This window comes from Podarcis pityusensis, assembly GCF_964106645.2.
Source record: "Podarcis pityusensis genome assembly, chromosome: 6".
NCBI classification, from domain to species: domain Eukaryota; kingdom Metazoa; phylum Chordata; class Lepidosauria; order Squamata; family Lacertidae; genus Podarcis; species Podarcis pityusensis.
The window spans coordinates 97,642,062-97,710,223 of record NC_138030.1 but is presented as its reverse complement, the minus strand read 5'-3'; the positions used below and the strand labels follow the sequence as shown (position 1 = coordinate 97,710,223).

The following is a 68,162-nucleotide window of genomic DNA, read 5'->3' as shown; positions in this document are numbered from 1 at the left end:
ATTACTTTGGTGTGAAAACTTAACATTTCTAAGAGAGCAAAGAAGTTTTGTCTCCTATCAAGCATAATTTTTTTGCCCAGATGTGGGAGGAAAATACCAAAAGTATCCACTTCCTTTTGAAAAGAGATGTCTTTCTACTGAGTTTGTTTACCTGTGAGTAAATAAAATAGCAAGAAGTGTGCATGCATGCCATGAGACCAGTGTGATGTAGCCGCAAGCCCTTTCTTCTGAGTTGTGGTCTCCCCGGTCAGAGCTTAGACACAGCAGCACAAAACCTACAGGAACTGCAAAGGCCTTCTGCTCTGTTGAGTTCCCGGCCAATCTGAACCATCCAAGGCACACCTGATTTACTCTAGAGACCCTGATGGAAGAAGCTCAGCATCTGAGGTCTGCCCCCACAGGAGTCCCATTAGTGCTTAGCAGCATCCCTCAAGGATTAGAATCCCCCCCCCCAATCCTGTACACAGGACCCCCCCCCCCCTTTTGCACTCATCTCATATTAAGGGAAACATAATCACCTAGAGTGGGAAAGTTAGATCCCATGGTATGCACTTTTAGATTCCTATGTAAACCCCTCCTCAAGGCGTCCAAACTAAGGGATATGAATATATTTGGGTTCAAATTCTGTGGGGAGGACAGGGAAGATCATACATGTCAGAGAACAGCCTGTGGCGTTATCGCCATGTTCCTTATTTCTCCTGCCACCCAATGTTCTATTTTAGATAATGTTTTTTCAAAAAGAAAGAAAGAAACATAACCACAATTGGAGGCAAAGTCACATTCCAATGTTATTTCTTGATTTAAATTCTCTTTCAAAAATGTATATAATGCCCATTGGGATCTGATAGTTTATCCATGGTTTTCACAGGAATTTTATGTCTAACCTTACGTGATAGGCTTGGGGACAGCTAGGGCCTGCTAGGCTCGTCTGTTCAAAAAAGAATTTATAAAAAATATTCCTATTTTCTTAGCTGTGTTTCTTGTATAATTTCATTATTAGGTATGTTGCTCCAAGTATCCAAGTGGAAGAATTCAGTATAAATCTTGAACAACATTACCAGTTCCTGAATGGGTGAGCTGAAGGGTTTTAATCACTTCTTAATTGCTTTTTTCCTTAAAAAAGATTGCAAAGATTATGTTTTTTTTAAAAAGCCCAATAATGTTCCTGCAGAACAATTCACATTGGGGCTGCTCTGCAATCCACCATCCAAGAATTCGGATGGACCATGAACTAGATGAGGTTATTTTTAGGATTACTGTTAAGAACAGGTGGATATATGAGCAGCTCTGGAGGGTGGAAGTGTGTGTTTGTGTGTGTGTGTGTGTGTGTGTGAGAGAGAGAGAGAGAGAGAGAGAGAGAGAGAGAGAGAAGGTCCCACTTTTGTAGTAACCGTTCCTTCAACTTCCAATGCACTGAAGTAACAGCAGCAGGGGGAGCTCCAATATCCTTCAAAGTGACTGGCTGAATGAAATGGAAATAAAGCTGGAGTGGAATGTGCCTGTTTTGGCAAGAGACAGCCCCCTCCCCAATTCACGATCCTCAGGGAGAAGAGAGAGCAGCTCTCTGCACAGGACTTCACCTCTCTTGAGACCTAGAAACCCTCTGAAAAATTACTTGGAGGGCGCGGAAAACTTTTCCAGGCACATCTAGCAACCAGAGGAAACTCGGAAGTTTTCCTGAGACTAGTTCTCTGATGGGTCTGCTGGACTTTTACTTCAGAAGCAAAGACCAGAACATTTGTAACGTTTCCACACGAGTTGGCCGTTTGTGCGAAACTGCCACCCTTTGTTCATTCATTAATAGCAGAGAATCCGAGTGACTTTGCTGCCGGTTCTCTGCATTGCAGAGTTTAATGTGTTGTCTTCTTTACACATGGCATAGTGTATTTAAAATACAGAAATTCAGTTGTATGCCAGCATAGCCAATGTGGACGGGCAAAGGGCTTTTGAGGCTGGGGGACGGGACACCATGTCTTTTAACTGGCAGCTTTCTCCCTGTAGCTGCCACCCTTGGTTCTCATACCTGTTGAGCATGGCAGCCACATTACTAATAAATAGTCTCTCAGTTATTTCCCAATTGATCAGTTCCTTTTCCTTGCTGGGCAGCTTCAGTAGTTTATTTCCTTGTTATTATTTGTCCTTTATATTTATTAATTAAAAATAACGTCACATTTTCTTTCCATTTTTTTCCAAAACAAGGCCCATAGTGGTGACATAAAATGTATTAAACAGCCATAAAATTTGTAATAATTTGTGCAATTTGTAATCACCTTGCTGGGACGTGGGTGGCGCTGTGGGTTAAACCACAGAGCCTAGGGCTTGCCGATCAGAAGGTCGGCGGTTCGAATCCTTGCCACAGGGTGAGCTCCCGTTGCTCGGTCCCTGCTCCTGCCAACCTAGCAGTTTGAAAGCACGTCAAAGTGCAAGTAGATAAATAGGTACCACTCCGACGGGAAGGTAAAAGGCGTTTCCGTGCGCTGCTCTGGTTCGTCAGAAGCGGCTTAGTCATGCTGGCCACATGATCCGGAAGCTGTATTCCGGCTTCCGCGGCCAATAAAGCCAGATGAGTGCCGCAACCCCAGAGTCAGCCACGACTGGACCTAATGGTCAGGGGTCCCTTTACCTTTAATCACCTTGCTTAAAAAAAAAATAGTGGTAGTATGAGGGATGAAGACAACAACTGTTTTGGGGGTGGTTTTTTTTGTAATATAGCTTTGTCAGAACTTTAGCAAGACAAAACTCCTTCAAGTAATTGTTGGTCTGGGGACAGACTTCCTCCAAAATTTCATTCCACATCAGCAAGGTAATTCCTCCCAACTAAGGCATGGGCAGGAATACTTGAAGATGCAGCAGCTGCAAAGTGCAGCACATAAACACAGGTTCTGGTCCACAAGCAGCTGTCCTTCTTGGCAGATGGCGAGGGGAGGCCCTCCCCAGGTGAGTGGCGCCCCCTGTGGGCAGAAGCAGGGTAACTTGGGAGCCTGGCTGCTGCCTGCCCATATTTTGTGCCTCTGTTCTCACTCCCTGGGCTGCGAGGGCAGCATGACAGGACCCCAAACAGGTTTTGCAAACAGATGTGGCTGAACATAAGGCAGGGACCCTGTGGCACCATCGGTCAGTGCGCCTTGTTGTGGACCAGAATGTTGGTTCGAGTCCAGTGAGGGATGGCTTTGGGCAGGATTCCTTCCCTGCAGCAGGGTGGTCCCTTCCAACTCTATGAAGGGAGAAATGGAACTGGACGGATTTGCCATCCCTCTCTCCAAGCAGGGCTATTTGGCCAAGGGGAACGCGCATGCTTCACTCGTGCTCTGGGGTCACAAGCAGCACCTGTACGCCCAGGAGGGGCCACAGCCTGTGGAAGAGCCCAGCGACCTCGGAAGCCTAGCCCAGAGCAGGGCTTTTTGTGTGGCTGCCCCTGTTCTGTGAAACAGCCATGCTGTCGAGATATGGCCATTCCGGAAACAGCTGAAGAAGCTTCCCCAGCTAGAGAAACGGGTCTTTAGTAGGATCCTATGCAATCATAGGACTTTTCTCATTCCAGCAATGAGAAATTATGTTCTCCCTGTGTGGCTTCTGAAAGTACGTGGACAAAAACAATAAAAAATAGGTGTCAGAAGGAAAACACGCCACCAAACCCAAACAGAGCGCTGCAGAAACGTTTAAAAAACGAAGGAAAAAGCAGTTTCAGAAAGAGTGGGAGATAAGATGGCCCTGTTCCAATTCTAACCAACTAAAGGAAAGTTTATATAAAAACAACCACTTGGTTAGTGACTCATGAGGAAAGAATTTATCCTTTTTCTTAAGGGAAACCCTTGGAAATAACATGACTAATAAGAGGATTGATCTTGTCTAACTGGCCACAAGTTAAATTTGACAGCAATTTCATCTTAAAATATATACATAATATGCCTGATAAAAGCTAGCTGTAGCCCAAAAGTTCAGGTCAATAAATAAGCCGGGAACTAACTGCTTGTTACATGCAAATATGTGTAACAGAGCCCCAGTGCCTTGGAAAAAAATAGCTTGGGGAAGGAGACATTAACTCTCTACCTGCTGTTTCTCTGCTCAAATCACACCCCAAGTCTCAACAGAGAAAAATGGGAAGGCAAAATGATATACATATGCTTCTATGATCTACCTTATGTTCTTTCAAACCTTTCCTTTTTAAAAAAATACACCCTTGCATTTAATATGTAGTTAAGCAGTTCATAGAATTACAGAATTCTAGAGTTGGAAGGGACCCCAAGGGTCATCTAGTCCAACCCCTGCAATGCAGGGATTATAGCAAAAGCATCCATGACGGAGGGCCATTTAACCTCTGCTTAGAAACCTCCAAGGAAGGAGAGTCCACAACCTCTCCAGGGAAACTCTTCCACTGCTGAACAGCCCTTACTGTCAGAAAGTTCTTCCTGATTTTAGTTGGAATCTCCTTTCTTGTAACTTGAAGCCACTGGTTCAAGTCCTACCCTATGGAGCCGAAAACAAGCCTTGCTCCATCTTCCAAAGTTCAAAATCTAAATACAATATTGCAATAAAGAATACATATAATATCACTGCAACACAAGGCTAAACAATTAACAGTTCATGTAACATACACCAACATTTAAATAAGCCCACAGCTTGTCATTTGTAGACATTGGGGTGCCAGCTACTATTTCGAATTAAGATGGCAAGCAAAAACGCCGCTTTGGGATGTGAACAGATTGTGCTTCACTCAGTGTTTTGCCCCTACACCAGAAAACATCAGAGGGACTTCTTGGTGCTTTAAAAAAAAATGCTTGTCACCCATCCCAAAGTGTTTCATGAAACATTTTTGCATTAGTTCAACCAAGTATTAGTTTTGCAATAGTTTGTTTGACTATCCGACATCTGTAAACTGCAGTGCAGAAAACATTCTCCAAACAGATCATCTTTTAACACATCAGCTTTTTTTAAAAAATTGAAATCATTACAGAGCATTTGCTCATATTTAGTCTGAGTGATATTAGAAATAAATACAATGTTTTGGGATTGGATATTATAATGGTCTAAAAGCAAGGATACTTCACAGAAAACTTTAACTACAATGCAATGAAACTTACTATGGTAGGGTTTTGTTTTTTTACTGTACATCAAAGCTAATATAAATGAAGAGTTATAAAAACCCAGCACTGAAGTTTTAAATAAGAATTGCCAACCTTGCAGGCACTAAGTTGAATTAGATCAGCCTGCTGGCTTTGAAGGTGCATTCAATTAGATGGTGGAGGGTGGGGCCAACATTTGCCTTGGCGTCTGCATCCGTTCTGTGTTCCAGCTGGACTGCAGAAGAAGGGTGTGGGCTGAAGAGGGGGAGAACTGAAACACACATTGGAAGCGGAGGGAACTCATGAGCAATCTCCAAAAGAGGACTCTTACAAGTGTGGAGCTTGATAAACGGGAAGCTGGTGAGTTCTAGGAGTCAGGCCGCAAACGCTTCCTCAGGTACCCCAACCGAAGAACTTCCGCTGGGCTTTTTTCAACCTAGTGCCTAAACACTGTCATGTGCATTTGATGTTTCGTCCACTTCCACTATATTTCCTCAAAATGTGGAGGACCCCAAGACACGGCAGAAGGAGATGGATGGGAGAGCTCTCTGGCAGAAGTTGGCTTCTCAATCAGCTCCTTTGGGAGCAGAATAGTGTGATATATGTATTTGTATCATCCCACTTTTTACAACACATTTGCTTGAGGGCAAACACAATAAATCAAAGACCCGCATTAAGTACACCCAAGGATGGCTCTCCAGGCAGCTCCTCCTCCATCCTCACCCCAGCTCTTTCAGCTGCTCTGCACAGTACTTGGTTTCCAGACCCCACAACATCCTGGGGGTTGGTGGGGTGAGGCAGAATGGATAGAGGGGGTGGGGGTGAGGACTCTTCCCTGCTGGCCAGGATGAATCCCTGACACCAGATCCTCTCATTCCCCCTCACCCTTCCATGAGATGAAGGTGTTTTCAAGGTGAGGCAATACTGGTCACTTCCATTCTTGGCAGAATTAGACTTTCAGTGGACATCAGGACAGCTGGCGTCCCCCATTCCTCCTAGGGCTTGTCTCTGTGGAAGTTTTGCAATCTGTTCAGGAAAGTACCATCACTGACAAGTGTGGACTACCAAGCACACAGCAAGCAACTGTCCCTCCCAAGAAGGTAGGCTGCATTTAATTACACTTACATTTGGCTGCAATATTTAATTTGCTTACTCTGCTATCCCTCATGAGCTCAGGTGGTTGAGCATTGCAACTTCTGCCTTATCAATGTTTATAAAGATGTTAGCAAAGCTCAGAGTTAACACTCAGTTGATAAGATGTGATTAAACCCCAATTTTCAGGGAAAGAATCAGCTCTCAGCACCATGGGAGTTAGCTGTTGCCCAATATCTTAAATTTCCTATCTAAGAAAATATTGGCAAGGAGGGTTAAGCCTCCTGCCTTGAATGATGGTGGGGGACTAAAGGGCCCCAATTATTAACCACTCAGTCACTTTTTTTGTAAAACAAAAGGAATGTGTTTTACTGCTGTTGAACAAGCTCCAGTATGATCAATTCCTGTTTTTTTAAAGTTATTGTAATGGTTCATTAGACAGCTGAAGACAATAACATGTAAAATAGACAGAATTTAGCAATCTAACTTCCTTTAACTGCACCCCCACATAATTAGGTGTGTAGAAATTCACTATCGTTGCTGTCATTGGTTATTTCACACTGAGAAGTATATCACATTGTAGCTGCCATGTATTTCTGCTGTTGTTACATGAAATTTGTCAAGCATGCCAAAATTGGTGTGGTGCGTTTCACAGCAGTATATATGTGAATGTGTGTATATTCAAAGCACCCCATTTTCCAGCTTAACCATAAAATAGCCGCAGGCCCCTGACTGGCACTTGGTATCCAATTATCACCATTCAATCCTCTTTTGCTACATTTTAATTTCAGCTCTCATGATTTCATGGGAAATTAATCTCTGTGTATGATGATTTTATTTCATCCTATTTGTTGTAAAGCAACAATTTCTAATTGCAATCCTCATTACTAGGGCTGCGCTTAATGAACCTCTTTGGTGCAACCAAGTTTTCCCCATTTGCACACTGACTTCTCTCTTTTTCTTTTCAGGCTGTTCCTAGGAATAGTGCCCTTGCCTCATAGTCCATGGCTGGTGTGGGAAGTGTCAGGCCTGGCGCCCAATCACAGCCCTCCAGGCTCCTATGGGACGAGTGCGGAGGTACACCTCCGTCTCAGCCAGCCTCTCTCCCTGGGCTGCACCCGTCTCACCTGCTCTACTGGTGCAAACACCCTTTCCCCACCTGGAACGTGCCCTTGAACGCGGACAAGGTCTCTCCCTTCCCCAGACGGAGCACAGAGAGGGGGGGGTGCAGAAACAAGCCTAGTACACAAAGGTAAAATTCACATTCGTGGCTCAGCCTGTTGTAGTCCCTGGCCATGCACAGCACTCAGAATTATGTCCACAAGGGAATGTGGCCTTCAATTGGGGAAAAAGGCTGCCCCCGCCGGGCTGTATGCCAGCATGAATGAGGGCATCTCTTGTTTGGCTTTGTTTTCTCTCAATGATATCACCGCATAGCCAAATCTGATTAGCTTTATGACAACACTACAGTACCTTAAGAAGCAGCACACCCATTTTAGAAAAGAAATGTGGCGGAAGGCTAAAGAAGCATCTGCCCAGGACTCTAAAGAGACTCTGCTATGGCACTGCCTGAGCAGCGGAGATGGAAAAGGCGACATAAGCCTAGGTTGAAGGTGCATTGGAGACGCCTGGACGATCTGCTGCACTACCAATACTTTCACCCTTTTTCAAATACATTTCCTAGGAGTCAGATATGTTCATGAAAAACATGTTCTTCCCGTCACATTTGGCCCAGTCCTAGCCGTTACGACTGAATAACATTTGTGCATAAAACCCCAAATCCTCATGATGCACGCATATTTTGAATGCACCCCTCTGTAAATGATCAGAGCACCTTATGGAGCTGAGATTATTGTGTGTTCCTGACTTGTGTAGACACCTTGCGTGAGGCAGCGAGTCATTCTGGTGGTCCAAGGAGGAAAAGAGCCTTCAGACAGTCCTACAATTAAAAAGAAGAATTAAAAAGAGGTTGATCACAGCAGTTTCTCCTGCACATCTGAAAAAGGGCTTATACTTCTGAGCTGCTTTTGACCCCTGCCACAGTAATCCAATTCATAATACTTTTTGCAGCAATGTCTGTCACACTGGAACTGACTGCTGTCCAAGAGCTCTTAAAGGAGAACGCAGGACGATAGATGGGGCCTGAAACTGGCTTGTGGGCAGGTCAACCAGGAGCAGCTCAATGTATTGTTACACGCTGCCCCAATGCCGAGATGAAGCAAGATTCCAGGGGCTTGTGCTCCTTTGGCGTGAGGCCCAGTGGAGATGGCAGTGCCTCTAAGAAATAGGATTTAGGCACACATATTTCCTCCTGGCTTTGATGGGGAGGCTGCCTCTTGCTGCTCATAGCTTCAGCAAGCTTGGGTCGAGAACAGAATCCAGCCATGCTTCCCGGTCTCTGGGTGCAGCCTCTCCCAGCCAGCCCTGCATGTAAAAGGGGCATCTTCCTCTGCCCCCCCCATCATGACACCCCTGTAACCCTGGCAACCTCCCCTTCCCAACTCTGCTAGGGTCTTTTGCTAACTCACACCTGGGGGAGAAACTCCGCCCCCTTCTTACCTTTGGTCAGGGCAACTCTGCCCTCACCTGTCTTGCTCTGTGATAGCACCTCTCTAAGCCAGGCTCCTGAGGAACTTCACATTTAGCAATTTCAGAAATTACAGGGAGAACCTGGAACCCAGGAATTTCAGGGGACCCTTGCCCCCTGCAAACCCATAACAACATTTTCCTGTCTGAAGCAGGGCAGCAAACTGTGCTCCCTTCCTCAAGCCAGGATGCACAGCACACAAGAGCGGCCAAATGTTACTGTGGCAGCTGAGGCAGAAAATCCCACAGGCACCTTTCCTCTCTGCCATTAAGAGCACAACAGCACCACCACAAGAAATTACAATTTTCTATCTTTCATGACACATAAAAGTAGCCGCCTGAGGCAGCTCCCTCCCTCTGGCTAAATGGCAGGACCAAGGCTGAAATCATTGCTGTAGCTCCACCTGCAGGAGCTTGAGGAGGAGGGAGGAAAATACTTTTGCTTCCACACTTTCTAAACCTCCCTTTTTGGTGCTTTGAGTTTCCGTCTCATTTGTTACACATGAAAATGTATTCCTGTGCACATTTACTCTGAAAAAGTCCTCCTGAATTCATGAGCTTACTCCAGGGAAGAGTGTACAGGGTTGCAGTCTACCATTTTCTGGTTAACTGTCGTTATTTTTATCCTTCTAGCATTCACATTCGTTTTTTTCAGTTAATCAACAATCTATTATTATGTAGATCAATTAAATGAAAAGCAAGGGTCAAATACGTCCATGGATCACATCATTTCAAGTCTCCTTCTCAAGCACGCAATAAATCCCAGTTTGAAATGTTTAATCAGTTCAAGGCCTGGTGCTCAGGGAGCCTCTTTCTTCAAATGTCCTTGCAAGGCCTTCATTTTCCTTTTATATCTCATTCACATTCTCAATTCCCCAGCACCACCACCTATATGACTTGCAGAGTCTCTTTTTCTTTTTCCAAATAACTACTTGCAAACTCAAATCCTTGGCATGGCTTTTGGAATCTTATTCTATCCTTGAAGCTCCGCTTCCTATGTCCTTACCGTTTTCACAGCTATTTCTATTAAACCAACAGTCTCAAACTGTGTTATTCAGAAACGCACAAAAATACATTGCGAAGTCCCATTATTCCATAGTACTACCATGTTTGATTCCCTGTCTCAGACACACGCACAGCGGTGTACATCCCAATAGTCAGTCCCCTTTGTGTGCCATGCCAAGCACTTTTGCCACGTATACACTAAGCACATGGACTGGATGTGGCTGTGAGACCCGTTGCTCTGATACTGAAGGAGCAGAACCAGATCTCCCTCCGAATTTCTCTGGCCGTGAGCTGTGAGCCCGTCTTGGTCCTGCGTTACTCTAGGATGCCCTGACCTTGTCGGAAGATGGGGGGGGGCAGCAGGGCTGGGAAGAGTCCTGCCACTTCACCTGGTCACCTTCTATGCTTCATCTGCTGGAGTTAGTGTGTTTCAGGAGGGCTGTCTAGAGTAATAAAGGTACCATTTTAAAAATAAAATGTTCTGGAAACAGAAGGAATGGCACTGGTGAGTGCCACTGCTTGTCATCTGTGATGCCACAAGCACTATCTAGAAAGAACTTGAGGCACTCCTAATGGACAAATATTGCAGGTGGACTGCTTGGGGTGTGCAGTTTGTATGCAACGTGTTACCTCAAGGAAAATTACCAGGATCCCACAGCATAACAATGTAACACTAGCTCACAGTAACAGCCCAATGCATTTTGCTTGAAGCAAGGAGTCCATATTGTTTTACCCATGGTGTTAAACATGCAATAATAATTTCAATAACTGACCATTTGCTGCCCTTCAATGAGGCGGGTCACCTTAGCCTGCTTAATGGACAGGCTCAGTTAACTGACTGCTCAGCTGTTGTGCAAAGCATCCAAATCCGGCACCAGACTTTTGCTATCTGAATACACTGTCCAAGACAGCTGAGTGGAGCCTAAGGCTCATGAACAACACAGACAACAAGCAAGGGCTCATGGAAAACAGATCATGGGACAGGTGTCTATTCCAGCAGTTCCCAAACTGAGAACCAAGGAAAAGGTTGACAAGACAAAGAAAATTCCTGCCTATTCTCTGCCAGTTCAGCCTAGTTTATTTTTTGCACAGAAAATGATTTCTTTAAAAAATGATACAGAGGAGGAGCCTTGGGGTGATGTTTTACACATGCATATTTGGATCTGGTCCCATTTTTCCCTTTACATATTCCTCTAGTTGTTTTCATTTGTTCCACATGTTCATATGTTTGTGAAATTAATTGTGTGCATTTGCAGCCCTGGAACAAATCTCTGCCTCAGCGCAGCACCAAAAGAACATTGTAGAAGTTATCAGATAGTTTGCAAATATGCTTCTCTTTTGACGTTAGAAAGAATAAGCACAGCTATTGTCACTGAGACTAATGCAATCTATAATAAACAGAGCAAGAGTGCTCACAGGAGAATTGTACAAAGCATGTAAGATGCTAAATCTTGTTCAGCTGAAAAAAACAGAAGCAAACAGAAGTGCAAGCAAGTACAGACAGCCCACATTCTTTGGCACTCTAGAAATAATTTCTAACACTGTAGCAGTAGAATACAGACATATATTATCCACTGCCTTGTGATTATCAATGACAGCCATTCTTAAGCCATTTATAGGACAATCTGGAAAGAGTATTGCTGAAGAAAACAAAATGTCTTAGGAAAACAGAGTCCACTTCCCGCTTTTGAGGCCCCCACAGAAGGCAGACCTCCCCCCATTCAACAATCCAAGATTGCTTCCTTGCTTGCTTCACACTTAGAGCAAGAAATAAAAATGATCCACATGAAAGCAAGTCTGAAAACTAAGCACACCTATGGAAGAGGAGGAATGTGCACAGTGGAAACTCCTTGGATTCTCAGAGATTTAGGCTGCAATTGTAATCACACTTATCTGGAAGTAAGCTCTGAATGTGAATTCAATAGAGCGTATGTCTGAACAGACATGGTTAGGCTTGCACTGCAAACTGCTGTGCAAATTGTATTTTTAAAGTATGGTTTTTGGAGGCAGGGCTTTTATTTAAAAGGAAAACCAAAGGTAATACAACTACCTACCTGTATGTAATAATAATTCATTCCACCCCCATGGTATCATTAGCAACAGCAATGAGGATGTAAATTGTTATGTACTGAAGTTCTCACCCTGGGCCAGCAGGGGGATACTGTAGATAGTTATGCAAATAAGGGATCGAAAGTGACGTTCAGTGATTGGATAGTTTTAGAAAATTGTTACATTTACATTGTACTGGAGCTCTATATAAGCAGACTGACTGAGCCCTTCAGTTCAGTTCTGTCCTGCCTGTGAATAAACAAGAGCTGTTTGAAGAATCGCTGTGTCGTCTGACATGTTCACCCACAACTTAACATAAATAACGAGGGTTTAAGCCTGCACCTCAACAACTTGGGATCAGTCCCCGGACCCTGCTGTGGGGCAAGCAGCTGGAAAAATCCTGGTGAGAATGATGCTTCTGCACTGGACTTCCCACCCCGAAACAGTACCTGCTGTAGGCCAGGGAGCAAGAACAGGAAAGCACCTCCTCCCTTTCCACAGGAACACACTGAGGCCCACCTCAAGCAGCTGTTTCTTCCCTTCCAAAAGGCCTGCCACCACATAAGCATATTCAAAATGTCCTTCAAGCAGCTGCCTGCTGCTTCACATGGCTGGCAGGCAGCAATGCAAATTCAAGAGCCCCTGAGCTTGCTTTTCAAGGGGATGCTTGATGTGGCCAGCAGGGAGCAAAACAAATACATCAACACACCAGTTGATTCCCTGCACTTCTTCTTCCCACTGCATTTCCCAAACACTCATCCATGGCCAGACCAGCTGCTTACTGCCTGCTCAACTAGGCCACCACAATAAGCCAAAGGTGCCTGGCCCCAGCACTTCTCCTCCCTCCTCTCTCACAATTTCAAAAAGCCCTTACATATGCAGCAAACCTTCTCTCCCAATTCCCCCTGCCCTGAGTTTCTTCAACCCTCATGCAATCAAAGCAGTAGGACTAGGTTTCTGTTTACCAAGAAAATGATTTTCACTGAGAACCATGTCAGCATTTCTGGCTTCTATTCTGCTGGGTTAATTTGGTTTCCATTCTTGGTCACTGCCCCTACCTGGTCCTCAAAAGGACATCCAGGTCCAGCAGCATTCCCAGGCTTCTCATCTGACCACAGAAGGCACCACAAGTCCTTTCCTTATATTATCATTGCACTTCTAGCACTTCCAAATCTTCCTACATTTGCAGAAGCAGCATTTGATCACAGGAAGCAGCATTCATCTGAGCTGCCTCCAAAAAAGCTCAGAGTCGGAATCTGGCAGCCATTCTCGATAGGAGAAGACTTGGAGATCTCTTTAAACCTCTTGCTGACTAGCTGGATGTGCACATGTCTGTGTACATTAAAATAAATAAATGCATTTACGACATCTGAGGTGGGTCAACCATGCTTGACATTGTTTCTCAGTGAAGGAATTTGCTTCTCTTGAAGACTTGCCAAAGGCTGCTCGTGGCCTTCCTGAAGTGCTGTGAAATTGGCTCCCCTGAGTGGACAACCTACTGTATGTCTGGACTGAACCATTTCAGACCACAGAGGGGGCTTTGCATAGCTTATCTGGTACTGAGAAGTGAACAAGTCCCTGTTGGGTCACTCCATCGTGGTTTTCATTGCTTGTTGTAGCATAAGAGCTACAGATGTTGAGAGTGAGCTAGAACTTTTGAAAATGGCACATATATATTACAATATACAGTGGTACCTTGGTTGTCGAACTTAATCCATTTCGGAAGTCATTTCAACTCCCGGAACCATTCAAAAACCAAGGCATGGCTTCCGATTGGCTGCAGGAGCTTCCTGTACTCAATCGGAAGCTGCGGAAGCCATGTCAGACGTTCGGCTTCCAAACAACGTTCGCAAACCAGAACACTCACTTCCAGGTTTGCAGTGTTCAGGAGCCGATTTGTTTGGGAGCCAAGCCATTCGAGAACCAAGGTACCACTGTATCAAACAAATTTAAGTTTGTAAATGTGCATCCACATAACAGGTTCTGCTTGTAGGAAGCTCCTGCAGCCAATCAGAAGCCGCGGAAGCCCCGTCGAACGTTCAGGTTCCAAAAGAACGTTCACAGACCAGAACAACCACTCCCAGGTTTGTGCCGTTCGGGAGCCAAAACATCCGCGTTCCAGGGCATTCGGGATCCAAGGTATGACTGTACATTCTTATGCCCAACTGGGAGCACTGAAAACATCCCTAAGATAGAAGTCACTTTCCCCACTGGATCTTCCCAAATACAAACCCAGCCTGCCAGATCACCTCTCTCCTCTCCCCTCCATCACTGATCTGCAGTGGCCCCTATCAACTAGATAAACCAGCAGAGGAATAGAACAGCCTGAGGACCAGGGCCCAGCTGGATTCTTCTCATTTGGGGGGCGTTTTTATCTGCTAAATCAAATTCCTCCAGTGCTTCCAGTAACACAGGTAAGCTTGATGGGTGGGAATAACCTATAGGCTGCTGCTTTGGGAAGAGAAGTAGAAAGAGATACGCGAGGCCCTCTGTTCACCCTCCCTTAGTAAGCAATGGCTGGAAGGGGGGGGCACACACAAAAGGGGGGTCCTTTGTTGCTCTCCTTGAGCAGGTGTGGGTGCGGTTACTCTTTAATCTTACCCCTGATAAGAATGACATTTCTATCACTAAATGTGCTTTAAAAGAGATCAAACTCAGTGGTTTTATGCATTTAAAATATTATTTTTAATAATTATTTAAAATGTCTATACCACTTTTCTATAAAAATGCAATAGAAAAAACTGAGAAGGCAAGTGTGCTGTATTTCTGCTGGAAATCGTTGTTATTATTATTATTATTATTATTATTATTATTAAAAAACCAATTGCATTATTTATTCTCTTGCTCTTGACTAAAGGGATGTGAGGATTATTTCATGCCATTTTACCTTCAGTTTGCAATACAGTCCCTGACATGAAGTGAGTCCCGACGAGGTCAGTGATGATTTCAGCCAGATAAGTGATTACAGTTTTTTTTGTGGGTGGTGTGCCCCTGGGCCCTGGGAGGGCCCCCTGGCATGGCTCTTCCCTTGCTGCTTCTGCTGTCAGAGACGGGGCTGCAAGGCAAGAGCAAAACCCTCTCTCAGGGTCTTCCTCTCCAATGTTACCAGCTCCTCTGATGCCCTGGCTGAAAATGGCCGGCCAGGGAAGGTGGCTGTCAGGGGCATTCAGGGAAGTGGCTTGGATAGTTGTCCAGGTCCCCAGACGCACGGCTCAAACTGCACTCTTGAGCACAGCCATATCTCCATCCCTTTCCCCTCCCACTGTTTCCAAACCAGCCTCAGAACAGACTGAGGAATGCAGAGTGTTCCTCCGCTCGGCTTCCATCCTGCTGGCTTGAGCCCAGGAGAGCCCAGAGGAGCCCAGTAGAAGGCGGTTCAACACAGGCACTTGAGGGTCTGAAAGAATGAATCTTTCTCTGGAATACAATTTTGAGAGTCATTATCATGAATACGTTTGCTGGCATAATTAAAATCCACTGTATTCTTATGTTCAATCTCCAGAAATAATTTGTCTTCCTCCTTTGCAGCAGCTCACAATATAATACAGGAAAAGCAGAATGAAAAACAGATGTTGCATAGCAAAATGGATGGGGCAGGGTCTGCAAGTGTTTTCCTTATTTATGCAATATTTCATAGCAAGCCACTAAAAATCTCTTAACACAAATCATGACTAAGGGCAAGGTTTAATTTTCAGAGTTTTATCAAGAGAATGCCTTGGAAAAATGCTTATTTTTTATTAACATCTATTGAATTTTCCTGAAATAGTTAAAACATCTCCCCCTCTGCCCAGTCAACTCCCTGAGTAGCCAATCCCTGAACCCCTGCAATCCCAAACAAGGAGACAATAGGAGACAAGTCAAAAGATAGAGAAGAAAATAAAAAAGGGGCGAGTGTAGGTGAATCACTTGCTCAGCCAGTCTGTAACAGAGTGCACCACAGACCGAGCCTTAATGTGTCATGAGACTGGCACCTTCAAGTTAAGAACAACCAAGTGCTTATTCCGTGTGGCTGCCCTTAGAAGCCAAAGTCAGTCTCCCAAGATTGCCCCAGCATCAGACAAAGGGCTGCAAAGTTTATGTCTCGCAACTACAGACCCAATTCTATTGAACAATTATTCTGCTGTAGCTCACCAGTTGCGAGACATAAAGCTGTGCAAAACTGGGAGCATAAAAGCTATGTGGCTGCATGCGCAACTCTATTTCCAAATCCCTGCTCTACTCCAGGAATTCCAATGAAATGACTAATTACCAGTTCCAGTACCTGGTTTCCCCTACCAGTGGGATCCCTGTGTGAATCAGGGTCAAAGCCCAGAAAGGATTCTGGATTCTTCCATACCCTCCTTGTAGCCATAAGAGCAGGGGAATTGGGCAAAGATTATGGAGATGCTTTGACTTAAAGCTGCACGTGTCTGAAAAGTGACCAGCTGCTGCCTCTTGAACCTCCTTTGTTCAGGGTGTTGTCTCTCTGTGTGTTTTCTGAATTTAGGAAATACAAACCTTAACAAATAAACAGGACAACAAAATATTCTGAAACGGTCATGCCTTAGTTATCATTATTGAGTCTCAAATGTTTTGTTTTACTTTATCTTACAGGTAAACACTACCATTATTAAAGCTTTTGCCAAATTAGAGAAGAGAAGAAGAGTTTGGATTTGATATCCTGCTTTATCACTGCCCTAAGGAGTCTCAAAGCGGCTGACATTCTCCTTTCCCTTCCTCCCCCACAACAAACACTCTGTGAGGTGAGTGGGGCTGAGAGACTTCAGAGAAGTGTGACTGGCCCAAGGTCACCCAGCAGCTGCAGGTGGAGGAGCGGAGACATGAACCCAGTTCCCCAGATTACGAGTCTACCGCTCTTAACCACTACACCACACTGGCTCTTAATGTAGATAGTCTGCAAAAATCAATAAATCAAACCAAACAGCCAAAAAATAATCTAGTTCGGCTTGCATCTTACTGCTTTGAGGTGACTACCTTGGTTCCTCATCATCCTGGGGAAAGTGACAAGAGGGGTGCTGCAGGGTTCTGTCCTGGGCCCTTTGCTCTTCAACGTCTTTTTAAATGACTTGGATGAAGGAACTGAGGGGAGGCTCATCAAATTTGCAGATGGAGGCTTTTAAGCAGAGTTTGGATGGCCATCGGTCATGGATACTTTAGCTGTGATTCCTGCATTACAGGGGTTGGACTAGATGACCCTTGGGGTCCCTACAGCTCAATGATTCTACACTGAGTTATGCATTCCATAGTTGTGGCATCCCATTTTTTGTACCACCTATCCTGTGACAATTCTGCAACATTCTTCCAGAACCCTTTGAATGTCCCACAAAAATGCACAAACATGAATCTGTTGCTATATAAACTCTCCAGCAGGTGGCTAATTTGAGTGCATTGTGAATATTTCATGCAACTAGAGGCAGCAGGAACGGTGTATTCCAGCCAGTTGGGTAGCTGCAGAAACGGCAGACCCACACTATTCCCTTAAAACATATTCAAGGTACATTTAAAGCACACTACAGTAAGCTGCCCCTTCATGGATCACTGCCTTGCCGTGGCGAAGGGGCTTGAATAACTCAGAGAAGCTATGAGCTATGCCATGCAGGGCCACCCAAGATGGACAGGTCATAGTGGAGAGTGGGTACCTATATAGGCAGTGGGTACCTATATAGAACCCACTCAGGAATTAATCCAGGAATGTGCTTTGACAGATGAGATGAGGGAGGAGGTTGTTGCTGGACCTCGGGTGGCAGAGATGGAGGGAGCTGTGGCCCAGCAGGAACATGAGTCGTTGGATTTGACGAATGAACCTGGAAAAAGTCAGATTTGGAGAGATGGAGTTCTGCTTGGTTTGGAGATGGGGGGCTGGATGGACCCCCCTATGCAGGGATGTTTGGACTTTTCAAGTCTGGCTTTAGGCCGGGGGGAGCTTGGAGTTGTGGGGGCCCCTAACTTTGGAGGGGCCTTGAAACATGCCTTTAAATACCACATGGATTTCAGTGTTGACTATGGAAAAGGGGCTGACTTGTCGAGAAGGGACAAAAATATTGTCAAGTTGTAGTCTCCCCAAGTGAAAGGAGCAGAAGACAAAGTAAAGTACAGGTATAAACATGAAGAAGACCTGCGGAAGGGACATGGAAAAGACTTAAGAGCCTCGGATATAAGGTCACCAGGTTGATGGACTAGATGGATGGGATAGAAAGGACTGACAAAACCCGAGACCAGGAAGAAGAGACGATGGATGAAGATTGGAAGAAAGTTTTAAAAATGTATTTAGAAAAGTATCGTAAAATTAATGAGTATTAGAAAAATGTTGGAATGAAATTATTTGGCTTTAGCAGAAATGTTAAAAAGAATTATGTAAGAATATGTTATGGTTAAAAGAATTCGGTATAAATAAGATTTAAGTTTTAAGTTTTAGGGTTTTTTATGGTAAGATAAGGTTAAAATAGATTAAGGTAATTTAATGACAGAATATTGTGAAAGATGGAAAGGATTTGCTGAGATAATTAACAACTAGAATACAAAAAAGGGAGGTGTGAGGAGGTCGATGAAATAAGTTAATGAAAGTTAAGGATTTGGGAATATTGGATTTGTTTTTAAATTTTTTGTTTATGTTTGCCTTTTGATTGTGATGCATTGTGTGTTTTGTTTTTTCTTTTTTCTTTTGGTTTTTATTTATTTGTATTGTTTAATTGTTACTTTTATCTACTTTTTTCTTTCTTTTTCTCTTTTTCTTGTTTTTTCCTTCTTTTTTCTTTGTAACTTTAAAATTCTCAATAAATATCATTAAAAAAAAAAAAAAAAAAAGGTCCGTATAGTTAAAGCCATGGTTTTCCCAGTAGTGATGTATGGAAGTGAAAGCTGGACAATAAGAAGGCTGATCGCCAAAGAATTGATGCTTTTGAATTATGGTGCTGGAGGAGACTCTTGAGAGTCCCATGGACTGCAAGAAGATCAAACGTATCCATTCTTCAGGAAATCAACCCTGAGTGCTCACTGGAAGGACAGATCGTGAAGCTGAGGCTCCAATACTTTGGCCACCTCATGAGAAGAGAAGACTCCCTGGAAAAGACCCTGATGTTGGGAAAGATGGAGGGCACAAGGAGAAGGAGACGACAGAGGACGAGATGGTTGGACAGTGTTCTCGAAGCCAGCAGCATGAGGTTGACCAAACTGCGGGAGGCAGTGGAAGACAGGAGTGCCTGGCATGCTCTGGTCCATGGGGTCACGAAGAGTCGGACACGACTAAACGACTAAACAACAACAACACAGTAAGCTGGCCACTTGCTAAAGCCAAAATGGCCTATAGTCAAAACACACTGAGTTCAATGGTGGGTAGGATTGCCAAAATCTTTTTTCTGGACATCCACCTGCTATCTGTCTATCTATCTATCTATCTATTTATCTATCTATCTAGCCAAGCGCATAAAGCTGAATGTGCACAAGTTAAATGTGCATCAGTTGCGGGCTTGCTGTATTTCTCCCAAAGTATCTTGGGAACTTTAGGCAGATCAGGGGTTGGTCTAAAAAGCTCAGCCGGTCCCTATTCTCAATGCTCTCCTCCTTGGTTTTGTTGTGTTGCAGTCTTCTCTGACTAGACGAAGAGTCCCAGTATTGTCATCACCTTTTGCAGGCTCTCGAGAGGGAACGAGAGCTGGTCGCCCAGCTGCAGACCTTGCAGGCTTCCGTATGCTTCTTCATTACTTGCTGCAACCTTCCAGTTTGCTCTAGAGCTGCCCAAAGTCCTTTCAGTGCTAAGAGAAGGAAGCATGGGCCTTTCCCTTAGAGATCCTGGTGGAATTCCTGTGTGCTTGTTAAGAGAAATATCAAAACTAAAAACAGATTGTGCAAATAAATGCAAATGTATGTTCAAACTATTTCAAATACTTAGGCTTTGGGGAAAACCAAATCCTGAAAGCAAAATCTTTTCTGATCGACTTCTTGAAGTTTACAAAGAATTTCTCTAACTTAGAAATATTCATTACTGCCTGGCAGGAAATACCATCTCCAAGAGGAACTAAATCTTGTCAAACCTTCATGGCAACAGCAGAACTCTTGGCACCGGTTCAGAATTCATGGAACTTCTACATGCCAGTTTGTAGCATACAGTGCATGCAAATATAATGCCCCGGGTATCTCTGGGCAGTAATAATAAGCATGGAACCAAATGGTAATTTACTTCTTGCATGAACTTATGGGAATTTATTTATGAACACTTATTGGTATAGATAATAATTTTTTTCAACAAAATCACATTACAGTATTTCAGACATTTCAGACATTGTTCCAAAAATAACCCATGTTCATGTGTCCATTTACACACTTTTATCACCTATCTTTGTATAACAGCCTTACAGAAAGAAGGAAGGAAGGAAGGAAGGAAGGAAGGCTGCCCTTGCTGAAGAGTGTTGGGAACTTTAGCTGGTTCAGAACATGGGAGCAGTTCCTACCAGGCACATTGTCACTGAGTGGAATGGACTATGCTGGTTTCTTCTCCTTTTTGTCCCCCCCCTGCCCCGTGCTCCTAAGGGCTGCATTTGACTTAAGCCCTTAAACCAGGAGCAGATAACCTGCGGCCTTCAAGTCCCCTTAGCTCCAGGCCGAGGGACAGAGGTGGTGGGAGCTGTCCTCTGGCAGCATCTGGGGGGCACCGCTCAGCCATCCCTGCCTGGCATGATCTGGACCCTGGGGAACGGCAGGGCACTCCTTGGCCAATGCAAAGCTGCACCTTCACTTAGACTGGGGGTGGGGGGAATTGGGGGCCTGGCAGGCAATGGGATGATTGACATGTGGCTTGCCCATGTCAGTTGCCCAGCCCTTCCCAAGGGTCCCACAGCAAGCTGGTTGTGGGACCCTTGGAAACCACAGCTCAAGGGACCTTGACAGCCCCTGCTGCTCAAACTGTCAAGCACAGGACTGGCAAAGCGGCTGTCTGCAGGGGGCGGCTGCGCATTTCAGTTCCCCATGGGGAACTTGGCTACACAGCTAAACTGGCAGGACTACGCTCAAGGCCGGCTGGTGATGGGCAGTGACTCCAGCCCTGCTTTCTGTAGGGCTCAGCTGCATGACCGAGTTCCCCGCAGGGAACGCAGCAGCCCAGCTGCTCCAGGTGTGGGGCAGGGGGGCATTCTTTGGGGGAAACAGCCTCACAATCCAAACTGGGACTTGTGCTGCGCCAGATTCAACCCACAGGCCAGAGGTCTCCTGCTCCCCAACTTGGGTCCTCACTTTGCTCTGCGCCTTGGGTGGGTGGCAGCCAGAGACAAGACTCTTTCTGTCGGTGGGGCTGCACCTTTGGAACAGCCTCTTCGGAGATCTTGGCTTAGCACCCATATAGCTGTAGCCTAGGTGCCACATGAAAACTATTTCATGCTCTTGGGTGTTTATTTCATTTTTGCTCACCTATATTTTCTGCTGCTGCTTTTGGTATTTGTAATTAAAATGGTTTTGCCTAATTTTGTTTTCATGCTTTATTTTAAATATTATAAGCTACTTTGAACATCACCATGGAAAAGTTTTTATCTTGTAAGCTGTTTTTGAGAGGGTTTTACTTTTAAGGTGGCCTATAAATAAAAATTAATGATGACATTATTAAATATTTTAAATGAGTGAAGGTTATTTTGAATCTTTTTGGGGGCTTCTAGGCCCTTAAACTTGCCCAGCTAATTTTAATAATCTGTATTCTTTCAGCAACTACTAATTGTACTATACATGAAATGGTGGAAGAAATTGCTCTGTAGCCATTCATGATCATCTTTCTTGTACAAATTCTCCTCTGTCTTCAAAAAATGCATCTGGGAATTACAAATCCCAGCCTTGTTGGATAGAAAAGAAAAGAAAATGTGTTGACAAGAGGTCACATGTTGCTGAATCACCACTAGCCTGTCCACTTCCCCCCCACCCCCACCCCAGCCCCGCATGCTAATACATCGGAAGAGGTTTATTGTGATTCGACATGACATATTCAGAACAAGAAAGGCACTCCCCTTACTGGGACTGCTAAGGGTTGGGAGTAAACTTCCAAGTTACACAAAACTTTTCCCCAAGCTTAATACTTGAGGATGAGATTAGCAACAGGTTGACTTTTTCAAGCCGAGATGCAAACGCTGCTTAAAGGTTGATTCACACAGGATGTGGGAGGCCGTCTCCCTGCTCAATCCACAGCAAAGGCATGGCCCAAGGTGTGTGGATCCAAGGAAGACGTTTCTGCACTGCAGGGGGTTGGACTAGAGGACCTTGCGAGCCCTTCCAACATGTCCCTTCTGTCATGCTACATTGCTGGTGGGCACATGCTTAGGGCCTTAGGAGGACAGACTAAGCACAGCTGCCTCCACGCAACCAGGGGCAACCAGGAATCCGAGCCCAGGCCTAGAGATCAGCTGAATGCCAGGGGAGGAGGGCAGTCGGCCTCACTCTGCTCCACTGAATCAGCTCCAGCCACTTCTGCAGGCTGGCCCAGTGCCTCCCCAGCTGCTGGTGAGCTTGGCAAGAGGTTTGGAACACGGCTGCAGGTGTGCCCGCATTGGGAGTCTGCAACAAGATAAGAGAATCCTTTTCCAGGGACGATATGTCACTTGCTGCTTCTGTTACAGTGGTACCTCAGGTTACAGACGCTTCAGGTTACAGATGCTTCAGGTTATATATGCTTCAGGTTACAGACACTTCAGGTTACAGACTCCGCTAACCCAGAAATAGTACCTCGGGTTAAGAACTTTGCTTCATGATGAGAACAGAAATCGTGCTGCAGCAGCGCTGCGGCAACAGGAGGCCCCATTAGCTAAAGTGGTGCTTCAGGTTAAGAACAGTTTCAGGTTAAGAACGGACCTCCGGAACAAATTAAGTTCTTAACCCGAGGTACCACTGTATAGTACTGCTTCCGATTTGCTCCAGCAAATCTTGCAAGAGCTGGGCAATCCCTCAAGATACAGGGCAGTAAGACTGCGCAAGAATCCTCAAAGAATAATCTACAAAATAGCCTCGTCCTCATCCCACCCTGTGCTAATAGGCTGGCATCCTATGGAGTCGCCATCCTCCCACCCAGGGCTTGGCCTTTGATCTCCATTTCCTTAGCAGTTGTTCCTTGGGTGGTTTGAGAGTGCAGAAGAGATTGCAGGTGAAATTCATCTTGTACATATGAAACACGAGACCATGTTGAAGCACCAAGGCAGGAATATCTGAGGGGGGGGGGGGACATGAGAGTGAAAGGACTGGGCTTCAGAGGGAGAGCTGGGTGCCACCAGCACACAGAAGGTACTGAAAGCTAAAAGGGTGATGAGGCAACCCAGGAGCAGAGGAAACAGTCCTAGGACAGAGCTTGGAGGAGACCCTCAGGGACGGAAAGCAGAGATGGCAAGATGGAGTGTCCCGCTCTCAAGACACTCGGCAGCAGCAGCAGCAGCAGAGGACAGACTCACAAAGACATAGGGCAGGGGTCAGCAAACCTTTTCAGCAGGGGACTGGTCCGCTGCCCTCAGACCTTGTGGGGGGCCAGACTATATTTTGAAGGGGGAAATGCCCCACAAATAACCCAGAGATACATTTTAAATAAAAGCACACATTCTACTCATGTAAAAACACGCTGATTCCCGGACTCTTGGCGGGCTGGATTGAGAAGGCGACTGGGTGAGATCCGGCCCCTAGGCCTTAGTTTGCCTACCCATGGCATAGGGCATAAAGGGAACTGAGCAGCAGAGAGATCAAGGAAGACAAAGACTGAGCAGAGAGCCACAGGTGGGGCAGCCCCCGCCCTGGAAATGCAACAAAGTTTTGAGCTGGTTTAACTCCCACAAGGTCCTCCATTAAACATAGAAACATGGAATTGTAGAGTTGGAAGGGACCCCGAGGGTCATCTAGCAAAGAAAACGAAGACGAAGAAGAAGAAGAGGTGCGGCAGTGGTAAATAAAACATGATTAGCTCAGTTGGTAAAGCATTAGACTCTTAATCTCAGGGTCCTGGGCAAAAGATTCCTGTAGTGCAGAGGGTTGGACTGTGCCCCAGTTTGAGTCTGTGCCAGGCTACTTGCTATTTTTTGTAGCACTGACTTCAGTCTCCTTTTGTGTGCACCTTGAAGAATGCATTCAACTAGGGAAGTATAAATGTGCACATGAAAGACCCCTGGAGGTTACTGTTATTGGACCAAACTCATGAGCCACACAGAATGAAATGCTGCCTTGCCATTATGGGAAAGCTTGCAGAATAAAATATATGGAAGGCAGCTGATATAATGAAAGCAGTGTGTAGGTTGTCAGTATTTAATTGGAAAAACCTTTCACACACTTGGAGGCACTGCCAAGAACAACCTTCTGTGAAAGGCATCTGCTTTCTTAGCAACAGCTAAGCTGGACCCAGCCAGGGAGGTGATGCTCCCAAAACTCCTCTGGCATGGCAAAGACATGCATGCAGGTACTTCCCACACAGAGTGGGTGCTCATGGCAGAGGCAGCGAGAAGAATGGGAACGGTGATTCACCCAAATGCTAAAGAAGAACACAAGGGCAGTGGAGAGTTCAGAAGGGAATGGCCTGGTTTGCACCTAATGCCAAGCCATGGTTTGTTAAGCTTAACTATGGTCTGAATGTGCAAACCCAGCCCAGGAGATTTACCATGCATTGTTATCTCCCAACAAACCACAATGGGAAGACATGGTTGGTTGCTGGCTTACAAACCATGATTTGTTCTAACTATGATTTGACATTGTTTCCAAAACCAACAGTCTTGCTGAACCATAGTTTCTTTGTCCACCTGACCCCAGACATTTGCTAAGCTACAAAGGCAGAAGGCAAGAACAGTCGGAAAGCAAAACAAACATGGGTTGTGGTTTGTTGAAGAAACCATGGCTTCTGGATGAGCACAGGCCATGTGGGGTAGGGGAAGCACAGTATCCTAATAGCAGGGGTGGCTAACCTTTTTCAGCCCAAGGGCTAAGTTGATGATTGGCTACACCTCCAAGACCTCATGGCCAACATGTGCTTGCAGATGCCCACAGAAATACCACGCCTATGGCACACATGCACAGACGGACAGGCATGGGACACATTCAGCAGAAGTGGGATGCACAGGCAAGCAGGCAGACCCTTGTCAGATGAGCAGGGGGAGCGGGAAGTCAGCTCCCCATCACCCTGCTGGTCTGACAGAGAGGTGGACACCTCTCTGCTTACTCCACTTACACCAGCATGACAAGGGGAGTCAACAGCATCAGCTACTGCTTAGAAATTACAATTTCTTTAACAAAACAAAGCAAAACCCCACACAGCAGCCAAATTGTTGAGGGGCTCAGTGCTGGATACGAGTTTGCCTCCCCTGCTTTCTCCTGGGCTGGGGATAATAACCCCCTTAAGGTCACTGTGACTCAGCGGCTCCAAAGCTTAGGCTTGCAGTTCCGAGACGAGTCTTCATTCAGTCTCCCTCCAAAGCAGCATTTTGAATGTGTTATAAACATGCAACACCAGATGGCACTGGAGAGCAAAAAATAATAATTCTTTGCGATTTTCTATAGTGGTTTTTTTCTTTTGTTATAATGATTTAATTTCTGACTTATTTATAGCGTGTTTTTTCCTGTGTGTAGATCCACCCTTGGTATGAATTCCCCCCTGGAAAGGGAGAGTTGGGTGGGGCCGAGCAACTGGAGCGGAATCAGGCTTTGACAGAGGTAAGTCTATCTTTGCAGATGGAAAGCCAACATTGGGCCTTCCCACTGGCGGAGGAAGAGGAGTGCAGGGGGAGTGCACTGCCCCCGACAGCATGATCCTGGTGGGGGGGTCATCATGGTTGCCCCCCCGCCCGTCCTGGGCACCACGCCCCTGCAGGTGGCGCGCCATGCCCCTGGGATGCGTGCCAGCCCCGCCCCCGCCTGCTCTCCGCCCCCCGGTGCCAGAGCATGAAGCTCCGCCACTGGGCCTTCCCATGTTGTTGAGCTGCAGCTCCCATCAGCCTCACTGTGGCCAGCAGGGGCAATGGTTAGGGAGTATGCGAGTTGTAGTCCAGCATCTTCTCGAGGTACAGAGTTGGCTTTCCATGAGTTATTGTTACCCCACTCCATCCCAACACTTCTTTGCTTTTTGTTGGCTTCATAAACAGCAACTTTCTGGAAGAGGAGGAAAAAACTGTTTCTAAATGAAGGTACTCTGGACATGAGCTGTTCAGATGAAGTGAACTTGATGGTATTGGGAAATTGCAACATGTTAAGTAACGCCATATTAATTGACTTTATCACATTCTACCTGGACGGACACATTCAAGGTTTTGTTTTGATGAGTTAGTCAGGCAGCCCTCCTCTGTGATGCCAGCAATATGGCAGGCAATGGGCCCAGGATTTTCCAGCCTAAACTAGTGGAGGGATGGATGGATCTGACCAATGTGGTTCCTCTTGGATTCTCATTTCCCCCAGTCTTATGTTCAGTTCTCCACATTTTTGCATTAGTTTGACATTTAAAAAATCATTTAAAAAACCCGTGGTGGACCACCTTAAAAGAACTCGCCCCAATGCCACTGTTGGTTTTTAACCCCAGTTGGACTAGCTCATATTTGGCTCCCCCTGCCGCTGGCGGGGGTCATAAGGTGTGAGGAACATACTGGAAGCAGGTTGCAGTGGAGGTTGGCATTACTGTAGGCAGGTCACCTTGGACACCAAGCCATGTCTCTTATTGATTTTTAATGGAGCCAATGCTGACCTTACTTCTCCAAAATTAATTCTGTATCTGTTGGTTGCCGCTCATCTAGTGATCTCTCAAGGGTGGAAGCCTGCATCCTATGGATCTAGGGTTTAAAAAAGTCATATTCATTGCCATTTCTGAAATAATGACTCATAAAATATGATGCTGACACCTCCAACTTTGCTTCTGCTTGGGGGCTTGTTTGTGATTTATATGACCAAACCATCTCATGGTTGGCACATTCTCTAAAGATGACATTATTTGGCAACAATCATGAAGATTTGGTATGTTTGGGACAAATGTGAGCCTTGTATTCAACCTTGTAATGTATATTTACCCCATTTTTTAAAAGCTTTCTATGATGATGATGATGCTTTTATTATCTTGTAATTTTATTCTTCCAATGTTTATGACTGTAGGATGAACCTACAGAATCAACCTCTTACCACAATCAACCCTTTGGAACTTTCTACTCCATTAGGGTTGGTGCTGTGATGCTTTTATGGTAATGATCTCTGTGTGATCTTTTGTATGTATACATTTTAATTCTACTAATGCTTAATTGTGTTTGTGTGTGTTTCTGTGTATACGTCATCGTGAAAATTCATCAGCATTTTATTATGCATTTCCCCTAATATACAAAGATGTGCATGTAATTTTGCCTAATACACACATTTTTGCAATCACCCCCCCCCCAATAATACATTTTGTATCTTATTTCCACTAATATATGCATTATTATCCACCTTTTGGGGTTAGGGGACTGAATCACAAAATTCAGAAAAGTGTGAATTTGGAAGAATAGCTGTGTTTCAGTTTGCCTATTGTACATTATCATTAAAATCAGAACCAAACTGAACTTCTGCCTGTACTCAGGCAGCTCCAAACTAAGTTAGGGTTGCCATGTTTCAGAACATCAAAGTTGTTGAGCTTTATTTGGCAATCCCAGACATACAGCGATTTTGCACCCGGACGCTGTTTAAAAGGGGCAAATACCAGCTATATCTGGGAAATTCCAGACATATGGCAACCCTTAACCAAGTACCAATTGAATTATGAGTGTCACTCTGACCTCCCGGTATTCTGTGTGGATCACATAGTGAGGCAAACAAGGACATGATCCATGGCAAGGCATCTTCCAAGCCGGCTTAGAACCTCCTGTGTGCTAAAAGCAAAACAGAGAAGGTTGACTCTTGAATGACCAGTCCAAACGCCACATGGGGAGAAAACTCTCCATTTTACCCAGAGTGCACGGGGGCCTCTATACAAGGACCAGGGAAGAGTACTTCCTCTCTTGCTAAACTCTGGGTTGACATTTTTGCTGAGTATGTTGATTTGTTATATGGTTATAGTTACCCTCTTTTCTTTTAAAAAAAATGTTGCTGTCGTTCCGTAGTTGCTTTTATTGATGCACACATTGACAGATATGGTGACTCAGTGATAATTTTGTTAACCTGAAAATGGAATACCTACCTTTGTCACTGGATGGTTCAGGATGAAAATTCAAACTGATTTTTTTGCCGTCTGTCTATCAACTATATTTATGATGCAAAGGTCTTTTAATTAATTATGCAGCTAATAATGTGAGTTTATAATTATGTATTATTATTTTTAGCTGTTATGAATGTAATTATAGCATCAATAATGTTTATTTGCGATACTGATTGCAACACTAATTATTGTTGTGTTTTACATCACCCAGACACACTGACCAGGTTTTTGGAAGCTGTGGCTGGATGGTTACTTGGGAGCCGGTTAAAGTTAAATCCTTCGAAGACAGAGGTCCTCTGGCTGGGACGGGACGATATGAGATTGAGGGGGCAACTCCCATCTCTTGCGGGGGTGCAATTAGTGCCAGCACCGTCCGTTAAGAGTTTGGGTGTAATCTTCGATACCTCCCTCTCTATGGAGGCGCAGATTACAGCTATAACAAAGGCGGCATTTTTTCATCTCCGCCAAGCTAAGCAGTTGGCCCCTTATCTCTCTCGCCCTGACCTAGCCACTGTGATCCACGCGACGGTCGCCTCCAGACTGGATTATTGTAACTCGCTCTATGTGGGGCTGCCCTTGAGACTGACCCAGAAACTCCAGCGGGTGCAGAATGCCGCGGTGAGACTCCTTATGGGGTCTTCGCTGCGAGATCACATTCATCCGGTATTATACCAGCTGCACTGGCTCCCGGTGGAGTACAGGATCAAGTTTAAGGTGCTGGTTTTAACCTTTAAAGCCCTATACAGCCTAGGACCCTCGTACCTACGGGACCGCCTCTCCTGGTATGTCCCACAGAGGAACCTACGGTCTGCAAATAAAAACATCCTGAAGGTCCCAGGCCACAGAGAGGTTAGGCTGGCCTCAACTAGAGCCAAGGCTTTCTCGGCTGCGGCTCCAATCGGCTCTGTCACGAGAGACTAGGGCCCTGCGGGACCTGACATCTTTCCGCAGGGCCTGCAAGACAGAGCTGTTCCACCAGGCCTTTGGTCAGGGCGCAGCCTGACTCCCTCCTCTGGCAACCTGCACAGAATTTTGCTTAACGGTTGCCATTAATTTGATTTTAATTAATTTTTATAATGAAATGTTTTTAGAATGTTTGATTATTTGATTGTTTGATTATTTGATTGTTGTTAGCCGCCCTGAGCCCGGCTTCGGCTGGGGAGGGCGGGATATAAATAAAATTTATTTTTATTATTAATAATAAAAAAGGCATTGTTATTTATTTTGAGATCGTTTTATCACTGTGACTTTTTTAATTTTTACATTATTTTTGTAATTGGTCTCCTCCCTGCCCTATTTTCTTTTTTGTGTCCCTGTTGCTAAACAGGCAGCCCACTAAATGTTTGTAATTTCTTGACATTATTTAAATGTTCTAACCAAATGCCTGTGAAATCTTATCAGATGCAGTCCACTTGTTTGTTAAAGAGGTGGGGGTTTTTTGGGGGGGGTTATGTTGGTGTTGTATTTTGCAGAACGTGGGATTCACCTAAAATCAGTTTGGAGTCTGGGTGTGATTTGTTTGTTTTTAAGTTTGTTCAAAACTTTCAGGAAGAAGGGCAGGATATAAACAGAATGACTTAAAGGTATGTATGAATAAAATAAGTTAGTAATTGCATTTAAAGACAATTGCTGTCCCAAAGCAGCACAAGAACCAACACACACACACACCCCGGGGCCCTCCAGCCTCTTCCCATGAGCAAGGAGAATTGTCTGATGCCCACAAGGGCAGAGAAGAACAGGAAAGAGAAAGCAAGGGGAGGTTCACGGGGGGGGGGGGGGAATGAAAAGGACAACTCCAAGAAGCACCAATAAAAACAAAATGGGTTCTGAAGGGCGGCTGGTAAAAAACTGATACCCAGGCTGATGGCACTGATAGCACCAAGAAAATTAATTTTGACACCATAAATTGTTGCAGGGCAAACGCTTGGAGTGAAAAGCTTAGAGCTAGGCTTGAGCTCCAGCAATGTCTCAAGTCAGCCCAAATAGCTGGAGGAAAATATGAAGAGCACATGTGGAACTAATTACTTATGTAGACTCTCTGACAAAGAACATTTCTGCAGACTTTTCATGGGGGCTTCACTTTCAGGAAGTGGCTGTAATTACTGTGCTAGTCCAAAGCAGCCTGTTTGTGACTCGACTGTTCCAAGAGAGAGAGAGAAAACCAGATCCTTTTCTGAGTCCAAAAGACCAACAAGTAAAATAAAAGGAAGCTCAGCTGAAAGAATCAGAAAGTTTAGATTATTATTTCCCTTAATGACCAGTTCGTGAAAGTGAGTTTTGTTTTGTTTTTTAGATTTATTTTAATTCACTCTGAACTGAACTTGCTGCAGCAAAACTGTACTTCTCGAGTTTTTACAGCTTTTCCATAGTGGGGCCCATTTCCTGCCCAGTTGAAGAAAAAAACCTGGCCTCAAGATGAAATGACTGCTTAACATTACACTAAAACATCTGGTACCATTTTATACACAGACCCATGTCTGAGAGCAGGCAATTCCAGCGGTCTCACCATCGGCACAGTGCATACCCAAACCTCCCTAGGGTGACATCATCCCATATATGGATGCTCAGACCCGGCCCTCCCCCTTCTCCTGGTCCTAAATTCATTGCCAGATCCAGAGTCTACTGCAAATGTGCCACGTCAAGGCTAGAAATCGCAGCACTTCAGCGCATTTCAAGGAGTGTTGCAGGGCTTGAAGCAAAGAGGAGAACAGAGCCTGATGCGGGAAGGGGATTTCCCCCCCACAAACTAAAGGAGGATTATTGTTAATCTCACCCTATCCTGCTCCGTCGCCCCAGTGTTCAGACTACCTGTTCAGGACAATGCTGTTGTACAGTAGTCTGCACATTGGTTAGACTGGGCAAGGGAACGCAGCGGCCTGGACTCCCGAGAACATCGCGCACAGAAGAGCAGGATGGCTCCTTTCAGAACTGACCTAGAGTCTTTTTCTTCACAGGTTTTGCATGCTAGGAAATAGGGACACTGTCCAGGCACACGGGAAGAGGACTTCTCTGAGTAATGCACGGAAGACATTCCGGTAAGGCCACTTCAGAAGAGCGTCTGACCTACGATCTGGAAATAGGGGACACTCCTTACCCTGCTGTGTCAGGCAAGAAAACTGGACCTCTCCTGGTGAGCTAGTACACAAGCAAGAAAAACAAAAGGTATAGCTTGGACCCATAGGGGGCATAGGAGAATGAAATGCTGCCATTGCCACTGGTAAAAGTACGGCAATTTTAGAATGCCATATTTTTTTAAAAAAATTACTAATACTATTTATGCATTACCTGCAGAATACTAATAATAATTAAATTGTGGAAGTGTGGAAAAAAATTGAGTAGGTGTCTTCAGCACTACTGGTATTATTTAATATTTATACATTTCAGATTTTAAATTCAGTTTAAGAATATTATTTCTATTTATACAAATGAAAATTATTGATTATCTTAACCCCAAATCTGAAAAATACTTGTTTACAAAGAGCCCGATACACTTCTTTCCTGATCCTGTACACAATATGTGGACAAATATTCCTCCGAAATCAATGGAGCCTATTCCCACCTAATAGCCCCCTTCCCCCAGTCAAGCGACGCTCATCTACACAAAAGTGCTGGAGTGTCTGAGTATTTTGTGTGTAGGAGCTGCGAGAGGCAGCAACACAGATCATGCCCTAGTGCTGAAGCAAAGACCCACACATTGCGGAGGTCAGAGCTAACTGCTTGCCTGAATTGTCTTCCGTTCCCTGTGCATTTTGAGGCACAGCAGCCAGTTGCTTCTCCCCATCTCCCCACACAGTGCTCTGCCTTTCCCCTTGCAGCCCATCTCTCCCTGGGATTTGCTCCCACCCCTGCATGGGCCACCCAGCGGCCTCTCCACGTGGAATAAGGAATCACTTGCATTCAAGTTAATGTGTTTAGGATCAGAATGCCAAATCAGAAACATCTTTAAAGACATCTGTTAAAATAGTGGACCTGTGCAATTCATTATCACAAAAAAGAGCAATCAAAACTAGGTGCAATCACAGATGATTTGCAACAGGTAGCCAAGGCAGACCTCTTCATCAAAATCAATAAAGATCTTGTGGCACAGGTATCATGCCATAAGTTTTCACCAGATGCAGGAAGTTTTATTCTGAAGATAACTTTTGTTCCTCTAAACGTCTATGCCTTGCTGATGGAAGCCCAGGATTCATTAAGACTTTGAGGCCACAGAGCCTACAGACTAAGTTCCTGGACCATGAATCCCACTGATAAAAGTGGAATTTGCAAAAAGATGAAAATGTTTCCTTTGGTGCATTTTCAACTATCCTATTACGGTGGTGGGGAAGGGGTAGAACTTGGTACTGAATGAAAGTCTTCATGGAAGGAACGGCAGGGGATGGGTGGGGGGGGTGGATGGAAATCTGTGCTGTAATTCGATACCCTCTTCACTTCAAAGGACATTTCTTTAAGCTTTAAGCTTGGTATTGGTTAAAAAAGAATATTCTCAAGCTTTGAATGAAGATTTTAAGTTAAATACACTGCAAGCACAGATACTTGTGTTATAATTGCAAACAAAATTATATATGCACATTATTATAATTTACATTCCTGCACCCCCTCTCCTCACCCCACCCCTCTTGTAGTCTCAAAGAATTCACTACAAGTTTCATTGTGGGCTAAACTAGACAGTATATTAAATGTGCATATATCTTTAAAATGTCTTATTTTTACTTTATAAATAGCAGACACAGGAGGGGAGGGAATCAGGATGGTGTGGGGGGGCACCAATTATTTCACTCTGTGCTGCAATCCTGGTAGAAAAAAAATACCCGCCACCCCCACCCCCCAAAAAACCAAGAAGCTGATACCCCTCTCAGGAGAGAAGCTGCCATCAAGTGCCAAGGACAGCTTCCCTCCTGGGGCAAAGAGCAACCTTTGTGCTTGGAGAAAGGACGGGCATTTTTTTTGCCAGGAGAGCAATGCAACAAATTTAGGGTAGAAAAACAACCCCCCTCCCCCACCACATGCCAGGTTCCCAAGTGGGCATAGACCAACTCTTATTTTTAAATTAAAAAGTGGATGTATTAAATGGATACATGCACATAGTAAGTGGTCTCATATGACCGTCTCTCTGGTCCCCAAAATGCTCCAAGTGTCCGTAGGTCTTCCAATCCTCGTGCCGGGGACATAGGGCTAGGTGTCAGTCATCCCCTCTGCTGCTGCCTCATTCTACACATAGTTACTCTGCTTTTATCGACTTACTCTCAGGTTAGCAGGACTGCAGTCTTAGTTTCAAGCCATCGTATCTATGTTTGTACCAGACTTTTATCATGTTAAAGCCTGTCATTTGTTGCTGTTGTTTTAACAAATAGCAAGCACAAAGTTGCAGTTGCAAATTCAAAGGAGCCGAATGTCATGAAAAGAGAAACATAAAATGTTAACAATTTTTAAATTATTGCTTTGATCTTTCACTTGATTTTATAACTAGACAGCACAGTGGCAAACTTTTGTGGCATATAAGGAGGGGTCAATTCAGGTGGGGGGACCAAAAATATTTTCAAAGGATGGGTGAACAGGTTGGCTATCATGCAAGTAGCAATACAGATTTGGGGTCAGTACGTTTAAAAAATATTAATTTGTTTCCCGTATTTTATTAATAAGAATCAAGACAAAAAAGGAAATATTCTAGTTCTAAATGTCTTCTTACTGTACAACTACAACAACTGGAGTGAAATCCCCCTGGAATTCACATTCTGCTGTCTAGAAACAAGCCGTGGGTAGAAATTGTCTGCATTTCCTCTCACGTGTATCTCTCATTTTCATTTGCCAGACGGTAGAGGGGAAACGGCAAAAGTGCAGACAAAGAGAGGGAGAACCAGCAAAGGCCAGAGAAGGAAAAAAATCTACATGGCTAGGCAAGGATCTTAAATACTGTCTTTGGGGAACACTGATTTGTAGGAAGTCAACAAACACAAAGATCCAATAATGTTTTTGTGTGTCTCTTGATTTGAGATTTGTAGGAATTTGGTGATAAAACCAAGGGTTTGAAGATGCAGTTCCACATGTTATTCTTAATTTATAAAGCTTATTCAAGAATGAGGCTGAAATGAGAAAGTTTGTTTAGTGGAAAATGCAAAGCAGAATTAGGTCCCGTAGTTCATTGCTACATGGTCACTACATGTTGTGGTGAATGAGGAAGATAGTAGTGTTGCAGAGCCAGCATATGAAACTCTTTAAAATCCTTAAAGTATTAAGCAATCCCATTTTTTTTATGCTGTGCTTGCAGCATGCTCTGTTTTTCCATTTTACCACATAGAGCAAAACCCGAGGAAAAAGCTCTCTAAATTAAGTAGTTGCAGTTTGAGATTAGAAAGAAAAAGTTTAAGACAGCCACCATTTCCTTTAGTGAGGCAGAAAATACAGCTGAGGTGAAGGATGATTTCAGTTATCTACAGAATGATTTCCAGCAGCCATCCCAATCGAGACAATGCAGCTGATGACAAGATTTACTCCCTACATTTCTGCTTCTTTCCACCCCCATGTTAGGCAACCCTTGCATTCGAGAATCTCTTCCTCTCTAACAAAGAAATGTCTGCAGACCACCCAAGGATCCTTGTCCTGAGGAAATTCTGTAAACAAAATTAAACTCCATTAGCCAAGCATTTTTAACAATGATAAAAGAAATAAAAATTGACCAATCAGGTTTATGCAGGAGTATAGGTGCAATAAAACTTTACATTACCTGCAGTATCTAAAATAGTTTCTCATACTTGCACATCCCCATATTTCTATGTTTGCTTTTACTTTCACAAAACTAAAATAAAAACTCAGTACCAAAAGGCTGGCAAGGGATGGGGTCAAACAGGAAATGGGTGAAATAGTCGTCTATCATCATCATCCATCATCATTTCTATGCCACTTTATTTTGTGGGGGGTTGTCTCAAAGCGGTTTAGACCAAAGGAAGGAGATAAGAGAAGTATTTTTACATAGCATCTAACAGCACCTCCCAAAAAAACAAAGCAGCATTTGCAGAAGGTAAATTTGCATTTGCAAAAATTAAGAAACAACATTTCAACACAACTCTGCATTTTCTATAAAATCTTAAAGCTTGGGGAGAACTAGCTGTGAATGCTGTATCTGAGAATGTTTTGGCTATTAGTTGTATCTTTTTCAAAATCAATACAATCGGGACAATGGAATTCTAATAATGTGCCGAAAGCAGAGTCTTCAACATTTTAAAATACATGTCTTGAATATTACTAACCTGTAGCAGCAGCATGTGAGAGACACAGTTATAGAGTGAATGTAAAACATACATTTCCCCATATGACTAGAAAGCATTACACATCTTGTAACAGCCCCCGCAGCCTTCAAGCTTTCAGTTCAGCCAGTGCTTTATTGTTAGTTGTCAATATTCCTTTATTGCACACTTACTGTTCTTTGAAGATTGAATTTTGGCAAACCACAACATACTTCACACCAAATTAAAAGAGCAAAGTATATCATGAACTTTTAATGGAGTTTTCTAAAAAAAAATATTATATGCATATCATAATAAGATTCTCTCCCCCCCCCCTGCCACCAAAATGAAATACTAATTAAACTCTCCTTCCTTGGAGGTTTTTAAAGAGAGGTTGGATGGTCATCTGTCATGGCTGCTTAAGTTGAGATTCCTGCATTGCAGGAAGTTGGACTGGATGACCCTTGGAGTCTCTTCCAACTCTAAGATTCTGTGATTCTATGAATATGGTGATGTATTCTGTTTCCATGTAACACTGCTGGGGTGCAGGAGGACAAATTGCTATTCTGAAGTATCAAGTTCATAAGGATCTGACACGTGTTCTGTTTCTGCATTTTTGATGCACAAATCACACTTTTGAGAACTGACTTTATACTGGCGTTTATAACATTGCTTTTTTAAAAAAATTGGGTGCAATATAATTCATGTGGCAAATCAAATGTGAATTGTGTATAAAAGTTCTTACACACTGTGAGCTTTTAGGCCAACAGCCGTCAGCTGCACCATTTTGGAAATGGCAACTTCCACCAACAGGACAATGTTTTATGCATATTTTGAAAACCCAAACACATATTGGGTAAATATATCCTTAATTTTAAAACCCAGTAATGCTTTCTTAGCACATATTTTTACATCCACCCACCCACTATGAATGCAGACTTTTTGAAATGAATTAAGATTTGTTCTGGGCGCATGTCTTGCTGCAATCTCCGTCTTGTGTATGTCAAGAAAAAAAAAAAATGTAAAGAACAGCGCAAGTTTTCTAAATAAAGTAAACGTCTTCTTTGTTTGAGAGCTCCCCAATGTGTAAAGTTTGCTTGTGTACCGTGCCTTCCCCCTCCTTCTGCCGTGAAGTCAGGCTGCTAAGCCCAGAGCAGAGCATCCCTGCTGGAGCAATGGGCTGGCCGGCCAGAGTTGCCATGTGTCTGCCTGTCTACACTTGCTGTGCAGAACATGCACTCACCTGTACAGCAGGCACAGACAGGCAGTCACATGACAACCCAGCCTGAAAGACAACCAGCCAATGAGAGAGCCTCTCTGACGAGAGCATCTTCACCACGTCACTTCTGGATCTCATTCTGTTGGTTCAAGAACTAAAATCATGTATACAGTTTATTGCCAGTTTGTACAAAACTTCTGAAGGAAGCCAGCGATTAACAGTACCTACAAAATGCAATAAAACCCACTGCTGAAATTTTTTTTTTACTGTGCTTTTTATAGTCCTCTTTTCCTACTGATTCTGACTAGCTCACTCTGAAATGCAGCACACGCGGCAGAAGGGGATGGCTCTCATTTTTAGGACTGTCTCCTCCCATTATTGGAACTGTAGCAGTGCAACACCAACAATACTCTGTTGTTTCTTTTCACCATTTGAGGTACAAATTTAGTGGGCACAACAAACATGCAAGTTGAGCTGCAAAATATTTGCAAATTGCAATCCTATCTGCGTCAGCTCAGAAGTAAGTCACATTGAGTTCAAAGGGACTTACGTCCCACGTAAGTGAGCACAGAGTAGCTGTCTTTTAAGCTGCCTTTAAGTAGGGATAATGCAGTTGACTACCTTGCCTGTTTTCTCATTTGTGGAACACACAAAAATAATCTGGGAATGCAGTTTAAACAGGATTTACCTAGATAAAATGCCATTATTTCTCTCTATTGTTAGGATTAAAATGATTCCCAATTGCACTTTAGGGTGCAAAAAGTTAATGTACCAATTTCAACTGCATAGAGTTTTATATAGGGCAAACCAGTAAGCTTTTATGCAAGAGTCTAAATAGACACAGGTCCAACATTAAAAAGAAACTGGTGTGCAGAATCCTCTGAAAAGCTCTAGTATACCTTAAAGCTGCCGTATTGAGTCAAGGGAGGAGATTAAAAAATTTAAAAGGTGAGTCGAAGAGGAAGCTATGGACGTAATGAAACTAGGATTCAGTCCACCACAGAAAATAGTTGTCCCTCTTTAGCTGTTTGTTCTCCAGTGGCCGCCCCTCAGGAGGTGTTCTGTCAGGGGCCTCACCAGCATATTTGGAAATCTGAGGAGGTTTTGTGGACACCATCCCAGAATGGCTGCCATGGGAGTGTGGACAGCCACAAAATGGTGGCCTTAGGGTGTAGCCATTTCAAAATTTACTACTGCAATTTGACATCCATTTCACAAAAAGCAAAATGGTGAGGTTAAAAGATGAGCAACTTGCCAAAGAATCTGCATTTGAGGCAAAAGGTGGGGTCTGATTCTCAGGGCACAAAACCACTTCTTTGAACTACAACAGAATGCCCATTTAAGCTGGCGGCTAATTAATTTCCTCCAAATCACCTTGAATTAAGGTAAAGGTAAAGGTACCCCTGCCCGTATGGGCCAGTCTTGCCAGACTCTAGGGTTGTGCGCTCATCTCACTCTATAGGCCGGGAGCCAGCGCTGTCCGCAGACACTTCCGGGTCACGTGGCCAGCGTGACAAGCTGCATCTGGCGAGCCAGCGCAGCACACGGAACGCCGTTTACCTTCCCGCTGGTAAGCGGTCCCTATTTATCTACTTGCACCCGGAGGTGCTTTCGAACTGCTAGGTTGGCAGGCGCTGGGACCGAACGACAGGAGCGCACCCCGCCGCGGGGATTCGAACTGCCGACCATGCGATCGGCAATTAAATCCCTCTAATATTATTTCTCCAAATTAGTTGAGAAATCACTCCAAATCAATTTACCCCACATTCATCACCCATATCTATCGTGTCCAATTAACTCTCAGGCCACTCGTTTCCCCTCTGCAACCCCCCAATATTTCTTGTCACAGAGCCATCACATTAGTCGGGCAGGAAATGGAATAGCAAAAAAAGAGGGGAAGGGGGAAAGCCCCTTGCACCTCTCTCTTCCCTAGGATCTCCATCCAAAACACACACACACACACAATTTTATATTATATATGTGTCTGCTGCCCATAATGCAGAGTTCTCTGGGAGGCTTAGAATTAAACAAAAAACTTCTGGTGAAATAAAGCTTAAGGCCCCCACACCAAAACTGAACAGAACAAAAACAGCTATCAAAATCTCATCCCTTAAATTTAACACGCAAGATTAGCACCGGAGATGTCCAGGAAGCTGTTTTGAAGAACCCCGGGAAGAGAAAGGTCCCTCTGGCAGGAGCACCAAGAGCACCACAAGGGGACCTGGGGAGCAGCCTCTCCTTGGGGGTCCTCTCTTCTGCTGCCCCCTGAGGAGTTAAACAAAATGTACCCCCCCCCGTGCCACCCTCCAGGTTTCTCTGTCTCTCTTTGAGCTCCACTCTCTCACACCAGGGTCAGCTCACTTTCTTTCTTTTTCTTCCTTCCTTCCTTCCCTCTCCCTCTCGTTTGCTTGCACCCTTTCCCTGCAGCCCTTGCCTGGAGCCTCTTCCTGCTCTCTGCTCTGCACTCCCAGAGGTCACAACAGCAGCAAGCCCTTTCCCTCCCATGCTCTTGCAAGGGAGCCAGGCTCGCAGCACAGAGCCACTTGGTGGCGCACACTGCTGTGGCCAGAGAGGAAGCAGCAGGGAAGAAGCCCCAAAGGATCTTTCCGCCTGCCCTCCACAGAAAGTTCCTTGGTGGTTGGTTTTTTTAAAAAACAAAACAAAACTTTAGTGTTTCCTCTCCTTGACAGACAGGGCTGGGATCTACTGCCAGTGCATTTTATGACTGGCTAAGAAGAAAAGATGGACTGAGGTTTCTCAGGCATTGCATACCCTACAACATTTTTCAGATGAAAATAGGGATGTCCTATTCAATAATGATAGTAGTAGTAGCAGTGGTGGTGGTGGTAGTAGTAGTAGTAGTAGTAGTAGTAGTAGTAATAATATTTTTCATAAACATGAAACATTAAAAAACTTCCCTATGCAGAGCTGCCTTCAGACGGCTTGGGGGTTCTCATAACTCCATAGCCTCCAACATTTCTCCAATGAAAATAGGGATGTCCTAAGGAAAAGCAGGATGTTCCAGGATCAAATCAGAAACCAGGAGGGCTTCTGTAAATCCGGGACAGTTCCTGGAAAACAGTGACACTTGGAGGGTCTGTCATTGGAAATGTGTCCTTGTGGGTGACAGGAGAAAATGGAGTGTGGCTTGGGATATTTGGGGGCTTCAGAATCTTGGCAGGGCTACAAGAGGGGCTCATAAACAACTACAAAGGGCAGAGCCACACTCACCTGACTTTTAAGGCTGTTTTTGTTCCGCCTCCAAACACACACCCCCGCCATTGCTTTTCTGTTCTCGCCCACCTCATCCCTCTTTGGTTTCTCTCCCCTGGTATGCAAGCCTTCCTTGGGCCTTCTGCTCCCAGCAGTTTTCTCTGGGGCGCCCACCGCCTTCCCTCCTCTGTTTCCTACACTCCTCTTAGGTCAGATCCTTTTGGTCTCACCCTTTGAATGCTTCCAGCCTCCCTCCCGCAACTCATCTTGAACTTCGCAGAAGATCTTTCCCTGCGGTTTTATCTTTTTAAAGTTTTGGGAAATTGGTAAATATATATATATATATATATATATATATATATATATATATATATATCAGCAAGTCTATATGATGGGTTTCAATCTGACACCTACTCAGTCTTTACTGTCATAGCGAGGACCCACAAATGGCTTCCCCACAGATCCATGGTACGCAGTACCATATTTTCCAAAACTCCATTATTGTATTGTTCTTTGGCTGTGCCATAAAAATGGACAAATAAACATTGATCAATATTTAAATCTTAACAAATTATTTCGGGCAAGGTAGGAGAACCATCACCTGAAACACCACAGAAAGGCAATAGCTTTATGAAAACCAACAAAAATATCACAAAATAGTAAACTCGTTTCTAAATTCTTAAGTTCAGGAACTCTGAAGAACTCAACACCTTGCTCATTATTTCCTGACATATCACCTGGCTCTTCTTGTGGATCTCCCTGCTCCCAAGGGAGCAACATGGCTGCCTTGCTTTTTGACAATAGTGAGCAGCCTCGTAACCAGAGGAGGAACCCGCAGAACTTGCTCACTTTAGAAGCATCTCAGCTGCAGGGCATGGAGAGGAAGTTCCAGGCTGGGGGGGGGGGGGAGTCTGTGCCCCTGGCTCATGACATTGAGAGGCAGCACCCTGTTTTGCTCATCTGATGGAGGAGGCCAACCGGAGCATCCTCTGGAATGTGCTTGGAAAAATCTGTCCTTTTGTAAAGAATGAGTTTGTTTGTTTTTTAGCTGCAGCAACTCTGTCAGAAAGCAAGTTTGGAATCAGAAGCAAAAGGCAAAGAGAGAGAGTGCTAGCCTGAGAGTTTGTTGAAAGAGAGAGCCACGAAGGACTTCCTTAACTTCTGAAATTAGCTTCAGGCCTGGACAGCAAGCGACTACCGACCGACCGGCTTTGGCTCAGCCACATTAGATTTCCATCTAGTGATCATCTATAGAATGGTCTAGAGCGTCCTAGGTAAATAAAGTCAGTGAAACCCAAATGGTACACTATTACCTAATGGTTGGAGAAGAATCAACCGTCTAAATGCAAAGTCTACCTTCAGCTGGTGAGAAAGCATCTTTCTCTGGTTGTAGATCCTGCTCCAAATAACTAGATTCAGTATTGTTTCATAAGCATACAAAGCAAAGATAGTCATGATAGTCCTTTAGGGGGAAACCTCCCAAACCCACCACTGGGCAATACACTTATAAGGGCCAACCAGACCATCACTCAAATGTGGCAAGTTTGTCCAGAAGTCCTAATCACACAGGAGGCTACATCGCTTGGGGGGCGGGGGATAGAAGAAGCTATATCTAGCTTATGCTGGCCTCTTGCACACACCCAGCTCCAGGGCGGCAGAGATTGCAGGTTGTTGCTCCTTTATCCCAACATCTTAAGTGTGTAATCTGATATTTGCCTAGCAGCAGGGAGGGACTTGCTGAGATATTCATGGAACTAGAAAATGTATATGTTTAACTTATGAAATAGTGGCTTGTAATTTTATTGAAAACTCTGGAGTATTTGATTTTATTTTGTATATTTTATGATTAAAAGAACAACCTTGAAACCAATGCCAGACCAGACACCATAACTCCCGTTAAAATATTCTAGCAGACCCACTGAAATCAGTGGGTGTCAGTCAGTCCCGGGGCTGCCAAGAGTGTGATAGAAGCTGAAAGGGGTACCAGTTCTTACCCACCCAGGCTGCCTGTAGCTTGAAATCTGAACATCAGAGGCTGTGTGAGCAGTGCACCCCGCCCCGGTCAAGACAATATTCACATTGTTTCCAGAAAGTAATATGGGGAGCTGAATTCTTTAGAAAAAGCCATTCTTAGGTGCAAATTCTAAACTTTTCTGGAAGCTCCATTGCCAGTTAAAGGCATTCCCCCCCCAAAAAAAAATACATTCCACCCCCCAGTTTGATGGAACTTCACTGTGCTGGTTGATCTAGTCACCTACATGCAGTGCTGAATACATCACTTGAATCCATCTTTATTTTTAGCAGGTGTGTGATTCCCTGATGGAGATCAGTGGGGAAGCTCAAAGGCCAAACAAAACATGAAAGAGCAGCTCTTCCCTTCTGTGTTTCCCACAGTGGATGTGGGAACACAAGGAAGAGCTAATGCCCATTGTCTCACAATTCTGACCAGATATCCAAGTGGTTGCTATTTAATGCTAAAGAAATGAGGGGAAAAACCAGAAACTGCAAGTGACAAATTTAACAGCACTATAGTTTTGCCCCCAATGAAGCTTTATCCAGAGCATCCAAGTCGGGGGAATGAACTCACAGGTTCTGTCACCAACAGATGCTGGACAGCAAGACTCTAGTTTCCGCTGCATGTTCACATATGTGAAGTGATTTGAATACTTAAAAGCACAACATACATGCTAGGATCATTTTTGAAAAACTGTGGGGCAGATTAGGGTGTGGGTTCCCTCTACCAATAATCTCCAATGCAGTTTGGAAGTCCAATTTCCCTCTCACAAATCAGCCCGTAAAAAAAGGTAGCTTGGTTAACATCAGAACAAATCTACTTTATTTTTCAATTAAAATTGTACATTCATCTTTTGAGCTGCTGAGCAATGGTGCATAGAGCACATGATCTCCTTAAATAATCTGAGTAGAAGACGTATGTTTACAGAACAGTTTGCAAAGGAATCATGTCAACGCTCTTGAACAGTCAAGTCCAGCCAGACAGGCAGTGCTATTGTCTTTCTTGGGGCAGAGAGATGGAGGCGGGCCAGAACCAAAAATGGACTCCAGGTCAGATGTGTGCAAAGCTACGAATGGGTCTTTGGACAGAACCCCTGTCCTTGCCCACAAGCCCCATGACCTTCAAGTTCTCGTGCAGTTCTGGCTTAAAATGTGCTCAAAATAGATGCCCCCTCAGCTAAGAGAGGAGCAGCTCAGCAACATTTCCCTGCCAAGCCCAAGCTCAGGCAGTAAAGCGGGGGGGGGGGGTGACAGTAGACATTTTGGACATTCATTCTACTTAACCAAGTCACGAAGACTGAAAGGGGCAGGACCACTGAAACCCAGGTGAATTATGGAGGTGAGAGGACAAGACTGCACAAACTCTTCATAGAAGACTTGAGGTACTTGGAGGCTGTGGATGCAGTTCGCTTCCCCATCCAGAATCAGGAATGTCACTCTCCCAAAATCTATATCAGATACGCTACGCAGGACAAACAAACTCAACAATATCAGTATAATTGTCAGTGCAGACAATATCCTGTCTTAAATAATTCATAGCTCAGAAAGGCAAGGAGGCAAAACCCAGGAATAAATTTGCCACAAGAGAATCCTAATTATTTATGCATACACCCCCACCCCCTTCTAAAATGCTAGCTTCTGAAGACATTACAAAAAAATTCAAGTATTTTCTAAAAGGAGTGGGTGAGACGTTTAAAACGTCTCTTTCTTGTTTTCCTACCATTGCCCAAGTCAACTCTGTCAGAAATGCTGCATAACTTTTGAGAAACCAAGAAGTGAAGGATCCTCATGCAGGGAAGAGAGGCAGCCGGGGTCAAGGGGGATTAAGAGCAAGGCAAACTGCTGCCACAAACTGGGGTGCCTTCCATTCTCGGTAGCAGCAGTGAAAGCTGAGGGGAAGCATGCATAAGATGCTGGGAACTGGGAGCCTCGAGAGGGCAGGACCAGTAGTCAAATTTCAGAAGTTTCAAGCATTTCTAGCAGAACAAAGACTCTTCTCTTAAAAACATGTTTAAAACTGGCTCAGGAAAGTAACTCTACAGAAAGCCTCCCAGGAAGAATCTGGTTGGACAACACCCCATAATATCATTATGCGAGCAGAATTAAATCCTTTCTGTAGGCACCTGCCTAACTATTAGCAGATGATGCTGGGAAGACACAAACAGGCAATTTCTTAGAGACTGTAAAACAAAACAAAACCACCTCCCGACAAGTCTCTTACTAGATAGAGAGAAGGCTCATAGCTCAACGAGCCCTATCACGGGAGCTGCACTTGATCAGGGCCTGAAATATCCACTGGAGTGTACACAAACCAGGATTTACTTGAAAATGAGGGCTCTTTCTAATGCAGCATTTTAGAGATAATGTCTACTTTTCTATTTGGGCTTACACGTAGGGAGCCAAAAGGTGCCTTCCCTGGTTCTCGCCTTCTTCCTGGGAGAAAGGCTTCATTGTACTACAAAGGAATGGCTAGATGCCACAAGTGCAACCTGTCTATTGTCTAGCTTCAACTTCTATATAGCCAAATCATCTGGGTGACCCAACCTTGCCTCAGATCCCCTATTTTTAGGGCAGCAATCCTGTTCTGTGGCTGAGGATGTTCCTTTAAGTCTCTGCAGATACAGCCTAACATGTTCAGTCCTAGGGTGTGAAGGCTTTGAAAGCTGGCTGGGATTTTGTGTTTTGGGTGCTCCCATTGTGGTTTTTCCATTATAAGATACAAGTGACATTGCAGTTGGCCACCCACTAGATGTGTCAGGCTTTGTGCTCTTTTGGGTGTGTAGATCTTGTTATGTTCCATCCCTAGGGTGGGCGGTGTTGTTCCTTTGCCTTTCCCTGTCCTCACCAGTGGCCACCAAACCCTTCTCCTAACATTCTGAGGTGCTTGCATCTCTGTGCCATTTTAGCACATCACTTTCTGTGGGTTTTTTCTACCGTTTTAGCACAATTGCAAAGTTTTTGAAAAAGTAGTTGCTTTTAAAAAGAGTTCCAGTAGCACAGGGCAAGAGGTTTGCAGCTAAGCTTACTTCTGAATAAACACAGCTACAAATTGGACTGAAAGTCCTGTGGACTTTGCTTGAAAATGCCCCCTCTGCAGACTAACCAGTTTCACAATCTGATCTTTATCAAACAGCCAGTTTCACAACCAGGCTAGAGAGCTTGTCAGCTTGATTTCTCCTGCTTGTTACTTTCACTATTTGGCCATAGTAAAATTGTGAAAAGAAGAGCAGTGCTTGCAGCACACAGCTAGAAGGCGGCAGCCTTACAGGACTAGAGCTAGAAACATTTCTACATTAAAGCAAGTGCTACTGTTTCCAGTGTAACTTATTGATTAAATAGCCAACTGAAGAGTGTGGGTTGGGAAAACCTCTTTCCAAGAAGCAATTAATTAAGGTGGAGAGCCCTCAGATCAAGGGAAGGGACTTGGAAAGTCTCTGAAACTGGAAACAATAGAGAAAGGAGGAAGGCCTCAAAATGGCACCCATTGCCCCCTCCACTCCTGTTCCACTTTCCCCTCCTTAACAGACTTTCTGAGGTAAGAAGACAAGGAGGAGGAAGTGCTGGGGAAACATGGGAGGAGTACAATGGGCTGACAATGTTTTCTGTTCTCCCCATAAAATTGTTTGAAGGCAGATTAAAAGCCTCATCCGAATGCATGTCCTCCATGGCACATTCTGCTGCTTCTCTGCTTGTGGCACAAGGAACTCCGGAGTTGCTTCACGGACTCTTTCAGACACCATTCAATGCTTGGCATCTCTAAGTTCGGTGCCATAACCCCCAACACTGCCATGTGCCTCTATTTCTTTCCCACTGAATTCTTCTTCACCTTCAATCTCCAACATCCATTTCACAGCATTTTGGTTACTGTAGAGTAAATCAAAGGCAAGAAGGAGGCTGATTTCATTGCAACAAAACAGAAACACCTGGGCCTTTTTCTTGCCAACCACAGAATGAGAAAGGAGGAGTACAGATGGAGTTCGCTCTGGAAAATACTTTGGCAAAGCAAGGCAGCTTTGGATACGTGCGTCTCTCCTGACCGCTGCCGCAGACTAAAGCATGGTTTGGTAAAGATACCCTCGCTTATAGGCACTCAGTGGGTAAAATGTCGCCACAACAAACTTGCCGTCAAAACTCTTCCCAGTCAGGGCTCGTTGGGCAGCTTTTGAATCCGCAGCATTTGCATACTCAACAAAGACCTGAAAAGAAGCAGGAGGAATGTCAATCTCCTTTGCCCCCTTGCACTCTTGCTTTCCAGGACAGGCAAGACACCTCCCAGAAACTGGTAGATTACCTTTGTTAAATACTAAGGAGAAAAATACATTAAAATGGTATACATTTATTTGATAAGAAAAGATTGTAAAATGATTTAATTCTGCAAAATGTTAAGTGTGGTACACTACAGTAGTGTGATTTTTAAAAGACAAAATATAACACTAGAAGATGTTACCAGAATCTCTGGATAAAGTATAGAAGGTAATATTGAAAAACTTAAATGGAGGTGCATTTCTATTGTTTTATAGTCTTAATCGTGTGGCATTTCAGAGGCATACTGCATTAATAGATAATGCTATTAAAATCCTGTCTCCAAGTCTGAAATGCAATAGTATACAATTTTATTTTAGAGATATATACAAGCAGTAAAGTATTCCAAGATTCCCAGAGAGACAAATGCAAACACACACACAAAATCTGATTATTATTATTTTTTAAAAACTGCTTCCATTTATAAGAGAATCATTCTCTCTATGCAAGATAGAAGGCAGGAGTTGTATCAGGAAACCTCAGTATGTGCCTCACTCAGCTGTCATTGTAAAAGGAGAGGTCAGTGCAGCCTTAGACCAAAACCTCAAAGATGAAACATACACACAAATCTTGACTGCCCAAGTACTTACATGGCCTTTGCCTGGATTTTCCTTCGGAACAAACAGGGACACGACCCGTCCATATTTGCAACATTCTTCTCTTATGTCATCCACGATATCTGTGGAATTGAGAAGACAACTGAAAATAAATAGCAAAGACCCAGCGTAGCATATTGGATAGACTGGCACAGAAGGACCCAGGAATCCTGTTTGCAGAATGCCTGCTTGCCTCCAGAGCAACTGCTGCACAAGGTTCTTGCAAGGTTCTTGCAAGACTAAGCCACTTACCTAAGCTGCTTGAAGGAAGGGCAATAAACAAACAAACAAACAAACAAACAAACAAACAAACAAACATAATCAATAACATATTTTTTCGCCACAAATTGCATGTTTCATAACATATAGGGGTCAACAAGATATGTCCAGGCTTGACATAGAACACGAGGAAATAGATAAAGCAAATGATCCAGCATTGTGCAGAAAAAAACGGACACCTCAGATAGCAATTGCAGTTGAGAATAGATTGAATTCAGAAACTGCAATTAGGATCAATTATAATAAACAATTTATCAATAGATTCCTCCCTGACGGCTTACGAAAATCTCATTGAGTCCTTGCAGGATGTGGTCTCTGTCAACATAAACTCAGCCGGCAAGCCCCGCACTGCTAAAGGGCACGGTTGGTTTGACCAAGAGTGCCGTACAAAGAAGGAAGCCTTAAGGAACACTTATTTGGCCTATAGAAATGCTGGACTAAATTACTTACCTCCATCTTATTTCAAAATTTAAAAAAGAGTATAAAGCCCTTTTGGCCTCAAAAAAAGGGCAATCCAAACAAAATTCCTGGTCCCTGCTATTGAATGCCTCACTAAACAATGAAACTAGACTCTTTTGGCAACTGGTCTCCGACTCAATGAAAAATAGCTCTTCAGCCCCCAGCTGTGCCATTCCAGCTCAGGTTTGGGAGAACCACTTCAGAAATATATTTATGGAAAATCCAAACCTCCCTTCCAGCTTCCAGGATGATGACAGGGCAGAACTGTCACTGCTCCCTCAGCGGAGGCCGGTTACTATGGAGGAAGTCTATACATTAATTGGGAATCTGAAGAGCAGAAAGACTCCAGGGAAAGTCTTTATCCCCGAAATTGATCACATCAAACCAGCACTGGTGGGCTCCGCTTCTGGCAGCACTTTTTACGGTAGTAAATAACTTGGGCAAAGTACCATATAGCCAGAAATTGGTGAATACCCAATTTCAACTAAAGCGTGGTGGGCTGCCCTAAAACATTGGCTCAGGATTTCAGTATTTGATCTAGGGAAAGGGTTTATACCAACACCTGACCAATGAGGAGTTTCTCACCAAATGGCAGAAAACCATGCCTAGAAAAGCCACCTCTATTGGTCTGTCACCCGCCCCCCAACTTTATTACCTGGGTTATGAAGGCGTCCTAAAGATGCTAAAGCTTCTCGGCCTTTTGGCTAAGATCAAGTGTAGTGTAAAGATGCTAAAGCAAAGATTATGGGATAATGCACATAGTGACTTGCGATCTCGATCACACGTAGTCTGTAGTCTGCTGGCAGTAGGAGTACAATATGGGCATGTCTTTAAGTTAACGCCTTACATTAAAAACCTGACAGTACCAAATTATCGAAGGTTATTCACCAAAGCCAGACTAAATGACCTTGCAGGGCAGCAGTTGACCTTGCAGGGCAGCAGTTGAAGAAGGAGCAAAAAGGGTTTTCTTGTGTGTGTGTGTGTGTGTGTGTTTCTTTGTGGCTGATTGGCTGCTCTCCCTGTGCAAAGGTCAGAGGGGGCAGGGTTTCTGTTGAGGCAGGTGATTAGCTGTGGGAGGATCCATCTTTTAGATTTAGGGGAGCTAGTCTCAAACGTTTGTTGGGGGAGACCTAGGTTTTTTTTGTGGGAGGAGTTATTTTTCCTGTCTTCATGCTTTTTATGATGGAGGACCGCTGTAGCCACCCCCAACAACACGTTCTCAAGATGGAGGGGGAGGGAACAGCTGCAGTCGCCTGCGGTTCCTGCGCGATGTTTGCCATCTTGCCAAAGGTTGTAGGCAGTTTTACCTGCAGCAATTGCATGTTGGTTGCCCTCTTAAAAGACAAAGTCCAGCAACTGGAGGAACGTGTAGCTACGCTCCAAAGAATTAGAGAGCTGGAGCTCTTCTTGGAAGCAACAGAGCACACCGTCTCCACCAAGGAGGAGACAGGGGACTCCCCTGAGAAGGACGCTAGTTCACCAACACAGGAGCCAGATATATGGAGAAACGTGACTCAAAGAAGTAGGAGGCCCAGGGTTCGCTTTGATTGTATAGAAATACACAATCGCTTTGAGGTCCTCTCCCCTAGCATGGAAGACGAAGAGCAGACTCCATTTGAGGATCTCTCCCTCATTACAGTCGATCAGGTATATGAAGACGAGCAGCAAAGTCAGTCCTCAGGGAATGTGCAGGCGACCTTGGAGCGGACAGCTCACGGAAGAACCCCGACCAAACCTAAGAGGAGGCGTGTAGTGGTGATAGGGGATTCCCTACTGAGGGGAACAGAAGCAGTGATCTGTGGGCCTGACAAGATGTCTCGGGAAGTGTGCTGTCTCCCCGGGGCTAAGATCCAAGATGTAACTGAACGACTGCAAGGAATCATAAAACCCACTGACAAATACCCCTTCCTCTTGGTTCATGTGGGAACCAATGACACTGCAAGCAATAGCCTCCAGAAGATCAAAAGAGACTATGAGGCTCTGGGCAGGAAATTGAAGCAATTAAATGCACAAATTGTCATCTCATCTGTCCTCCCAGTTGAACGACGTGGCCCAGGGAGAGAGGGGGAAATAGTGGAAGTGAACAGCTGGCTTCGCAAATGGTGTAAACAGGAACGGTTTGGATTCTTAGATCACGGACTGCAGTTTCTTGAAGATGGACTTCTGGCAAGCGATGGGCTGCACCTCACAACGGTTGGGAGAAATGTTTTTGCCAAAAATCTCAGAAACCTCATCAGGAGGGCTTTAAACTGACTAATGTGGGGGAGGGAGACAGTGCTCCTGAAGGTAGGAGTCTATCAATTGATGAAGATGATCATCCAAATGTCATAGACCAAATGGAGCAAACAGCACACAGACCTAGTGGTGGGAGGAAAAAATCCTTAAATAAGAGTCACGGGGGAATGATTAATGGACTTCAATGTCTGTACACTAATGCGCAAAGCATGGGAAATAAACAAGATGAGCTTGAGCTCTTGGTACAGCAAACTAAATATGACATAATAGGCATCACTGAAACCTGGTGGGATAAGTCCCACGATTGGAATGTAATAATGGGGGGATACAATCTATTTCAGAGAAACAGACCAGACAAGAAAGGAGGAGGAGTGGCGTTATATGTCAGGGATGTGTATACCTGTGAAGAGATCCAAGATTTAGAACCTCAAAGCCAAAGTGAGAGCATTTGGGTCAAAATTAAGGGAGAGAAGAATAACAGGGACCTCATTGTGGGAGTTTACTATAGATCCCCAAGCCAAACGGAGGACATAGATGATGCCTTCCTGGAACAGATGGCCAAGCATGCAAAAGGAAGGGAGATAGTAGTAATGGGGGACTTCAATTACCCGGATATTTGTTGGATGTCAAACTCAGCCAAGAGCATAAGGTCAAACAGATTCCTCACTGGCCTTGCAGACAACTTCGTTGTCCAGAAAGTGGGAGAAGCAACAAGAGGAACAGCCATTTTAGATCTGGTCCTAACCAATGTTGATGACCTGGTTAGTGGGGTAGAAGTGGAAGGATCATTAGGCGCGAGTGATCATGCTCTTCTGAAGTTTACTATACAGCGGAAAGGAGCAGCCAAGCATACTAGGACTCAATTTCTTGACTTTAAGAAAGCCGACTTCATAAAACTTAGGGAAGTGCTGGGTGAGATCCCATGGACAGTAATACTAAAATGAAAGGGAGTTCATGATGGCTGGGAGTTTGTTAAGAGGGAGATACTAAAAGCACAACGTCAGGCGATACCAATGAGACAGAAACATGGAAGGTGCCTAAAGAAGCCAGGGTGGCTATCTAAAGAACTTTTAACTGAGTTAAGATTAAAAAAGGATGTGTACAAAAAATGGAAAAGGGGGGAAACCACCAAAGAGGAATTCAAACAAATAGCCAGCACGTGTAGACACAAAGTCAGAAAAGCTAAAGCACAGAATGAACTCAGGCTTGCTAGAGAGGTTAAAAGCAACAAAAAAGGCTTTTATGGGTATGTCCGTAGCAAAAGGAAGAACAAAGAAACAGTGGGGTCACTCAGAGGAGAAGATGGTGAAATGCAAACAGGGGACACAGAAAGAGCTGAACTCCTCAATGCCTTCTTTGCCTCAGTCTTCTCCGATAAAGAAAACAATGCCCGACCTGAAGAATTTGGAGCAAATGATTCAGCAAAGGAAACACAGCCCAGAATAACTAAGGAGATAGTACAAGAATACTTGGCTAGTTTAGATGTATTCAAGTCTCCAGGGCCAGATGAACTGCATCCAAGAGTATTAAAAGAACTGGCAGATGTGATCTCAGAACCACTGGCAGTCATCTTTGAGAATTCCTGGCGAACAGGTGAAGTCCCGGCAGACTGGAGGAGGGCAAATGTTGTCCCTATTTTCAAAAAGGGGCAAAGAGAGGACCCAAATAATTACCGCCCAGTCAGTCTGACATCAATACCAGGGAAGATTCTGGAGCAGATCATTAAGCAAACAGTCTGTGAGCACCTAGAAAGGAATGCTGTGATCACCAATAGTCAGCATGGATTTCTGAAAAATAAGTCATGTCAGACTAACCTGATCTCGTTGTTTGACAGAATTACAAGCCTGGTAGATGAAGGGAACGCAGTGGATTTCAGCAAGGCATTTGACAAGGTGCCTCATGATATTCTTGTAAAGAAGCTGGTAAAATGTGGTCTTGACTATGCTACCACTCAGTGGATTTGTAACTGGCTGACTGACCGAACCCAAAGGGTTCCTCTTCATCCTGGAGAAGAGTGACTAGTGGGGTGCCACAGGGTTCTGTCTTGGGCCCGGTCTTATTCAACATCTTTATCAACGACTTGGATGATGGACTCAAGGGCATCCTGATCAAATTTGCAGATGACACCAAATTGGGAGGGGTGGCTAACACCCCAGAGGACAGGATCACACTTCAAAACGACCTTGACAGATTAGAGAACTGGGCCAAAACAAACAAGATGAATTTTAACAGGGAGAAATGTAAAGTATTACACTTGGGCAAAAAAAATGAGAGGCACAAATACAAGATGGGGGACACCTGGCTTGAGAGCAGTACATGTGAAAAGGATCTAGGGAGTCTTGGTTGACCACAAACTTGACATGAGCCAACAGGGTGACGCGGCAGCTAAAAAAGCCAATGCAATTCTGGGCTGCATCAATAGGAGTATAGCATCTAGATCAAGGGAAGTAATAGTGCCACTGTATTCTGCTCTGGTCAGACCTCACCTGGAGTACTGTGTCCAGTTCTGGGCACCACAGTTCAAGAAGGACACTGACAAACTGGAACGTGTCCAGAGGAGGGCAACCAAAATGGTCAAAGGCCTGGAAACGATGCCTTATGAGGAACGGCTAAGAGAGCTGGGCATGTTTAGCCTGGAGAAGAGGAGGTTAAGGGGTGATATGATAGCCATGTTCAAATATATAAAAGGATGTCACATAGAGGAGGGAGAAAGGTTGTTTTCTGCTGCTCCAGAGAAGCGGACACGGAGCAATGGATCCAAACTACAAGAAAGAAGTTTCCACCTAAACATTAGGAAGAACTTCCTGACAGTAAGAGCTGTTCGACAGTGGAATTTGCTGCCAAGGAGTGTGGTGGAGTCTCCTTCTTTGGAGGTCTTTAAGCAGAGGCTTGACAACCATATGTCAGGAGTGCTCTGATGGTGCTTCCTGCTTGGCAGGGGGTTGGACTCGATGGCCCTTGTGGTCTCTTCCAACTCTATGATTCTATGATTCTATGAAATGTCTTTCCTTCTGCAGTGTTGGATGGCAGGTGGAGAGGAGCTCCCTACCAGGACAGACTTTGCTCATGTGCCCAAGACATCGATTCTATAAAACGTATTTTGCTGCACTGTGCGAAATATGAGCAAGCCAGGGCTGAACTGATATTACCCTTGCTGGTACCTTTCCCAGGAAAATCAGAGGCTCATTATGTCAGGTTCCTATTGGAAGACCGGACAAACGCTAGAACATTAGCAGTGGCAAAGTTTTTATCGGTGGTTGCAAGAACCAATGATCCCTATCTTTAAGTCTGAGCAAAATGCTTGTTTAACCTGGAGGTAGGCTGTCTGAATTGTGCATTGCTTTGTAACGATTTGTTGGGTCTCTGGACCGTAATAAAGATTGATCGATTGAACTATCTATGTGAGTCAGCCAGAATATCATTAAACTGCCTGAGTCCATATTCTAAGCAAGTACAACCTGCTCTTCCATGCAGCATGGAGGAGAAGGGCTTATGGCACTAGTGGGGCAAGCCTGAGTGCCTGGACATCTGTCTTAAATGCTACCCCAGCACTTAGTAAGTATTCTAGACCTTAGGGGCAGGCAGACCTCAGCTTTGTGCTTTTACTAGAATCCAGAGATCCATCCACCAGAGTAAGGCCCCAAATGGTGGCACAGGCGGCCAATTGCCATGAGCTGCACACTGGAGAAACTTACTACAAGACAAGCAGAAATCTAACCAGGAAATCTGAGGCTGACACCACCACCCTGCCCACAATGGCCAGCAGAGCTGGACAAAGACCTAATCAAGGGCAGGCAATTAAAACTCTTATTTCCTGGCTTCTGGTTCCGGTCTGCCTTAATGAAGAAAGCTCCCACGACAGCAGGAGATTGTTGGCGAAGTAAAAACAAGGATGATTGAGGTTAATTATCCCTTGCAAATTCTCCCCAGGGACGGGGGGGGGGGATGGGCTTCACTCGCAGTTCGTCTTGGTACCTGGCTCTCGCTCCAGCATGGATTGTGGGAGGTATGAGGTGCTGAGTGCAAAAGCACTTTGCCTACTGATAACCCCCCGACGCTGCCATTAAGAAGCAGAGGTTGTCCTGTTAATCAGAGTTTAATCTGGACTAATGTAGAGATGTGTGCTAGAAGAAATGAGATCATAAACTGTGGAATCGAAGCAGCTGCAAGGTTGTTAAAGTTTGAATTTGAAAGACTTCATTTGGTATAAAAGACGGTGTGGGGGGAGGGAAGCCCGTGGTTTCCTTATATAAAGTGTTATTCTCTACATACATGATTTGGCAACCCTCCCTTGAAATGGTAGTTTAAATTATGGATATTCAGATGATGAGGGTGAAAAATGGATTGCAGATATGGAATATAACATCAAATGGAATTGTGTGTGTAAAACAAAAATGAAAAATTGGGAAAAGGGAGAGTTCTATTTTGCAAAAGGTTTATGATGGAAACTCAGAGCTGATTCTTCCCAACTCCCTATTATCCTTAGACTGTACTGAATAATGCTAAAGGGGCTTGGAATTTAATTTAATTGGAAGTGTAATCGCTTATGTTCCGCTGGACGGAGGGATGAGAGAAAACTGCAAACTTGCCAAGGGTTGAAAAGGTTCATTATTGAGTTATTTGAAGTTTGACAGCTTGCTCTCCTTCCCAGGCTTAGAGAAATTTATTGGGAAAGTGTGACTTTTGTAGCTGCAAAACAATGAACCAGGGACAGAACAATGGAGAACTTCTGAAACAATAATGGGACATTAGCGCCACCCAAGGCATGCTGGAGAACAGCAACAATTGACAAAAGATAAACCTAAGGACAAGGACAAGAAGAAGCACTATGGACAGAATAATTGCCACACACAGGAAGGATGCTTCACCTGTAGGTGTAGAAATCATTTAATGTGTCAATACGAATGGAAGTTGTTAAAACTGCAGTTGCGATATAAGGTATTGGTATTTTGACTGGAGTGTAACTGAAATTTATAAAATTTTGGAATGAAGAAACAAAATAAATAATCAAACCATCAATTCTAGTATGCAGGAGGCAGGGGGGCACCTAAATTGTATAATTTGGCATCTCAATGACTGGTATTATTAATTGTATTATAATTTGGCATTGTTATAATGAGGCTATTATTGGATTGTTGAAACTGAAAACTAATAAAACTTATTATTGAAAAATACTCTTATTTCCCAAGCGAGGTCCATGGCGCCACAGAGAGAAGCTCCAAGTTAGTCACTGGGTCAATCACAGTTAGTTCTGGGTTCAGTGGCAATTTTTAAGGGGCAGCATGCTGTGTCAGCATTCCTGATCAGCATCCTGGTCCCATTTTAGAGCTAGGGAACCCTGAGGCACCAAGGAATACACTTTTTCAAGGCCAAGAATTGTGCCTAGGCTTGCTTTCGAGCATTCTCAGGCTTGCCACTTCAGGATGAAACTCAGATGAGCAGCTCCCTCCTATGCATTTTTGCTCAGTTGCTCAAGTGACCGGAACATAATGGTGGTCTTAGAAGTTAAACAAAACAAACAGAGTCACTGTGTGGGGCCTAGACGCTGCCACAAGCACCACATGTCCCCTTCCCTTATTCTACTGAAAATGACTAGCTGTGGAGACTTTTTAAAAAACCGCACAAACAGCAGTTGGTTCAGTCTTCAAAATGGTTTAGGGGAGGGGTGGGGAACCTTCTGGACTCTGTGCACCAGGTCCTTATCAGGGCCAAATTATGATGCCACATGACTGACATGCACATGGGGCCACCTGCCTGTCAAAATCCCTTGCATTTTGCAAGTCTCCCTGCACTGGCTTTTAAGTCCCCAACCTTGAAGGTTTTAAAAAGGGAGCACAAGAAGAAAGTGCTTCCAACTCTCCCCATGCTTCCCCTTTAAGCTTCCAATATCAAGATCACAGGAACTGTTTGAAAGCCTTTGCAAAAGCCTCTCTGAAGCAGCCTGCAGGTGCAAGCTATTGCACAGCCTGCTTTTGCACAGGGCTTCAGTCCCTGCTCTGCTGACACACAGGGATTAAATCCTGCTGCCTTGGCTGCATGATCGTGTGCACTGCTGGGAACAGGATCACATAGTGACATCAGCTGGTGGGTGGGTGGGTGGGCGGGGGAAAGGACCTTGCAGGTCAAACTGGAACTCCAAGACTGTCCCACATGCCAGAGGTTCTCCGCTCTTTCTGTAACAGACATCAGTAATATGTAGAGCGGATCACGCCCCCCCATAAATGTAGACAACACAGAAGGGTTATGGGAACCAACGGTAGTTATCTCTCTTTCAGTTTGTCTCTTGTACTCAGTATTTTCTGCTACTGACACAAAAGGAGCCACAATTTTTCCAAGCACAACAGTGGTTTGAGTGGGAGTAGAAAGGTGCTTAGCCTTCCCGCATCCACTGATTCTCCCTTACAAGCCCCCTTCAAGGTAATTCATCCTTCACCCGCTTCCTCAGGCTCCAGAGCTACAGAGGGGAGAATCTGCAGGTGGGGAGGATGTCAGTACACACAGGCCTCCCTCTCTTCCGTGCAACTGCAGGAAACCAGGCAGAGGGCCTTCTCGGTAGTGGTACCCGCCCTGTGGAAAGCCTTCCCATCAGATGTCAAACAGAGAAGTATCGGGAAGTTTTTAACGTGGAATGTTTTTCTGTGTTGTTATTATGTTGGAAGCCACCCAGAGTGGCTGGGGCAACCATGTCAGACAGGCAGGGTATAAGTAAATAAATAATAATAATAATAATAATAATAATAATAATAATACCAAGGTGGGGTGGGAATCTGTAACATCAACCTGCAAGCGCTGCTCTTCTAGAGACCATTTTATTCAAAATATTGCACACATATTTACTTTTGTTATGCAATAATTCTTTAAACATTTTTGCTTGGAGGTTACTGGCTCTGCCTAAATTTGGATCACGCCTAGCTTGAAGCAGGATAATTTTCTTCCTCTCTCTGTCCAGGGCAGCTCTCGGAAATAGTTGCCTTTCCCACTTCCAGTGCATCTCAAGCCATCCCCCTTCCTAGTAGGTTCTGTAGCGTGCTGAAGGATAAGGAGCTACATCAAGATGTACCAACCTGCAAATTCTTCTTCATTTTGGAGAGAGGTATCACTCAAAATATTTAGCAGTCTTAGCACTGGAGTTGGAAGCATCACCAGATCTTCAATATGGGGGGCTGTTAAAGCAATGTAAGGTAATCATTATATCAAAGAGAAATTAGAAATGGTTCGATGCAAGTTGCTACAACCTACTCAATCCTATTCTCAAAGAGAGTTAAAAAGTTTATCCCTTGCAAATTCCCTAAAGTTTATCCCTTGGGTTCAGACATCCGTGAAATGGGGCTAAGCCCGATTCAGACATTTCAAATGGCACACGGGAGAAGTGTGAAAGGAGGAAACGTTAATTGAAAACATACCCTTCGGAGTCCACAAGATGCCCAGAGGGTCCCTCTTAAGGACAAATGTTGTTTTTAAGATGTTAACCAGCTTAAACTTGATGCAGAGAATGGATAGAAATTCTCAAAATGAAATGAACAGGGTCAGGGCCAGTTAGGCAAGCGTTATTTGTGGCCAGAGAAATGAAATACGTTATACACCCTACCAAAAGGAATGCTGAAGAAGGGGCTGCACAAGGCCTTTGCTGCAGTGGCTCTTTCCTGTGGGTCCTCGCGAAGCATGCTGGAAAGCAAAAAGGAGTCTTTGTTGTACAAGCAAGTTGCAGAGATGCTCCCCACAGGGAGACCATTCAAGCTGCATCCAAGCTGATTTCTAGAAGAATAGCAAAAGCCCACCAGGTTCTGGAGAAAGCATGACACCACAGCTTTCATTGTTCCAATTCTATGGCTTTATGGTGATGCTGGTTTTATAAACCTTATTATGTATTTTAGTGGTCATTTGCTAGTAATTTTATTTTGGCTGCACTGCAGGTTCCCTTGAGTGCCATTCTGTGGAAGTGTGCTACTGGAACACAAAGCAACATATACATTTCTCCTGCCTTTCTCTTTTGAAGATGAATGGCCATGCCACTGGTTCTCCCCAGGACGCAGATTCTCCACACTGAGTTATGCCAAGGAGAATGAATAATCATGATCTCCCCCACCTGCAAATTAGGTAACTTACTACATGTTGCTGGAAAGAAAGCTCATCTTTAGTATTTTATTTCCCATAAATATTATTACCAAAATAGTCTCAAAAAACCAAACAAGCAGACTGCAAATTCACAGCTCCACCAAACACAATTTGGTCTCATTAATCAATCTACTGGTGAAACCTTCTAGCTAGTCCTATTTACACAAGGATGACTGTTTCATGAATCTATTGCACAATTTCCTAATTTGTGTGGGGCTTTGACCCCTGGTTACTTTTTTTAAACCTTCATCTTACTTATTTAGAGGGAGGAATGGCGGTGGGGCTAGATATCTCTATCGGTGAAGGGTTTCGAGATGCATTGATCCTTGAACCCCTTCCAATCTACGCCCCATCCCAAGGGATAAGGGTAGGGAGAGCAAGGATTACCCACCTCCGTCATTGGTGCTGTGCAATGCCAGGTCCATAGGCAACAAAACCGCCACCATGCGTGACTTTTTTGTCTCGAAAGGGATTGACCTGGCTTGCGTGACGGAGACCTGGGTACGGGAAGGCGAAGTAGTCTCCCTACATGAGCTAACACCCCCAGGTTTCTCTGTCCTTCATCAATCGCGGACTGTGGGTTGGGGGGGAGGAGTAGCGTTGTTAATCCGGGAGGATTGCTCTTTCAGAGCTCTGCCATCACCGGCGATCTCCGGCATTGAATGTGTTGGTCTCGTGTGGGGCACCAAGGAGAGCTTGGCTGTCTGGCTGGTGTACCGACCACCCAGCACACCGGCAGCCACCCTGTCAGACCTGCTGGAGGTGGCAGTGGGCTGGGCCTTGGAGTTCCCAAACCTACTGGTTTTGGGAGACTTCAACGCCCATGCCGATGCCGCTCCCTCCTCACAGGCTCTGGACCTAGTGACTTCCATGGCAACACTAGGGCTCTCCCAGTTTGTTTTGGGCCCCACTCATCAAGCAGGCCACACGCTGGATCTGATCTTTGGGGCTGGCATAGATGTGATCATGCTCCCCCCTGTGGAAGTGCCATGGTCTGATCACTACGCTCTGAAAGCCAAGATTGACTTCCCGCTCCTCCCCGGCTCGGGTGCCGAACCTATTTGGGCTCGCCCGCGAAGGCTGATGGATCTGGATAGATTCCGTTAGGCCTTGCGGGACCCTGCTCCTCCTGGCGACTCATTAGATGACCTTGTTGAGGACTGGAATAACCGGCTCTTGGCAGCCATTGATGAGATCGCGCCTAAGCGCCCTCTGCGACCCCGTCGAAACCGGGCCCCTTGGTTTACTGAGGAGCTCCGGAAAATGAAGCGGGATCTCAGACGGCTAGAGCGAGTATGGCGACGGACTCATGACGGAGCCTCAAGAACATCTTATAGGACGCTTATGAAAGCCTATGAGATGGCTATGAAAGCTGCTAAGAAATCTTACTTTGCAGCTTCCACTGCATCCGCTAGCTCTCGCCCGGCACAACTTTTTAGAATAATTAGGTCAATAACGTCCTTAGGAGGACAACCAAATTTAAGCACAAATTCGACCCACAGCTGTGAGGCATTCGCGAGCTTTTTTGCGGAGAAAGTCCTGTTGCTCCGCCGTGACCTCCCTGCCAATTTAGATACAGTGACTGAACTGGAGGCCCCTCAACTGACTTCAGGTCCAGTGTTGGACCATTTCGATCAGATACTCCCTACTGATGTGGATAGATTCCTCCAAGTTGGTAGGCCCACCACCTGCCTCCTTGATCCGTGCCCGTCTTGGCTGATTAGGGAGTGTCCAGATGTTGCGCGGACCCCCCTGGTTGAAATTATCAATTTGTCCCTTGACACGGGGACATTCCCAGGGGAACTGAAGGAAGCAGTAGTGTGTCCACTCCTAAAGAAAACTTCATTGGATCCCTTAGACCTATCCAATTACCGCCCAGTTTCAAATCTTCCATATCTGGGTAAGGTAATCGAGAGAGCAGTTGCTGAAGAGCTTGGTAGGTTTCTGGAGGAAACATCGGCTTTAGATCCATTTCAGTCTGGTTTCCGTCCTGGTTTTGGGACCGAGACAGCTCTGGTTGCCCTCACAGATGATCTCAGTAGACAACTGGATTGAGGCGGGTCAGGACTGCTGATCCTTTTAGATTTGTCAGCAGCCTTTGACATGGTCGATCATGATCTTCTGGACCACCGCCTCGCAGACGTGGGGATACAGGGCATAGCCCGTAACTGGCTGTGCTCTTTTATCTCTGGTCGGGGACAGAGGGTGGCACTAGGGAGGGAAATGTCGTCGCGCCATTCCTTGGTGTGTGGAGTGCCGCAGGGCGCAATTCTCTCCCCAATGCTTTTTAACATCTTTATGCGCCCCCTTGCCCAGATTATCCGGAGCTTTGGGCTGGGCTGTCACCAATATGCTGATGACACTCAGCTCTATCTGCTGATGGATGGCCACACCGACTTGGCCCCGAACACACTGACCAGATGCTTGGAAGCTGTGGCTGGATGGTTTCGTGGGAGCCGATTGAAACTAAATCCTTCGAAGACAGAGGTCCTATGGCTGGGTCGGGATGGCATGGGGATGAGGGACCAACTCCCTTCTCTTGCGGGGGCCCAATTAGTGCCATTGCCTTCCGTTAAGAGTTTGGGTGTAATCCTTGACGCCTCCCTTTCCATGGAGGCGCAAGTTACAGCAACAGCCAAGGCGACATTTTTCCACCTTCGCCGCATCAAGCAGTTGGTCCCTTACCTTTCCCGCCCCGATCTGGCCACAGTGATCCATGCGACGGTCATCTCCAGGCTTGACTACTGTAATTCGCTCTACGCGGGGCTGCCCTTGAAGCTGACCCAGAAACTCCAGAGGGTGCAGAATGCTGCAGCGAGGCTCCTCACGGGGTCTCTGCCATGGGAGCATATTCACCCAGTGCTTTTCAAACTGCACTGGCTCCCGGTAGAGTACAGGGTCAGATTTAAGGTGCTGCTTTTGACCTTTAAAGCCCTTCACGGCCTAGGACCCTCGTACCTACGGGACCGCCTCTCCTAGTATGCCCCACAGAGAGCCTCAAGGTCCATAAATAGCAACACCCTAGTGGTCCCGGGCCCTAAGGAAGTTAGATTGGCTTCAACCGGAGCCAGGGCCTTTTCAACTCTGGCTCCAGCCTGGTGGAACGCTCTGCCTCATGAGACCAGGGCCCTGCAGGATCTGATTTCTTTCCGCAGGGCCTGTAAGACAGAGTTGTTCCGCCTGGCCTTTGGCTTGGAGCCAATTTGATTCCCTCCCTTTCTTTCTTTTTTCCTTTCCTTCTCCTCCTGCGATGAGGCTACATTTTAATATTTTAATGTTTCCATATTTTAATGTTGTATTTTAATTTTGTTTTTAAGTTGTAATCATTCAATTTGTTTTTATTATTGCTTGTAAGCCGCCTTGGCTGGGGAGGGCGGGGTATAAATAAAAATTATTATTATTATTTAAAAGACTTGACTGAAAGGGGAAAGTTGCAAATACACATTGCCTGAGCTAGCAATTATTTGCTGCTCTCCACAGCAACTGAAAAGTATTAAGTAAACTGTAGGTGAATGACAAAAAATGAGGGCTGATATGATACAAAATAAATTATATGGTATTTTGGCATACCTTAGCCTGGTTACTATCTACTATCTCTGCCACATCCCGAGCAAGACTTTGCCCAGCCGCTGCCTTTTAACAACCATTTTCCATTCACATAAGCGGTAGTGATTTTAGCATCCATTAAGTGATGAAACACTTAAGGGCCCTTATGGGAGGCAAATGCTGGTTTTGTATCTGCCATATTAAGGAAGCCCGAGAGGAAAAGCTGGGGCTGGGACCTAACAATCCTATTTATTATGTGAAGCATTGCTGAGGTTAAGGGAGAGTCACCAGAGGCAGAAAGTCCCTCTTGTTCAAAAGCCTTCGTAGATAACAATGGAACTCCCCCTTTGTTTGACTAAATCCAGAGGCTGAGCTAGAGCGGCAGGGCAAAACCCCCGAGGAAGAAAACATTGCAGAAGCTAACAGGCAACATACCTTTTGAGGAGGTCTCTGAGGTGATAGGCAGGGATGGCAGAATTCACTACACTTTTGCTGGCGAAAATGTGCTCAATAATGGCAGAACTATTTGCCTAGGAAGAAGAGGTGGGAAGAAAATCTCTTAGAAGGAAAAAACCCCCAACCCATCTTGTATTTACTCTGAACAATCTGAACAGAGTTCCCTGAGGTTGTAGCAGAGCCAGCTACTGCTGTAAGCCCCCCCCCCCCATTAAGCCTGCCGCAGTAAATTGCTCCATAACACCTATTCCATGGTGGGTTCAGTATTGACACAAAGCAAACCAAGGCAATTCTACCCATTCCTAAAATTAGTTGATGCTCCTCCCTTCTCTTCAGCGATCTGCACCAGGGATTAGAGCCCCCCTTGTGCTTGTACTCGGCCACCAACACCACATGCCCTGGGCTGTTCCAAGTTGGGAGAGTGTAGAAGTATCTTTCATCTGCTGACTTTAGAGGCAGATCAGGTACCCTGCTGGGTTGGACTTTTCTTCCTTTCTTCCACTAAAGCTCACATCACTTGCTAGCACCACCCAGGTGCCTTTGAGGCGCCTCCCATTCTTCACTCCGGCTCTCTGGGAGAGATGCACTGGGATCTGCGTTGTGGGGATGGAGGCCTGAGGATGCTCCAGACCTATGATTGTGCTAGTGGGTAGGGATATCCTATCTCTCCCCTGAAAGAAGGTACAACACACCTGGCTGAGGACTGTGAGAAGCTGCAGTCGCCGTGTTGGGAGACTGCAAAGGTACCCATGGAAGGGACGAAGGGTTGTGCAAACAGTAACTTTATAGCAAGGCTATTATATAAACCCTACATTACAGGAAAAGCTCATGGCTCGGAGGTGCAGCTCTGGCATCGCCAGGGAGGGCCGGGGAAGAAGGCTGCCTTAAATCCCAGAAAGCAGCTGCCTGTCCGTGACGACAATATTGAATCTGAAGGATCTGTGGCCTCAGCTGGCAGCTTATTACATTCCTACGACATGCGCTAATGTCAGCTCATGTCACCTCCGCTCCTCCCCAAGCAAATGATTGCTTATTTCACAAACTGTTAAGGTACTGGCTCCCATCAGGAAAGCTGCAACATTCAGTATTTTATCTATCCAGCAAGGCAAATTCAAGCCATGTAAGGTGCTGTCTTCTTCAAAGAGGAGTTTCAAAACTCCCAAAGAGAAATTGCCATCAAAGATGAGGTGTGATCTGATCAAGGCAGAATTGAGTGGTACTATTATTTCCCTTGATCTGGGCACTCAACTTCTGTTGATGCAGCCTAGAATAGTGTTAGCTTTCTTTGCTGCTGCATCACACTGCTGACTCATGTTAAGCTTATGGTTTACTAAGAGGGGCTGGGGAAACCAGCCAGATGGGTGAGGTATAAATAATAAATTATTTTTATAGAGGACCCCTAGATTCCTTTCGCACGTACTGCTAGTAAGCCAGGTGTCCCCCATCCTATATTTGTGCATCTGGTTCTTCCTGCCTAAGTGCAGAACCTTACATTTGTCCCTTTTGAAAATCATTCTGTTAGTTTAGGTCCAGTTTTCCAATCTGTTATGGTCATTTTGAATTCTGATTCTGTCTTCTGCACCCCTTTCAGTTTGGTGTACTCTTCAAATTTGACACACATGCCTTCCATTCTTTCACCCAACTCATTTATAAAGGTGTTGAACAACAATGGGCCCAGGACAGAATCCTGCAGCACTCTGCTTATCCCTTATTTCCAGGATGACAAGGAACCATTAATGTGTACTCTTTGGGTTTGCTCAACCAGCTACAAATCCACCTGACAGTTACCTCGTTCAACTCACGTTTTACCAGCTTCCTTGCAAGAATATCCTGGGGGACTTTGTCAAAAGCCCTACTGAAGTTATTAAGCATTCCTCTGATCCACCAAGCCTGCAAATCTCAAAAGCTAACTGATATCTCTGCAAAATTACTGCAAAGCTCCTCACCCTCCATTCCTGAGACTGGACAGTATGTTTTAGTTTCATTCCTGAAAACATCTCCAGTAATACTATTCCAAGACTCCAGAGATCGATAGCAGAAGTGCATTCCGTCCCGCCTTGCACTCCCGCCTTGGAGAGGCGGTTCTGCACCTCAGCCTCAGGAGCGCGGTATCCGTCCGTCTGAATGTACTTCACATCCTGGGGAGAACGAAGCGTTTGCTTAGAAGTCTAAAATCATAACAAAGCACTGCAGTGGATTTGAAACCTTATACTAGTTTGTTTTATGGTGATCCAGAGAAATCGCCCACCTAGGCTGCTTCATGCAGAGCCAAAGGATACCACAAGGAAATGCTTAACTTTTGCTAGTCCAAGAATTTGTCAAGAAACTTTTATATAGAAGCAAAATATAAAAATTCACAAGCAAAAATTCAGCAGCTGCATAGGAAATCTGTTCTGTGATTTAAGTTTAAAATGTTTCAGGGGGTTCTGAAAAGAAACTCACTGGAAAACCACCTCAGTGTATGTTGAAATGTTGATTTGTGCCATTTCCAGGCGGAAATATCCGAGCACTACAGAAGTTTTGCTCTTCCACTACCAGAGGAATTGGTAGGCACTTTTCACACACTCAGGGGGCGGAGCAATTTGTTCTACCCACGCTAACTGGGGGCTCGTCCAAACCTCTGGAGCACTCCTCCTGCAGATTTCTGAAAGCAGCAAGAGCTTGGTCCCCCCCCCCCCTTGCGGCCCCGAGGGCTCAGTCTTCCATTAGCCCTCATGCTTTCCCCCGGGAAAACTCACCATTTAGTGCTGAACCAGAACAAACAGCCATTAGGTTTTCCGTGGACTGCTGTTTGTTCTGATGTAGCGCTAAGAGCAGATTTTTGTGGGGGAAAGCGACAGGCTCAGACCCCTGCCTAGAAAGCATGGGACAATCAGAAATGTGGACGAGTCCCATGTGCATCTGAGACTGCTTGGGAGAAAGGAATTCACCTCATGTGCGGCAAACCCGTGTCTTCCTACACATGCGTAGGAACTGCAAGGGATGGACTGGATGACCCTCGGGGTCCCTTCCAACTCTACCATTCTTATGATTCTGTGTGAAACAGGAAACCTCAGGGCCACACCGCTTAGAGCAGTGTTTCCCAAACTTGGATCTCCAGCTGTTTTTGGACTAGAACTCCCATCATCGCTAGCTAGCAAGACCAGTAGTCAGGGATGATGGGAATTGTAGTCCATAAGCAACTGGCGACCAAAGTTTGGGAAGCAGTGCCTTTGAGCAATAAGCAGCCTAGAGCATTCTTTTAAATGTGTACAAAGTACTCAAGCAATTCTGCAACAATGCTCACAGAGCAGAATAGTAGCAATCCCTTCCGTAAAGATTTCAGGATACGCTTTAATAAAAGCACTGCATGTACCCCCCTCCACCCCCCCACGGGCACACACACATACACAGGGTGAAGTTTTTAACCGAAGAGAATTTGGAACAATTTCCTGGTCATAGACAAAGATATCTTTACAGCTGAAAGTGTTTTCTTTTGCTACAGTGCACACACGCCTTTTGTCTGGCATTTTTTGCCGGTTTCTGAAAGTGCGTCACCTCCTTTAGAAAAGGCAAAAGTGGGGTGAGTGTGCACAGCACAAGGGCCCCAAAGCCATTCAGCATTTTCTGCAGTCATCCCACCTCTCTGATTACCTTTTTGCCTAAAAGGTTCCAATGGCACTTGACCAACCTGAATTCCCTCCTTGAAGCTGAGTCCAAAGTCAATGAGCTTGAAGCCCTCCTCCTCCGCACTCCACAGGATGTTGCGCGGCTTCAGGTCTGCATGCACATAGCCTCTGTGGTGGAGGAAGGCAAGGCCTTCCAGGACGTCTCGCGCACAGTGCTGGGTGATCCACATGGAGCAGCCATGCAGGCTGGAGTGCGCCAGCAGCTCTGACACGCTGATGTCCAGCAACTCCAACAAGAGGCAGCACAACGGGCCTTGGGCAGAAGGGTAGTCGGTGAACACACCGTACAAAGTCACTGCAGGTAGAAAAACACCCCAAAAGGATCAGCAGGGGTTACTTGGTGGGGGACCACTGGTGCCTGGAAGCTGTTCTGCGCTAAGGCAGTGATTCCCACAAAAAGCCGCATTTGGAACATACAAGATTCAGTTGTTTCCAGCACTTTTCCTAGAGCATCTGGGCCTGGGTATAATTTAATCCAGAGCTAGGCAAGTGCCGCTTGTTTCTTTTGGGGGATTAACCCTCTAACCTTCAAGAGAATCCTTACCCCAACTCTGTGGCCATCGAAGAAAAATGGATGCAGCACAAATAAGGTCAACAACAAAACAGTCTTTAGGTAGCACCAAATAAAATTCTAGTCTGGATCCATGCAGAGTTCTACTGCAATGGAAGTCACTGCCAACATGGTTGGCAATATGGGTACAGAAATGAATTCAAACACCCTGGATACTCTGCATGGGTCCAATATGGCATCATTTGAGAAGGAAATCCGTCTGGCTGAATTCCTGTCCGCGGCCCAATTTTCCGGATCTTTCCCCCTGTAGCACAGCAACAAGACTTGGTTCACTCATTGCAGCTGTTGGCCAAAGTATGATATGCCAAGCTGCAGCATTTCCAGTGGATGCCTGAATGCGCTTCATGGATTGCCTAGTTGTGATTCTTCTTGCCTTTGGAATTTTAGATGGAAACACTGGTTGTTCCTCAGGACCAGTTCCCAGAAACAAGTCAGTTTCCTTCTGCTCCAAGCCCCATTGTAAGTTACCACCAGCCATGCTCTGTGCTGTACAGGGGCTACACTTGACCATTTGGTGTAGATGTATGCTGTTATGCGCAGAGCCAACCATCCGTCACATAGTTCCCATCAGTATGTCTGGCGGTGTGGGGGCAAGAGGGGCTGGGGCTGGGGCTGGCCTGGTAGTAAACATCTATGTCTCTCAACAAAGACAGCCATAGGGTTGCATGCTCATTGCAAGAGGTTAAGAAGCAGTTACCGTAAGGTGATGGTAATCTGCAGCTGACCTCTGGCAGCAGCTGTGAGAAGCCAAATCAGATGAAAGCACAGTTGCCTTGAGATGCAGTGGTAAGTCTCACATTTATTATTTGTTGGGAAGTTTTAAGTATCACTCTTCAGCAAAGCAACAAGGCATGTTACACAAGAGAGTCTTAGAATCACAGACTCGCAGCACTGGAAGGGAGCCTGAGGTTCATCTAGTCCAACCCCCTGCAAGGCTGTCCCAGAGGGGGATCGAACCCGCCGCCTTGGCGTCTTAGCACACCATGCTCTAAGCCACTGAGCATGTCTGTTTCCCACTCAGGCTTCAGACAAAATGAACACACTCAACAAGACTTGCGCCAGCCTTCCCCAGCCTCTTGACCTCCCAGTGACTTGGACTGCAGCTCTCACAGGCCAATGGTCAGGGATGATGAAGGGCAACAGGTTGGGGACTGCTCCCTTGCAAAATGGGATGCACTGAATCGGAGCTTTCTGGCCTTGGAGATGGGCAGGGCAAAGCAGGTATTTCCTGTCAAAGGATCAATCACTAATACCATCATCAGGCACTGGATTAAGCCCCCCTGGCTGGTTCCCCATTTGCGGAATCACTCAACAACCGCCCTGCGGCTCCGGGTCGCCAGGGGCTCTGGAGTTTGGTCCCAGCACATGGCGGGCGATGCCGTAGACCAGGTTGCTCCCGGGGGAGGATGTGCCCCAGAAAGGGGCCGGAGAGCGCGCCGGGCTGCGGGAGACCCAGGCTGGGGCTCTCCTTGGGCAAAGCCCCCCCCCGCCCCCTGCCGCGAGGCCCCTGTCATTTAGTCCACCCCCGCCCAGCCCAGACGGGGAGCGTCTGCCAGGGAAGCCCCTTTTCGCCTCCGCTCCTGCTCTCTGCACAAGCCCCGGAACCCGCCCCCCCCGCGCGCTCTCACCGATGCTGCGGTGGCCGCGCAGCTCCTCCAGCGCCGCGCGCTCCTTGCGGAAGCCGTAGCCGCCGCCTCCCTCCGCCTCCGCCTCCTCCTCCCCGCGGGCGGGCGGCAGAAACGCCTTGAGGGCGGCCGGCGGGGCGCGAGGGTCTCCCAGGCAGCGCGCCCGGTACACGGCGGCCGACGAGCCCCGGCCCAGCGGAGCCTCCGCCCGCCACAGCCCCGCCGCCGCCGCCGCCGCCGCCATGGCGCGCCCGGAAGGGAGGAGGAGGAGGAGGAGGAGGCGGGCCCGGCGCCGGGGGGGGGGGCAGGATGACCTCACAGGGGAAAAGGGCGGGACGGCGGGGGGGGGGCTGTGGGGGGGGGGGAGGCGGAGAGAGGTGTCGGGGAGACACGGCCAGCGCCCCCTGCCCCGCTTCTCCCCCCGGAAGGCCGCTCTGCGCCCCGGCAAGAGAGAGGGCAGAGGCGGCTCTGGAAGGCCGAGGGGAAGAGGGCAGAGAGCGGGTGAGGAGTCCGGCCCAAGCCCAGCCTCCTCCTCAGAACACTGGCCTCTCTAAGCCCCATTCAGGCGCCGTTATGTGGGGCTCCATAAATCTCCCACAGGCCCATGGGGAGAATTTCCGTGATTAAGATGAATGTATGGCCAAGAATGCTTTTTTTAATCAATCAATCCCGGAGACAAGCCGTGCTGGATGCTTCAAAGAATGGCAAAAAT

General features: G+C 45.4%; 2 protein-coding genes and 2 long non-coding RNA genes across 5 annotated transcripts in view; 2 read left to right on the top strand and 2 right to left on the bottom strand.

Moving 5' to 3' along the window:
* PIGC (phosphatidylinositol glycan anchor biosynthesis class C) overlaps position 1 on the top strand; it is a 3,513-nt gene extending 3,512 nt beyond the window's left edge. For both annotated transcript variants that reach the window (XM_081012312.1, XM_081012313.1), the window contains exon 2: position 1. This exon is cut by the window's left edge and continues 1,764 nt beyond it. The gene's annotated coding sequence lies outside the window, so the exon portion shown is untranslated.
* A 30,198-nt stretch (positions 2-30,199) lies between these two features.
* Positions 30,200-36,627, top strand: LOC308480681. Its single transcript, XR_013988224.1, has 2 exons — positions 30,200-35,532; positions 35,624-36,627. It is a non-coding gene; the product is annotated as an uncharacterized lncRNA (long non-coding RNA).
* Positions 35,798-39,919, bottom strand: LOC308480696. Its single transcript, XR_013988239.1, has 2 exons — positions 39,039-39,919; positions 35,798-39,002 (listed from the first exon to the last, which is right to left on the bottom strand). It is a non-coding gene; the product is annotated as an uncharacterized lncRNA (long non-coding RNA).
* A 2,479-nt stretch (positions 39,920-42,398) lies between these two features.
* Positions 42,399-67,694, bottom strand: UHMK1 (U2AF homology motif kinase 1; the record flags this gene model as incomplete). Its single annotated transcript, XM_081010256.1, has 8 exons — positions 42,399-45,794; positions 46,491-46,579; positions 56,534-56,632; positions 57,058-57,134; positions 61,566-61,660; positions 63,533-63,724; positions 65,257-65,549; positions 67,454-67,694. 8 exons carry the CDS (start codon positions 67,692-67,694, stop codon positions 45,648-45,650), a joined length of 1,233 nt encoding a protein of 410 aa, XP_080866382.1. The 3' UTR covers positions 42,399-45,647.
* Between the last annotated feature and the right edge of the window lie 468 nt (positions 67,695-68,162).